The 50,669-nt window shown below is 35.3% G+C and overlaps 1 protein-coding gene and 4 long non-coding RNA genes across 20 annotated transcripts; all 5 read right to left on the bottom strand.

Annotated features, from left to right (window-relative positions):
* Positions 1-14,995: 14,995 nt before the first annotated feature.
* Positions 14,996-16,608, bottom strand: LOC121788260. Its single transcript, XR_006047678.1, has 3 exons — positions 16,200-16,608; positions 15,961-16,017; positions 14,996-15,201 (listed from the first exon to the last, which is right to left on the bottom strand). It is a non-coding gene; the product is annotated as an uncharacterized LOC121788260 (long non-coding RNA).
* A 5,536-nt stretch (positions 16,609-22,144) lies between these two features.
* On the bottom strand, positions 22,145-46,445 carry LOC121788256. 9 transcript variants are annotated; one of them, XM_042187006.1, is made up of 7 exons: positions 46,310-46,445; positions 45,177-45,257; positions 44,199-44,760; positions 43,900-44,085; positions 43,522-43,611; positions 43,259-43,354; positions 22,145-22,409 (listed from the first exon to the last, which is right to left on the bottom strand). In XM_042187006.1, exons 4-7 carry the CDS (start codon positions 43,957-43,959, stop codon positions 22,260-22,262), a joined length of 396 nt encoding a protein of 131 aa, XP_042042940.1. In that variant the 5' UTR covers positions 43,960-44,085; positions 44,199-44,760; positions 45,177-45,257; positions 46,310-46,445; the 3' UTR covers positions 22,145-22,259. The 9 variants fall into 9 exon arrangements, 2 of the variants coding, with proteins under 2 accessions (XP_042042940.1, XP_042042939.1); XM_042187005.1 differs by lacking the exon at positions 46,310-46,445 and adding an exon at positions 45,948-46,123; XR_006047666.1 differs by lacking the exons at positions 22,145-22,409; positions 46,310-46,445 and adding exons at positions 42,453-42,855; positions 45,948-46,123 and having other exon boundaries at positions 43,522-43,631; positions 43,995-44,085.
* LOC121788259 lies at positions 26,720-33,219 on the bottom strand. Of its 2 annotated transcripts, none has more exons than XR_006047677.1 (4): positions 32,965-33,219; positions 32,252-32,352; positions 27,132-27,858; positions 26,720-26,978 (listed from the first exon to the last, which is right to left on the bottom strand). It is a non-coding gene; the product is annotated as an uncharacterized LOC121788259 (long non-coding RNA). The 2 variants fall into 2 exon arrangements; XR_006047676.1 differs by having other exon boundaries at positions 33,206-33,215.
* Positions 36,464-38,495, bottom strand: LOC121788257. Of its 3 annotated transcripts, XR_006047669.1 has the most exons (5): positions 38,450-38,495; positions 38,248-38,380; positions 37,328-37,541; positions 37,127-37,204; positions 36,464-36,903 (listed from the first exon to the last, which is right to left on the bottom strand). It is a non-coding gene; the product is annotated as an uncharacterized LOC121788257 (long non-coding RNA). The 3 variants fall into 3 exon arrangements; XR_006047667.1 differs by lacking the exon at positions 37,328-37,541; XR_006047668.1 differs by lacking the exon at positions 37,328-37,541 and having other exon boundaries at positions 38,248-38,372; positions 38,450-38,488.
* Positions 46,446-47,220: 775 nt separating the features above from the next.
* On the bottom strand, positions 47,221-49,517 carry LOC121788258. Of its 5 annotated transcripts, none has more exons than XR_006047675.1 (4): positions 49,449-49,517; positions 47,858-48,575; positions 47,635-47,782; positions 47,221-47,479 (listed from the first exon to the last, which is right to left on the bottom strand). It is a non-coding gene; the product is annotated as an uncharacterized LOC121788258 (long non-coding RNA). The 5 variants fall into 5 exon arrangements; XR_006047673.1 differs by having other exon boundaries at positions 47,635-48,180; positions 48,269-48,575; XR_006047672.1 differs by having other exon boundaries at positions 47,635-48,361; positions 48,475-48,575.
* Between the last annotated feature and the right edge of the window lie 1,152 nt (positions 49,518-50,669).

Below are 50,669 nucleotides of genomic sequence, written 5' to 3'. Positions count from 1 at the left end.
AACTCGATTTGCAAAATCAAATGACTAATCATACTGAACCAACAATTACGCCCACTGGTTGACAGATAGTACAAGATTGCAAAAATCAAATGGATCTCATGCATTCTATCAAGACCACCCTTCCAATACTCAATCAAAATCTCTAGATCCACTAACTCAAATAATTTTTCATGCAACGAAAGGATAGAAGGTTAATACTCAGATCTAACAACTATAAAGGTAATAAGCAATTGGAATGAAAAATCATGCATAATAAATTGAAAGACTCCATTGAAACCCGCGATCCAAACACGATACCCAAGTTGTTAATCAAACTAAAATCCTTTCAAAATGTTAACACACTAGAAAACATTAAACTAGAAGAATTGCAAGATGAAATGAATGACATTGTTGCAGAATCCGGTGAAGCTTCTGACTGACAGCGAATGGAACGGTGATTACGCTTCTCTAGCAGGTGGTCGAAAGCAGGTAAGTGTGAACGTTGGATCTGAATGAGGAATGAGAATGGAAAGGGTAGGGCTTGCCTCCAAAGGTAAGTGAAAATGGTAACTGAGCACACTTCTCTCTTCTTGTGACCTCATATTTATAGGACTGACTTCCTCTGATCTTTAGGGTTTCTCCCCTCATGAAATGGGATCATTGCCCTTCTTAGGAGTTGGTTATTCTGGGCAATTTTCTTCTATCTCCAACTTGAGCTTGATAGCTTGCATTCTGGGCAGTATAACACTCTTTTTTTCAATTCCTTCATCCGAACTCCTCTGACTCCTTTCACTTGCACCTAATCCTGCACACTTCAGCAACTGTTTTACATATTATCCGTTAAAAACATGGTAAACTGACTAGTAACCAAGGCACTAAATGAGTCTCATCAGATTTCAGTCAAGAAACTCTAAACCAGCTAAAGCCACATTTGGTGGGCTGTTTAAATACAAAAACAAGGCGCGATTAGAGGAGAAGATAGTGTGTTTCGTGACGAAAGATGCACAAGGGTTTTGTCACAAAGAGAAATACACGAGGTTGGCAACCATAGTAGTGGGTGAGGTGTGTGAGGATATGATTATGAAACCAACGGTTGAGAGGCAGGACATGCAGGAACTGGGAAGACCTCCATATCGATAGAATGATGTTCTACGAGGACATTGGGTTTGAGCCCAAATGATGATGGAAATATGATTGAGGTGGTACCTTGCCATACACAAGGAAGGGAGCTGGTTTTGGAGAATTTTTAGTCATTTTTTAATGATTTAAAGTTCGAATTGTCCAGGCCTATTTATCGAAGCTTGGAACTCTGATTAAAATGCAAACTTACATGTCATTGTGTTGTTTGAACCCCACATTAGTGGGGATCAAGTTGACAAAACAATCAAGAGGTATTATGCAACAGGCGCGACGCTCTCGGCCAGGTGTCTCGTCGGGTGGCGTTGGACCTTCCGCCTAGGGTTCTCGGCCTGGTGGCTCGGCGCCTCGGTAAGTTCTCGGTCGAACTGCCTCGCCACGCCAGCCGCCTCGTCGAACTCGTTCATGGGTTCCGTCTGGGGCGTGCGGTCTCGGCCAGCGGCGCGCACGAGCCCTCGCTCGTCTGTGCGTCGACCCGTGATCGTTAGTCCCTGCTCCCACTCAATCGACAACCCTATCTCGATCCCGCGTGGTGCGATCCGTCTTGGCGTAAACACCGACGGATCGCACGTCTCGTACGGTCAAAAAATTCAATTTCTTTGATTCGATAGTTCTTGAGTTCAACATGCATAAAATATAAATAAAAACACCAAGAACATATTTCGTAATCAAATAACGCATGCATACATGAATTTTGCAAAATTTAAATCCAAATAATTAGAGCCAAAGACTGGCTCTGATACCAATTGTTGGGCATGGCAAAGGAAACATGCGTTCTAACGGATCACATAAAATCATAATCTATTTAGCATATTATTTAAACAAAATCTATTCGCGTAATTCTCACATGTATTATGCTCATAACTGAATTTAAACACGTTTTAGCACGAACAATACCTAAGACATGCTTGCTACGGAGTTAGCCAATTTACCTCGTTGATTCACTAAAGAATCGAAGATGGCTGCTTCGTCTCCTCGTGAAGATCTTGAGTACTAGACCACAGATCTTCTGACTGTTTGTCGGACTGTAATCTAATATCAGGGTGGGCTGATCTTATTAGAATACTTGGACTTAAATAAAGAAGACGGAAATCCTCTCTCTTGGAGGAGAGAAAATCGTCCCCTATGTTTAATATGAGGGGGACGAAATTTTGAGTAGAAAAATACACAAGTGTCTTTTCTGTCTCCTTTATTCTCATATTTATATTTAGTCACGTATTGGGCCCAGTTCAAGGATCTATGGATGAATTTGGACATCGCCTCCCCCCAATTAGCTTTTTACTAATTAAACTGAATCCACAATTTAATATAAGCTTATATTGGAATATTACAACACCCCACTATAGAAGTAATATTGCACTACCCGTCCAAATCCAAATTACAAGTATTCTGGGTTTCCATTTATTTGTCGTTAACTTCTCGTGCTTAATCAACGTCGATTAATATCTAGCGGTGCTAGGATTACTATTATATTGAATCGTGCGCGAGGTGAGTCTCGTTTGATAACATCCACAAGAGGAGCTCGAAACAAGGTTTTATTATTCGGAACCTAGCTAGTTGGAGTTTGATTACTCTATGAATAACAAATAAGCGTTTCTTGTTAAGTCATCTCTTGGAGTTTATAATATTTTAATTAATTAAGTCCATAGCAGGCATTGATTAATTAATGGATGTTTCTATCTTAAGCGCGGAAAATAAATTACACACAAATGGAAACCCCGGAATACTTGTAATTTCGGATTTGGAGAGGGAGTGCAATATTACTTCTATAGTGGCTGATTGTAATATTCCAATATAAGCTTATATTAAATTGTGGGTTCAATTTAATTAGTAAAAAGCTAATTGGGGGAGGCCATATCCAAATTCTTCCTTAAATCCTGACTGGGCCTAATATGTGACTTAATATAAATAGGTGAATAACGGAGACAGAAAATACACTAGTTTTATTTCACAATTTTCGTCCCCCTATATTCCAAGGGAGTGGACGATTTTTGCTCTCCTTCCGTGAGCAGGATTTTGTCTTCTTTATTTAAGTCCTATTACTCTGGTGAGATTGCCTACACAAATATCAGTTTACAGTCTGGGACACCAGTGAGAAGATCCAAGGTCGAGTACTCAAGATCTTCACGTGGAGAAGACGCAAGCCATCTTCGATTCTTTAGTGAATCACAAGGTAAATTGGCTAACTCCGTAGCAAGCATGTTTTAGGGATTATTTATGCTAAAGCATGTTTAAATTCAAGTTATGAGCATGATACTTGTGATAATTACGCGAATAGAGTTTGTCTAAATAATCTGCTAAATAGATCAGTTTTTATGTGATCCGTTAGAACGCACGCTTCCGCTACCAACCCCTTCAGCCACACCCTCGTACCCTGCAGGAGAGGTAGTGCCCCCGTCCCTTGCCCCTCCTCCATGCCCCCTTGGCATCTTAGTGGGAGAATCCATGATCGGAGATAGCCACAACACCTCAAAAAGAGAAAGTCTCAATGCCAGTGAAATGAGTATCCAGAGGAGTACTCGGGGGTTGTCGGCCGACAATAAATCCATGTAGGGGCGATAGACATTGTCCCCAGGTGATTAGAGGACCCCCTGCCTACTCCCCCCCTGCAGCGGCAGGTGAGCCCTGTATCATCCCGGGCATTTGGGTCATCCCGACACTCATTCTGGGCATTTGGGGCATCATCCACACCAATGGGGGTACATATTGTAGTACCCGGGCATCATCCCCGCCATTTGGAGTTGGGGCATCATTGGGGCCATTCCGGGCATCATTCCGGACATCTGTGCACTTCCGCCAACGGGAAAAGTCGGCGCTTGTGACTCGCTCGTGACGGGGGGGAATCACTATCGTGATGATCCATTTATTTTCCAAAGAAAAGTATATATATATATATATATATATATATATAGAGAGAGAGAGAGAGAGATAGAGAAACTCGTTAAAACAAGTGGTGTGAATAAAATCAAGTTCAACGAGCCGTATATATAGAGTTTTAAAAAATCGGGACGTCCGCCAGGCGAACGTCCCCGAAATGTCGTGGAACTCTGGTGTCCGCAGCGAACGTCCGTATCCGTGTGCCTGCTGCCTAATGGAGGATGTTCCCTTGTCCCTTATGTGTCTCTATGAAAAAAAAATAAAAAAATATTAAAAATTTAACGACGCATGTCCCTTATGCGTCTCTATGAAAGACGCATCTCCGTCATGCGTTTCATTAAAAGGAGACGCGTGAGGGTCATGCGTCTCTCCCAATGGCGGAATAAAAAAAAGTCCAGTACACTTGAGGAATGTTAAGTATCGTCTAGAATCAAAAAAATAAAAAACCCCTCAGCGCCCCTTTGTCCAACCACCAGCTTCAAACATGCAGTAGCTTTTCCTTGTTTTTTTCTGTTTTCCCTATCCTACTCCAGCATCTTCGGTTCTGACTGTCATGGTAAGTTTGTTTGTGTTTTGGCAAAGCAAAAACGTTTTGATTCAATTCTTGATCTTCTTCTTTATTCAACTACAATTCTCTATTTTTCAGAAATTGCTTGGGTAAGTGATAATTATATTGATTCAATTTTTGTTGCAGTATTTTGTTTGCCATCGACATATAATTCGTGTGGATCTGAAAATTATGCTGTTAGTATTTTTTTTGGGAACATATTTTTATCTTTACTGGACCCTTTCCTTGACTTTCAGATTTTAAATTTTTTTATATTCACATGTTTAAACTTTTGAGCATTCCAACAATGTAGTATAGATCTATTGTTGGGTTGCGATTCAAATTCGATTTTTGTTTTTAGTCTTTTCCATCCATAATCAACTTCTAAATTTCATTATAGTACTTACGTACCCGGATTATAGAGGTTTTATGGTTAAATAATTGGTGAATCTTATATGAAGTAGTTTTTTAATATGGTTTAAGTAACTATTTGAAGTATTGTCCTAAATTTTATTTTAAGTATTGTCCTAAATTTGTTACTGGAATGAAAATTCACACACTTATTGTCACGACCTCCCTTTCTAGAGTTAATAAATGCGGATGGTCGCGACTAATGAGACTTTAAGAAAGATGAATTTTCTAGGGTTCCACTAAAGAATTTGACTAAATAATTAATATTTAAATAATGGAAGGGAAAATCAGTAACATTTGAATCCAAGATTAATAACTTATCATCATTAATAATTCAAGAGTAAAAGGGTTCAAAACATAGTTGTGAAAAAAAATAGTATTATCTTAGCAGAAGCGTTCAAGAGAAAGAGTAACGTCATGTATGAAGACACAACGACACTCGAGATTCAATTAATAACCAGCTAGACTTCAATTTAAGCTCAACACCACCCAACTCGTTGATGCTTAACCTGCACATAGGAAAACACATGCAAAACTGAGTACTATAAAATACTCAGTGGACTTATGCCGAAAACAGTTTATTCAAAAATATTATATTTATCATGTCATTTTCAAGTAACCATCGGGGTTTTATCTTTAGAAAGGTCCGAGGCACCAAAATATTCCATCGTTCAAATCACGGTTGCGCAGCCAATTTCCCATAGACGTCAACCATATCTACTCATACATGACTTGGAATGTGGCCACAAACCAAGTCACTAGACCGGCCAACCTGTATGCTAGCACACGGTCTACCATAGGTGTACACTAATCCAAGTAGGGTTTTCGGCACTACAAGGACCCGAATTCGATTTATATAATAAATGACAAAAGTCATTTCAGATATGCACGTTAAATCAAAACACGGCATGATAAATATAATATTTTTGATAAACTGGTTTCGGCATAAGTCCACTGAGTATTTTATAGTACTCAGCCCTGCATGTGTTTTCCCTATATGCAGGTTGAGCGGCGACGAGATGGGTGATGTTGAGCTTAAATTGAAGTCTAGCTGGTTATTAATTGAATCTCTGAGTGCCATTGTATTTTATTTAAATTGTATAGCCCACAATTTATATTTCACAAGATTGGACTTGTATTAATTATTTAATTTATTGTACCCAACACGGAATTGAGTCCAACAAATATTTCTCACAAAATGAATTATTAAATTACCTTGTGATTTCCCCATTGCGATTTCAACTTGTAAAACAAGTTCTCGTGCCTTGTCAATAATTCCAAATATCCGAATAGTAACTAAAATCACAAGTCATCAATAACTCAAAAAAACCACGCCACGTAAACGAAATTAATTCAGTCAACGCACAGTCAAAATTCAAAATCACAATTAGGTCACCGAAATAACAATTTCACTCGTCATTTAAGCCACATACTTCACGACATTAAAAGCATTAAATGCAAAAGTTTTAGCGTTCGAAATTAGGGTTCAAAAGTTGGCGTTACATGTATACAATATATTTATACACATATTAAGGTATATGCTTCTAAATTTACATGTTGTATTGATATAATTATGTCTTTGCGTTGATAATTTTAATACACAGAATTGAAAGTCTTGTGTTAATAAATTATTTCTTTATATTGATATTTAAATTTACATATTGTATTGATATAATTATTTATTTGTGTTGATACTTTTAATACACAGAATTGAAAGTTATTAGTTATTATTGTAAATTAGTTAGCACACTAACGCAACCTATATATATATATATATATATATATATATATATATATATTGGGATGTATTCACATCCTTCATGTAAATATTATCCAAACATTCAACTGAATCTCAGCCCCATGATTTTGTCATCCGATGGTTAGATTAATGTCACGTATCATTTAATAATGCAGATTTTCAGTTGAATAATGCACACCGACTAATAATGCACCATTATAGTGTAATAATGTAGATTTTCATTCTAACAATGTACACCGACTGATAATGCAGATTTTTCGTCAAATAATGCAGATTATCACAACCATCCAATTTAAGAATCCAAGGGATGTGATCTGTTTGAAGCTTACTCTAAAAAGCTGTGAAGTACGCTAACACACTATATATATATATATACACCCTAACACATTATATATATATAGGGAGATGATCAAACTAAAAATACATTTAAATCCAGAAATGCAGCACAAATCTTGGCCCTAGGATTAGATGATCTAATGGTCAATAATTAACCAAAAACACGGAAGGTCATAATTAAGCAATTTTAGGTCATATTATAATATTTGGGTTTAATGTCATGCTAAGATCATTTTAGGTCATACTTTGTTAGCATGACCTAAAAATTAACTAACTATGACCTAAAAGTGCCCTACGTATGATATTATTCTGCGTTTCTGTATTTAAATCTAGTTTTGCATAGATCAAAACCCTATATATATATATATAGAGTCGTGATCTTATGATAACCCCTAAATATCGTGATAACCCTATAACCAAATCTGGACCACACATATTTACTAATCATGCGGTTGAGATTCAAACTTAGATTTACTTCATAAAAAAGCGCGGGGTAAGACTGTCATTTCTCTCATTTAATTTCTGAATTTTGCCAAATATCACGTAAAATGATAAAATGATAGGTTTATTGCATAGAATGATAGTTTTGAGATAGATTTACTTCATAAAAAAAAGCGCGGGGGTAAAACTGTCATTTCACTCATTTAATTTCTGAATTTCGCCAAATATCACGTAAAATGATAAAAATGATAAAATGATAGGTTTATTGCATAGAATGATAGTTTTGCCGGATAGAATGATACTCTTAGTTGATAAAATGATACTTTTAACTAACTGATAAAATGATAGGTTTATTGCATAGAATGATAGTTTTGCCGGATAGAATGATACTCTGAGTTGATAAAATGATACTTTTGACTGACTGATAAATTGATAAAATGATAAAATGATAGGTTTATTGCATAGAATGATAGTTTTTCCGGATAGAATGATACTCTAAGTTGATAAAATGATACTTTTGAATGACTGATAAAATGATAGGTTTATTGCATAGAATGATAGTTTTGCCGGATAGAATGATACTCTGAGTTGATAAAATGATACTTTTAGCTTATAAATGTTAGGTTTACTGCATAAAATGATAGTTTTGCCGGATAGAATGATACTTCAGTCGATAGAATGATAGTTTTGCCGGGTTAGAATGATACTTTCAGCCGATAGAATGATAGGTATTTTTGGTGTATAAAATGACATTTTTGTTTAATAAAATGATATTTTTACCTGATAAAATGATAATCTAAGCGGATAAAATTATAGAAACCTTATAAAAATGATAGCTTTTTCCGGATAGAATGATACTCTGAGTTGATAAAATGATACTTTTAGGTCATGCTTTGTTAGCATGACCTAAAAATTAACTAACTATGACCTAAAAGTGCCCTACGTATGATATTGTTCTGCGTTTCTGTATTTAAATCTAGTTTTGCATAGATCAAAACCATATATATATATATATATATATATATATATATATATATATATATATATATATATAGAGTCGTGATCCCCCTAAATATCGTAATAACCCTATAACCAAATCTGGACCACACATATTTCTAATCATGCGGTTGAGATTCAAACTTAGATTTACTTCATAAAAAAAGCGCGGGGTAAAACTGTCATTTCTCTCATTTAATTTCTGAATTTTGCCAAATATCACGTAAAATGATAAAATGATAGGTTTATTGCATAGAATGATAGTTTTGAGATTCAAACTTAGATTTACTTCATAAAAAAAAGCGCGGGGGTAAAACTGTCATTTCCCTCATTTAATTTCTGAATTTCGCCAAATATCACGTAAAATGATAAAATGATAAAATGATAGGTTTATTGCATAGAATGATAGTTTTGCCGGATAGAATGATACTCTGAGTTGATAAATGATACTTTTAACTAAATGATAAATAATAGGTTTATTGCATAGAATGATAGTTTTGCCGGATAGAATGATACTCTGAGTTGATAAAATGATACTTTTGACTGACTGATAAAATGATAAAATGATAGGTTTATTGCATAGAATGATAGTTTTTTCCGGATAGAATGATACTCTAAGTTGATAAAATGATACTTTTGAATGACTGATAAAATGATAGGTTTATTGCATAGAATGATAGTTTTGCCGGATAGAATGATACTCTGAGTTGATAAAATGATACTTTTAGCTTATAAATGTTAGGTTTACTGCATAAAATGATAGTTTTGCCGGATAGAATGATACTTTCAGCCGATAGAATGATAGTTTTGCCGGGTAGAATGATACTTTCAGCCGATAGAATGATAGGTATTTTTGTGTATAAAATGACATTTTTGTTTAATAAAATGATATTTTTACCTGATAAAATGATAATCTAAGCGGATAAAATTATAGAAACCTTATAAAATGATAGCTTTTCCGGATAGAATGATACTCTGAGTTGATAAAATGATACTTTTAGCTTATAAATGTTAGGTTTACTGCATAAAATGATAGTTTTGCCGGATAGAATGATATTTTCAGCCGATAGAATGATAGTTTTGCCGGGTAGAATGATACTTTCAGCCGATAGAATGATAGTCATTTTTGGTGTATAAAATGACATTTTTGTTTAATAAATGATACTTTTACCTGATAAAATGATAATCTAAGCGGATAAAATGACAGTAACCTAATAAAAATGATGGTTTAGCTGAAGAAATTGCATATAAGCTGATAAAATGATACTTTAACGTGACAAAATGACATAACTGATAAAATGATAGTTTTTCCGGATAGAATGATACTTTCAGCCGATAGAATGATAGTTTTACCGGGTAGAATGATACTTTCAGCCGATAGAATGATATGTATTTTTGGTGTATAAAATGACATTTTTTGTTTAATAAAATGATACTTTTACCTGATAAAATGATAATCTAAGCGGATAAAATGACAGTAACCTTATAAAAATCATAGTTTAGCTGAAGAAATTGCATATAAGCTGATAAAATGATACTTTAACGTGACAAAATGACATAAAACTGATAAAATGATAGTTTTACCAGATAGAATGATACTCTGAGTTGATAAAATGATACTTTTGACTGACTGATAAAATGATATATGTTAGGTTTATTGCATAGAATGATAGTTTTCCCGGATAGAATGATACTCTGAGTTGATAAAATGATACTTTTGACTGACTGATAAAATGATAAAATGAGCGAAATTCAGAAATTAAATGAGGCGAAATTTGGATACGTAAATTTTATCATGAGCGAAATGACATATTTACCCTCGCGCTTTTTTTATGAAGTAAATCTAAGTTTGAATATCAACCGCGTGATTTTAAAAATGTGTGGTCCAGATTTGGTTATAGGGTTATTACGGAAATTGGAGTTATCATTATAATGCACCCCTATATATATATATATATATATATATATATATATATGTATAGTTGTATTCAAATCATTTTCCCATAATTTCTCCTTTTTCCTTCTACATCTTTCAGCCGATAGAATGATAGTTTTACCGGGTAGAATGATACTTTCAGCCGATAGAATGATAGGTATTTTTGGTGTATAAAATGACATTTTTGTTTAATAAAATGATACTTTACCTGATAAAATGATAATCTAAGCGGATAAAATGACAGTAACCTTATAAAAATCATAGTTTAGCTGAAGAAATTGCATATAAGCTGATAAAATGATACTTTAACGTGACAAAATGACATAAAACTGATAAAATGATAGTTTTACCAGATAGAATGATACTCTGAGTTGATAAAATGATACTTTTGACTGACTGATAAAATGATATATGTTAGGTTTATTGCATAGAATGATAGTTTTCCCGGATAGAATGATACTCTGAGTTGATAAAATGATACTTTTGACTGACTGATAAAATGATAAATGAGCGAAATTCAGAAATTAAATGAGCGAAATTTGGATACGTAAATTTTATCATGAGCGAAATGACATATTTACCCTCGCGCTTTTTTTTATGAAGTAAATCTAAGTTTGAATATCAACCGCGTGATTTTAAAAATGTGTGGTCCAGATTTGGTTATAGGGTTATTACGGAAATTGGAGTTATCATTATAATGCACCCCTATATATATATATATATAGGTCCATAATCAATTGAGATTTTTTTGGCTAATTGAGAAATGAGATGCAACATCAGCCACTCATTTTTATTAAATGAGTGGTCCAGATTTTGCCACACAAAAATAATTTTAAATTAATTTATTATGAATGGGTCAAATGGTAATTTAATCCTCCAGAAGCCACAGCGCAGAATATACGCTAAGCTCTCCACTCTCCGCAAACTCATCCCCAAATCCAAGCACCTGTTCGCCGTCGATACCACCGTCGGCGCGGCCTGGATCTGAGCCTTCTCACTTCTCAGGGAGGGAGATCAAAACAGCCACAGCCGGCGCCGCCGCGTGATGCGCCGGAGAGGAGGAGGATCCGGCGCCGGTCAACGGGGCGGAGAAGACGGAGGTGGAATCGATGAAATTTCGCTCCAATCTTCGACAAATTTCGCTCCAGAAGCTCGCTGTCTCCTCAATCTAAGACAAATTTCACTCCGCGCCGCCCTCCGACGCTGGAACCGACGTCGTCAGCCGCTGCCTCCGCTCCGCCTCTGCGGCGGTGGTCGATCAGTCCACTCGAGAAATTCGATCTCGCCGATGGATTGTTGGAGCTGCAGTCCGCGTTCGAGGATTCATCAAATCCGCAATTCGCTGCTGTCTTTACTAATAAAGCAATTGGTTTGCTCACTAGACTTGGTTTTGAGCGGAATCCGTCGTCCTTTCTGTTTTTCTCGTCGGAGAATCACCCATTCGTAAAGGTGTGGCTGTTATTTTTGAATTTGAAACGATTTGAAGTTTTGAAAGTTGAGCTATGTCTTTTCCCCAATGAATTTCTGGATTAGATTTCACAGATTGTATGTGTTATAAGTGTTATTTTTTAGTTATTGACATTTTAATATGAGTTGTTGACATTTGATATTTTGATATGTGAATTGTAAGTGTTATTTTTTAGTTGTTGACATTTTAATACGAGTTGTTGACATTTGATATTCTCCGTATTCAAATGTGAATTGTAAGTGTTATTTTTTAGTTGTTGACATTTTAATACGAGTTGTTGACATTGATATTCTCGGTATTGATACATGAATTGTAAGTGTTATTTTTTAGTTGTTGACATTTTAATACGAGCTGTTGACATTTGATATTCTGGCTATTGAAATGAAATGACACTTATACCCCCGTGTTGACATAATGTGATAGCTGTTGACATTTAGTTAATCTTGTGGATTAGTGGCTGATATTGCATTCTCATTTCTCAATTTAGCTAAATAATCTCAACTTAACAGGACCCTATATATATATATATATAGTTGTATTCAAATCATTTTCCCATAATTTCTCCTTTTCCTTCTACATCTTATGCGTTGATTTGTGGTAATCCAATGGTCTAAATCATTTGCTGAATATATTAAATTTAATTATTACTTAATTCGAAAGGGCAAAATAGAGAATCACTAATGTAGTTGGTTATGGAAAAGTCCATGATTTCCTCCGTTGAGGTTCTCTACGGTTTTTCAACAAATTTCGTTCTCTTCCTTCTCCATCAATGCACGTTTTATTTAGCTTCTGTAACCCGTTGATAAATTCTAGTTTACAGCTTCCTCGACTTTGAATCAAACGCATACAAAGTTCGATTTTGAAAAATATTTTTGTTGCCGGCTTTGCATAACCGTCGACGTCTTTCGATTAATGATGGAAGAAGGTAATCCAGCGGTGTCTGCTCATGTTTATTGTTCGGATGTTTTCAATTTTTTTTAAATCAGTCGCATATCCCAACCTATAGCAGCAAAATCGTTTTTCATGTTTGCGTGCCTCCTTGCGTTTTTATCGAAACATGATTGACGGTTTATGATAATGTGGTGGCTAGGGTTCATTCATTCCCCTAGGGTTGTTAATTCATGGGACCTAGGGGTTTAGTATTGTATGAGGCATTCCTTTAGTATGTTGATTGTTGCCTTGCTTGGGGATAGGTTGTAGCATGGTTTAAACTAGTATGACAGTATTCACATGCAGTATGTTGATTTTTGCCTTGATTGGGGATAGGTTGTAGCATGGTTTAAACAAGTTTGGCAGTGTTCGAAATTGTTGGCTCTATGGTTCATTCATTTTCATAGGGTTGACCAATTTTGGGGGCTAGGGGTGTGGTATAGTGTGAGATACAAAACCTGTACGTAGGACCGCGAGTTAGAGCCATCCCTATAGCGTGTGGTTTCATATTGGCTTGTTAGTTGGATTAAAGTGTACATGTAATGTATAAGTATAATTGTATAATGCACTATATGTGATCGGTAATGTACAGTATATGTCATATAATGCTTATTAAGATTAACATGTGTATTGTTTTGTGGTTATAAACAGTTGGCGTTGTGCCTGAATGTTCTGCCGAATTAAAGCCCGTTGTTGGTCAGAAGTTCCAATCATTAGATTTTGCATTCGCGGCGGTAGAAGAGGTTGCGCTGGTGAGTTGAAAGTTTCAACTCGGGGACTTTGAAGTGCTGGTGAACGTGAACTCGGCCGTCGATCCACATAATGTACACATAATGTACATATTGTATAGTATAATGCGTAGTTTATTTTCTGTAATGCATTATTTGTGATATGTAATTAACATTTATACTGGCGCGTTTAATTTAAGTTGTGTCGTGTTTCGATGTTTGGCGAACTTATTTTCCCTAAGGGTTTAACAAGCCTAGGGGCTAGTGTGTAGTACGTTCTAAGGAAAAAAAAACGTTGTCCAAATACACGAGCTGTTGTAATTCGTCTGAGGTTGCACATAATGTATATTTTGTATAGTATAATGCGTAGTTTAGTTTCTATAATGCATTATTTGTGATATGTAATGAACATTTATCCTGACCCGTTTAATTTACGTTGTGCCGGGTGTCGTTGTTTGGCGAACGTTTCTTGTTTTCCCTAAGGGTTTAACAAGCCTAGGGGTTAGGGTGTAGTATGTTCTAAGTCTAAAAAACGTTGTCCCAAATACACGAGTTACAGTAATTCGTCTGGGGTTGCACATAATGTATATTGTGTATAATATAATGCGTAGTTTATATTCTATATTGCATTATTTGTAATATATAATGAACATTTATCCTGACCCATTTCATTTAAGTTGTGTCGTGTGTCGTTATTTGGCGAACGTTTCTTATTTTCACTAAGGGTTTGACAAGCCTAGGGGCTAGGGTGTAGTATGTTCTAAGTCTAAAAAACGTTGTCCAAATACACGAGCTGGAGTAATTCGTCTGGGGTTGCACATGCATAACGCGTATGTATATTTCAAAACAGATATACATAATGTACATATTGTGTAGTATAATGCGAAGTTTAGTTTCTGTAATGCATGATTTGTGGTATGTAATGAACATTTATCCTTATCCGTTTAATTTAGGTTGTGCCGTGTTTTGATGCTTTATGCACGTTTCTTGTTTTCCCTAAGTAAAAAGCCTAGGGGCTAGGGTGTAGTATGTTCTAAGTCTAAAAAACGTTGCCCAAATACACGAGCTGCAGTAATTCATCTGGGGTTGCACACTCATAGCGCGTAGGCATTTTTTAAAACAGATACACATAATGTACACATTATGCAATGTAATGCGTAGTTTTAGTTTCTGTAATGTATTATTTGTGATATGTAATGAACGTTTATCCTGCCCCGTTTCATTTAAGTTGTGTCGTGTTTTGATGTTTGTCGCACGTTTTTTGTTTTCCCTAAGGGTTTAACAAGCCCAGGGACTAGGGTCTAGTATGTACAACAACGTGATGCATAAAACAAGATAAATAATGCTATCAAATAACCAAATAATGTACAGAATCACTCAAGTAATGAACATACCAATATTGCATTCATTCTTAGATTCATGTACAACAACAATCTAAAAATGCATAAAACATGATAAATAATGCATAGAAATAGCTACATAATGTACACATATTGCATTCACTCTTAGACTCATGTTCAAGTTCCGCAACGACTTCCTTCTACCGTGGAGTTAAACTCTTTATACAATTCAGAAACTCTCAGAATTTCTGGGCAATTCCTACTGGCAGTATATCATCGACCGCCTCGTCAATGTCCAATCTTAGCTGCTTTCATGCTGTACAACATACATAATAATAACATACAATTAGTTACATAATGTACAAACTGAATAAAATAAAGTGGACAGTTATACTGCATTCACTTATACACTCTTGTACAGAAACATCAAAATAATGCCTAAAAAGTGATACATAATGCATTTTAATACGCAAATAATGTTCGGAATAAATCAACAAATGCACCATGAATATTGCAATCACCCATTGGCTCATGTCCAACAACGGTCACATAAAGGATAAACCATGATTAATAATGCACTAAAATAACTAAATAATGTACAGATCCAGTCAAGTAATGTACATACAAATATTACATTCAGTCTTTGACCATGTACAACAGCAGTCACATGATGCATAAAACAGGATAAAATAATACATTCAAAAAGCTAATAATGAACAAAATTAATGAACATGATAAATAATGCATAGAAATAGCTACATAATATACAGATTCAGGCTAGTTATGAACATAAAAATATTCCATTCACTCTCTAACCGATGTACACCAGCAGGCACTTGATGCATGAAACAGGTATATAATGCATAGAAATAGTTAAATAATGTACAGATACATTGAAACAATTCACATATAAATATTGCATTCGCACTTTGAAGGCTTTACAAAAACAGTCACATTATGTATAAAACATGGTAAATAATGCATTCAAATAAACAAATAATGCACCGAGTATATCAAGTACACATACAAATATTCCCTTCACTCTTTGACCACGCAAATGAAATTGATTCCTCACCCTCTTTCTGCGATTGTTGTGAAACTGACGGACGTCCTCTTTTAGACATTTTGAAATCTGCGCAAGACACCAAACAAACATAACCCTATAAGATTTCATCAACAAATTCGTGCACTACAACTTTATGGTGATAATCGGGTGAATCGTGGTGTGGGTGGTGTGTTACGTGCGAAAATCGGAGAAAATGCTGGATGAAACTCAGAAAGTAAACTACTAAATTAACATTCGACAAACCCTACCTCCTCTTTGACCACAGACGAATCTTGCACAAAATCGGAAGGGTTGTTTCCAAGAAATCGAGTTGGAGGCGAAGCGGTTAGAGAGGGCGGCTAGGGTTTTGAAAGGGGTTCGAAATTGGGGAGACGAAGCGGGTAGAGAGATTGTGAGTTAATACGTTTGGAGATGAATGGTGTGTAGAATAGAGGGAAGGTAGTGGGTATAGAAATTTCGCACATGCCGTTTCGGGAGTTTTTGAGTATAGAAATTTACTAATTCAACCCCATGATGCACGAAATGCCCCAAATAATGAACTATGGGATCAAATCTATGCTTGTCATCCGGATCGTCCATCCGCCTGATCCAACGCTCCAAATTGAGAAGGAACTTAAATCTAAGGGGAGAAAAGGAGATTAACACTACCCTATATATATATATATATATATACATATATATATAATAAACACTAGAAACTACACAAAATACAAATATAACAAATACACTATACTCAATATACATACATGGCACATACTGTACAAACATTAAACACAATATAAATAAAACACACAAACACGATATAAATAAAACACGATATAAATAAAATACACACACACTAAACACGCTACAAATAACATACTTTACACACGATGTATAGACACATACAATACACACACAAAATACACAATAACTACACCACCACTATACACACACTACACTCAATATACATAGTATAAGTAAAATACACTACACATTAAATGGACTACACATACTACACATATAGTATACAAAATACACACTAGTACACAATTTCACAAAGTAAACATACTAAACACACTACAAAATAACACACATTACTCACAACATATACAAAATACACACACTGCCCACACAAATACATACATATAAAACAACCACTACACATTTTGTACACAAAATACTAAATACAAATATTACAAACATACTATACATACACGACACATGCTACATACATTACACACTATAAATAAATTATTCAAAACACATGCACAACATACACACATGCAAACATAGCACACGCACTACGCACACATATAAAATAAACTATTTATACACTACATAAAAAAAGCACAAATAAAATACACAATTTATACATACGTGGTACATACTATAAACATTAAACACAGTATAAATAAAATACACACACACAATAATAATAATAATAATAAAATACACACACACTATATACAAATAAACAAACTACACACTAAAAAATGACACACTGCACACTATATACACACTATATACACATTATACATCATAGCACACCGTACACATTGCACACAAAGTTTACACATGAATATTATACACAAAATACATACAAACAATACAAATCTTATAAAACCACTACACTCAATATACATATGCGCCAAATACTACAAACATTAAACACACTATAAATAAAATACACAAACATTCGTAGAATACATGTACTGCAAACATACTTAAATATATTACACACACTACCATTACGAACCCAAAATACATTATTTATATACCATACAACAAATATATAGAAAAAATATGCAACTTATACATACGTGCCACACAAACTATAAACATTAAATACAGTAAATATACAAACACAATATAAATAAAATAGGCAACACAATAAATGGGCAGCACACACTACACGCTTTATATACAAAATACACCCTAGTACACAATATAGACAAAATGTAGAATACACACTATAGAAGACACATGCACTACCCACGCTACACAAATACACACACTTTAAACAAATACATATAAAACAACTAACAGACTACACAAAATACTAAATACAAATATTCTTTATATACTACAAATATTAAACACAGTATAAATAAAATACAGAAACACAATAAATAAATCAAACACGCACACATAGCACACGCACTACACACACACATAAAATAAACTATTTATACACTACACATCAAATGCACAAATAAATACACAATTTACACTTGTGGTCCATACTATAAACATTAAACACGGTATGAATAAAATACACAAACACAATATAAATAAAACACACACATACTATACACAAATAAACATACTACACACTATAAAAAATGACACACACTGCACACTATATACACTATACATCATAGCACACACTATACGTTGCATGCAAAGTTTATACATATGCACACTATACACAAAATATATACATAAAACCACTACACTTGATATACATACGCGCCTAATACTAGAAATATTAAACACACTATAAATAAAATACACAAACATACGTAGAATACTTGTACTGCAAACATACATAAATACATAAATACATTGCACACACTACAATTCCGAACACAAAATACATTATTTATTTACCATACAACAAATGTATATATAAAATATGCAACTTATATATACGAGCCACACATACTATAAACATTAAACACCGTATAAATAAATATACAAACACAGTATAAATAAAATAGGCTACACAATAAATGGGCAGGACACAGTACACGCATTATATACAAAATACACAATACACATACTAGTCTCAAGACACATACACTACCAAAACTACACAAATACACACACTTTAAACAAATACATATAAAACAACTAACACATTGTACAAACACAATATAAATAAAATAAACTATACACACTACACGCATTATATACAAAATACACACTAACACACAATATAGACAAAATACACAATACACAGTACACATATTATACACGACACATACACTACCCACACTAAACAATTACACATACTTTAAACAAATACGCATAAAACAACTAACACTCTACCCAAAAACTAAATACAAATATTCTAAACAAACTATACATACGCGGCACATACTACAAACATTTAACACACTATAAACAAAACATACAAAACACATGCATAACATACATACATAATACATACACACATAGCACACACACTACAAATATATACATACAACACAATATTTATACACTACCCAGCAAATGCACATATAAAATACACAATTTATACATGTGTTATATACTACAAACATTAAACACAATATAAATAAAATACACAAACACAACAAATAAAACAAACACACACACAGCACACGCACTATTTATACGCCACACAACAAATGCACAAATTAAATACACAATTTATACATGTGTGTTACATACTACAAACATTAATCTCGGTATAAATAAAATACACGCACACAATAAATAAAACACACACACAATATACACAAATAAACATACTACATAATGTAAAAAAAATAACACACTATATACATACTATACATCATAGCACAAAGTATAAACACCATTATACACATACATACTAAACAATCACAATTTATTGTGTGCGTGTATTTTATTTATACCGAGATTTATACATACATACCATACTATAAACATTAAACACATTATAGATAAAATACACACTCAATATAGATAAATAAAATACACTACAAACTAAATGGACTGCACATACCACACGTATTATACACAAAATACACATTAATACACAATTCACAAAATAAACATACCAAACACACTACAAAAATAACACACTTTACACACATGATATAGACAATACACTTTTTATACACAATACTATGCACAATTTATATATACGTCGCACATACTACAAACATTAACCCAATATAAATAAAACACACAAGAGACGACATTAATAAAACACATACACACTATTACTACATAAAATGAACATACTACGCACTAAACAAAAAATAACACACACTTGATACACATTACGTACTATATGCATACTATATATACAACGCACATGCTCACTATACGTCATAACACAAAGTTTACATTGTACACAAAGTTTATACACCACGCACAATATATATACAACACACATGCTCACTATACAAAAAAACACGCACAATGCAACACACATTCTATATAGACATTATAGACATACTACACACACTATACAGAAAATTCATACATTGCAAACATAGATGCACGCTACATATATTGTACATCATACTTAAACTATACACAAAATATACACCCGTTCACAAATAAACAAACTGGACCCACTACAAAAAATAAATAACAACCTTTTTACACATACAATATAGACAAAATATACTCAATGTATACTATCCCCACAATATACATGTACTGCACACACTTCACACGAAGTATACATACACTCCACCAAGTATTCCTAAACATAATATACACTACACGTAAAAATCACACACTATACACAAAATACACACCACGTAAAATTCACACACTATACACAAAATACACATAGTGTCCGCACACAACAAAACACACTGCACTACATACACTATACACAAAAATACCTACACTACACAAACACTCTACACATGCATACAAAAAAACACTACACAACAAATATATTTTTGTGATAGATTATTAATTGTAAATCATTTACTAAATTCAATATATTTTTATATATATTTGCAACAGTAAAACGGTTAGACCGGTGGTTCAACCGGTTGAACCGTGAACCAAGTAACATCGCCGGTTTGCTTGCAGGTCCGGTTTTTAAAACATTGCTACAAATACATACATACAATACAATATTTATACATTACCTAGCAAATGCACATATAAAATACACAATTTATACATGTGTTATATACTACAAACATTAAACACAATATAAATAAAAAACACAAACACAACAAATAAAACAAACACACACAGCACACGCACTATTTATACACTACACAGCAAATGCACACATTAAATACACAATTTATACATGCGTGTTACATACTACAAACATTAATCACGGTATAAATAAAATACACGCATACAATAAATAAAACACACACACACAATATACATAAATAAACATACTACATAATGTAAAAAAAATAACACACTATATACATACTATACATTATAGCACAAAGTATATACAGCACTCAAATACCCCAATTTATACGCATACATACTAAACAATCACTATAAATACAGAGAATACAAACATTATAGAAACACCACTTAGTATACATATGCTGCACATATTTATATATAAAATACACAATTTATACATACATACCATACTATAAACATTAAACACATTATAGATAAAATACCCACTCAATATAGATAAATAAAATACACTACAACTAAATGGACTGCACATACCACACGCATTATACACAAAATACACACTAGTACACAATTCACAAAATAAACATACCAAACACACTATACAAAAATAACACACTTTACACACTTTTTATACACAATACTATGCACGCATAAAATACACAATTTCTATATACGTTGCACATGCTACAAACATTAACCCAATATAAATAAAACACACAAGAGATGACATTAATAAAACATACCTACACACTACATAAAATGAACATACTACGCACTAAACAAAAAAAAACACACTCTTCATACACATTGCATACTATATACACCACGCACAATATATATACAACGCACATGCTCACTATACGTCATAATACAAAGTTTACATTGTACACAAAGTATATACACCACGCACAATATATATACAACGCACATGCTCACTATACAAAAAAACATGCACAATGCAATACAGACCATAAACACGCAAGACATTATAGACATACTACACACACTATACACAAAATTCATACATTGCAAACATAGATGCACGCTACATATATTGTACATCATACTTAAACTATACACAAAATATACACTCGTTCACAAATAAACAAACTGAACACACTACAAAAAATAAATAACCACCTTTTTACACATACAATATAGACAAAATATACTGCACACACTTCACACGAAGTATACATACACTCCACCAAGTATTCCTAAACATATTATACATTACACGTAAAATTCACACACTATACACAAAATACACTGCACGTAAAATTCACACACTATACACAAAATACACATAGTGTCCGCACACAACAAAACACACTTCACTACATACACTATACACAAAATTACCTACACTACACAAACACACTCTACACATGCATACAAAAAAAACACTACACAATACACAAAATACATACGCAAAATACAAACAGAATAAACACAATTCATGATGAATGACTGATAATTTGAAGCATTTGAGACGGCATCTGCCAAGAGCTTTGTCTTAAGCTCCATTGCCCGTTCGGTAACTTGCCTCGGAGGGAGCATTTAATTGTCTTGAATCTATACCAAGCTTTTTTCAGCAATGCAAGAACCTATACAAAACAAATGACCATGATAGCACCAAGTAAGGCAAAATAAAAAAATGACAACTGCTCATATGTATAATAGGCAAAATCTTCTCAAAGTGCTGATATTGCAATGCTTATTGTACAGAGTTATAGACCGAATTACGACTAGGCATTACTAATAAGTAATTAAAAATCACAAGAAAATTTGGAAAATAATTCAGTTTATTTTAAGAGTATAAAACTTGTTGGTTTTTCAATGTAATTGTAGCAATAGATTTAAAGGGTCTAGGAAATCTTTTTTTATTATAAATGCAATGAACATGTATCTCTCTAGAGTTATGACAAAAACAACATGATGCTTTGATTTTAGAAACCAATACCTCGAGTCCAGCTGACTTTGCCATATCCTGAGTTGCTGTGTTGCTGGCCACGGGTATGATACACTTTCAACTTCACAGAGTTGCATAAGCTGCAACAGAAAAAATCACACTTACTTTAAAGAATTAAGGGGGGTCTGTTCATAAAACCACACCAAGCACAAGTACAAGGACAATAAAAATTTTGAGGTGTGCTAACTTTACCAACAGTTGTAAGATTTAAAGACATATATCAACTTATCTTAATTGGAAAGTGCACTCACAATAGATAAAGCTTTAGATTTTAGGCAGGAGATAACAGCCATGTATGAGGAAATATTGTCTGAGCACGATAACTTTAAGTTCATGATGGCCTGAACCAGAATCAGAACGCCTCCATTGCACAGGGAAGAAAACAAATAATAAAGAAACTAAAGGGGAAAAGGAAACGAGAAAGTAGTCGGGAGTTAAGAAAGAATTTAGAAGTGTGAGATTTTAGTTAACCAGTGGGATAAAGTTAAATGTGCTATTAATAGAACTTTTAATTGCTAACTCATAACAAGGAAGAAAATCCTCGAAGTAAAAGCATGGGAAAACCAAAAGGATCAAGACAAAGTGTAAACAGAGAATTAAAAATGATAAGATAGCTACATCCAATCACCTCTATGGGAGTTTCTCTTCTCATGGTTGTAAAACCAGTCCCCATGTTAATGTAATCCATAAAGCGCACAGTGAGAGAGAGTAGCACAGTTAAACCTGATTATTTACTTGCTTGCTGAGGTTGATCTAGAAGCCCACGGAAATCCGACGAGGCAGATTGTATTGACAGCAAAGCACCACTGAGTGACTGCATTATAGGTTTTGAGAAGATTAGTTCTCAAAAATACGGTCAAAACAAGGTAAAAATAGAAAAAGTATCAAGGCAACTACATCAAAGTAGACAAAGACACTATTACCTACCTTAGGAAGGGTAGGTGTGTTGTGATGGCTTCATGTAATTAGGAGTGAACTGAGAGAACTTGGTGGTCTATGTTGCAGTGGGATCGAAGAGGGAATTGCTAATCCAGATAATTGCTGCTGGGTCCGATCAGAGAAAATGGTGGGCCTGCAATCTGAAACCAGAAGGACAAAATTGCAGTGATCATGAGTTCACACAAATCACTTGGAGTAGAAGTATTATCCACAACCAGTATTGGCAGTATGGCCAACATCAGGTTCAGTATAAGCCGCCGAAATACTGTTGAGTGCCCTATCTATAAATGCTACAAAGTGCAGGATATGATGGCATACTGTGGCCACTCAATGAGATGGTCCACAAACTGCTCCAATGCCATACTCCCAAAGGAAAACATCAGAATGTCATAAATCCAAGGTAAGACTGAAATTCACAATAATAACATTAACTGATAAACTAGGAAGGAACAAACTTCTGAATCTGCAGGCTTCCTCAAAGCATCTAAAACAGCTCGTAAAGCAATACCCCACATAAGGTGAGTCACACATTGATGCTTAATGACTTGATCCTGAAGCATAAGCATTCACAAAGGATGAGCATTATAGGCAAACCAAAATTTTTTAGAACAGGGTAACATTACAACTAACATTGTTAGGTTGAATAGTATTTTACAACACTACTAATATGTTCTGTAAACCAAAATTTGTTGCATAATCACCGAACGGACATGTAAAGATAACAAACTCAAATATAGTAGACTATGTATAAAACTACTTAACTGGCATATAAGAGATGTTAAGTCAAATTAAATTGTTGCGGAACTTGACCAAATATATAGAAATCGAAGTAGTCTAGATTCCATCCATTGTAATTGAAGTATTTACTACATAGTAACAACAAGCTGCAGTTTCCATTCCGGCATTGCAAAAATATTAAAATTCAGTCACCCTGCCACAGTAGTGGCAACACTAACCTTATTGATTGCTGACACTCATTGATTGCTCCACCAGCTTCCAAGGCCCATGATTTCTTTTTTAGATGCAAGTACAGCAAACTTAATGCCAAAGTAAAAAGGAAATGTGTCTAGTAAGTAACTTTAGTTGGGAAAGAGCCTGTAAATCTAAGAAACACTAATATTGCACATATTTGTACACGGCATATGAGAATATTAATTAATTGTGCTGCAAGGTAGCAAAAATTGGATTAGAAAAAGATGAAAAACGTCAAGCACAGTATAACAAACAAAAATTTAATATATGTAACAGTTCAATAATTAGCTGCAAAAGACAGCAAAGAATGAATAAAATAAGTAGAAAAATATAGGCGCAACAACCAGGAAGCAGAAGACCAAGCAAAGCAAGCTCAAAAACCAATAAATAGACTTGTGCCTTCTATTTTCCACACCTTCCCCCGTTTCTTATAAGTTAAAAACTCAGTTGCCACCTACCACCCCCGACCTTCAGATCGACTAAGTATATTCTACTCTATTTATGCACTAGGAACTATAATAGAAAACACCTTAGTTGCACAAGAGATAACATTGGAAAGAATGAATCTAAATGCTTAGAGAGGCCTTCAAATAGAATGAATCCAAATGCTTAGAGAGGCCTTCAAATCGACTAAGAGTGACACGAGAATATGTTAAATTACATCAGAAGCCTCAAACGCAACAGAATTGGCACACAACAGAATATGTTAAACAAAAATTATATCTAAATGTATGTACAAAGAAGAGAATAACTAACCACACATCCTGGTATCGTGAAGATATCGTGTTCTTCAGAATGAGACAAAGCAAGACCAACTCCAATTTTATTGGGTATCGACAAGTGTAAAGCATCAGAAAGATTTTGCAGTAGTTCTTCAGCTTTAGTAATTAGTATGAATGACACACTTAATATCGAACTAAAGTTAGGTTTAATAAAAAAAATGTTTGAATATATTGAGGTGGTCAAAACTAAACTGGAGCAGTAATACTCAAATGAGACGGTCCACAAACTGCTCCAATGCCTTACCCCCAAAGGAAAACATCATAATGTCATAAATCCAAAGTAAGACTAAAACTCACAATAATAACATCAACTGATAACCGAGGAAGCTAAAACTCACAATAATAACATTAACTGATAACCGAGGAAGGGACAAGCTTCCCAATATGCAAGCTTCCTCAAAGCATCTAAATCAGCTCGTAAAGCAATACCCAGCGTAAGGTAAGGTGAGTCACACGTTGATGCTTAATGACCGATCCTGAAGCAGAAGCATTCACAAAGGATAAACATTATAGGCAAGCTAAAAATTTTAGAACGGGGTAACATTACAACTAACATAGTTAGTTTGATCAGTATTTTATAACACTATTTATATGGGATCATGTTCACTCAGTAAACCAGAATTTGTTGCAGCAGTTATAATCATCAAACGGACATGTAAAGATAACAAACTCAAACATAGTAGACTATGTATAAAACTACCTAACTGGCATATAAGAGATGTTAAGTCAATAAAAAGTGTTGAGGAACTTAACCAAACAGATCAATTCAACGGAAAAAATCATGCCATCAAATATACAGAAAACAGAGTAGCCTAGATTCCATAAATTGTAATTAAATTATTTACTAACCTCGTATTAAAACCAGAATTTGTTGCAGCAGTTATAATCATCAAACGGACATGTAAAGATAACAAACTCAAACATAGTAGACTATGTATAAAACTACCTAACTGGCATATAAGAGATGTTAAGTCAATAAAAAGTGTTGAGGAACTTAACCAAACAGATCAATTCAACGGAAAAAATCATGCCATCAAATATACAGAAAACAGAGTAGCCTAGATTCCATAAATTGTAATTAAATTATTTACTAACCTCGTATTAAAATATGAGAAAGATCGGTTACCCTGCCACAGTAGTGGAAACACTACCCTCGTAGAAATTATCTTACTTGACACTGATTGAATGCTCAACCATCTTCCAAGCCCCGTGATTGTTTTCCACCCCCCCCCCCCCCCCCCCCCCCCCGCTTCTTTTAAGTTAAGAACTCAGTCGGCCCCTACTACCCTCGACCTTCAGATTGACTAAGTACTATCTAGTCTATTTATGCACTAGGAACAATCACAGAAAACAACTTAGCAGCACAAGAGATAACATTTGCAAGAATGAATCTAAATGCTTAGAGAGGCCTTCAAATAGACTACGAGTAACACTAGAATATGCTGAATTATCTCAGTAGCCTCAAACGCAGCATGATTGCTCTGTAGTCTGCCTCAAACATAAAGTCTTTCCTGCATACAACCAAGAAAAGGGTTACAGGTTTAGTGCAACATGTAGAAGAATTCCAAGGAGATAAAAATAACAAACCGTTGTGTGTATTTCACATCCTACAACTAAGCAAAAAGTTATATCTAAATGTATGTACAAAGAAGAAAATAACTAACCACGCGTCATCCTGGTATCGTGAAGATATAGTGTTCCTCAGAACTAGACAAAGATCCAACCCCAATTTTATCAGGTACCGACAAGTGTAGAGCATCAGAATGATTTTGTAGTAGTTCTTCATTGATGGCTTAAGTATGAAATGACACACTAAATATCGAACTAAAGTTAGTTTATTAAAAAAATGTTTGAATATTGAAGCAAATATTGATTGCAGCTTTATACCCTTCAACTCGCTGGAATAAATAGTGAAGTGGTCAAAATTGAACCAGAGCAGTAGTACGCTACCCTCCATTCCATCCATTGTATAATAACCAGTTAAATTGCCCACACACGTAAAATACCCCAAACAGAAGTCTTGCTCGCCATCAAGCAAGCAAGACAAATAAGCACATCCACAAGACCCAGGATTTGACGACTATAATAAAAGTTCGGATTTCCCACCTGCTGGGAAACCTAGTACCTTCTCGCATACCAAAATGCTGACAGTTTCTGATAGTCCTTTTCTATGAACCGAATGAGCATGTTGAGAAACAGATCTTTCTCATCTGAGATTGAAACAAATGTTATTAGTTGTTAAATATTACTATCAAGCAGCATACCCCGATTGAAACCGAAAATTACTAAATCATTTACCCCTGGTATACATCAGGAACAAAGCAATGAAGGTTTGCAATCATTTTAATCAAAAAAGACGTTTTCTGATGAGCATAAGATGAACGAGGTAAACTGCAAGGGGTGAATTCAAATTTATGTGTCCATATACATTGACACCATGCAATAGTTGTAACTGACTAATTTGGTGAAATAAGAATTATTGATGTTGGGATTCAATACGCACAAGACTTTCACACACTCAGGTGAATCACACACACACTCACAGTTGTATGATAACTCACAATGCAGAAGAACACACACTCACACTTAGAGTATCGAAGATGGTAATCTTGGAGAGAAAACTTGAAAACTCTTTATTGATTTTCACTACTGACTACGTACATGGTTTTGAGCTATTTAAAGCTCTACAATCAAGTAGCAACTGCTACTAACTAACTACAAGAAGAATCAAGAAAGCAAGAAGAATAACTGCTACATCTCGGCTAACTAACTGCTGCTCCAACGGCTAGTTTCTCTAGGCCGAACTTCCTTCTCGGTTCAAGACCGAACTGTTGCTTCTTCTTTCTCGGCTCAAGACGAACTCTATTCTTGACTCAAGACCGAGCTCTCTTTTCGGCTCACAACCGAGCACTCTCTTCGGCTCACAACCGAGCTCCCTTCTCGGTTCACAACCGAACTCCTTTCTCGGTACACAAACCGAACTCCTTTGCTTCTCGGCTCAAGACCAACTGTCTTCTCGGCTCAAAGCCGAACTCAAAGCCGAGCTCAAAGCCGAGCTTCCTTCTTCTTCTCTTCTTCTTCCAACTGAAATGAGCACTCCATTATTACAATTCTCCACCTGAGGGCTCATCTCAGTTCTCGCACAAACATTGATCAACTTCTTATTCCACTGTCTAGGACTTTGCTTAAGTCCATAAAGACTTTTCTGTAACAGGCACACCTTGCCTTCTTCTCCAGTCTTCACATAGCCCTCTGGCTGTTCCATAAAGATAGTCTCCTCTAGATCCCCATTGAGGAAGGCTGTCTTCACATCAAGCTGTTGTAGCTCCCAGTCTAGCTGGTTCACAACTGCCAACAAGATCCTAATCGAAGTGTGCTTAACAACTGGAGCAAATACTTCATTGAAATCAATTCCTTCTTGCTGTGTGAAGCCCCTAGCCACCAGCCTTGCCTTGAATCTGATTCTATCTTTATCAGTGGTCTCAATCTTTTTCTTAAACAACCACTTACAACTGATCAGCCTCCTTTCTTTTCCATCTGTAGTCAGTCTGGATTTATCCACCAAAATCCATGTTTTGTTCTTGAGTAAAGATTCCATTTCCTCATTCATGGCTTCAATACACCTTTCTCTGTCTTTACTCTTCATGGCTTCTTTATATGTGAGAGGATCTGCAATATCAATGCCCTCAGCAGCACAAAGTGCATAGTAGACCACATCAGAAAACCTTTCAGGTGGTCTTGTATTTCTTCTGCCTCTATCTCTTGCTATCTGGTACTCTCTGGCAGAATCTGCAGTAGGCTCATCAATTTTTCTACCTCGAGCTAGAGCACCATCATCCTCTGGTTCAGACTCACTTTCTGAGTCAGAGGCTCCACCTGCTCCTTGGCAAAGTCCCACTGGCTCCACCTTGAGGAAATCACTCTCAACTTCATTGGAGTCCAGCTTCCTTTTTAAGTATGGCATCTGATCCTCCAAGAACACAACATCCCTACTCACCACCACCTTCTGCCTACCAGGCTCAATGCACCAGAGCCTATACCCCTTAACACCCCTCTGATACCCCAGCAATATGCATTTTAGAGCCCTAGCCTCAAGCTTACTTTGCCTAGCATGAGCATAGGCTGCACACCCAAACACCTTGTATTTTGAGTAGTCACTATGGGCTCCATACCACATGTAATCAGGAGTCTCAGACTTAAGGGCAGTAGATGGACACTTATTTATGAGATAGGCTGCTGTATACACAGCCTCTCCCCAAAATCTGTTGCTCAGACCAGAATTGAGTAACAAGCACCTTACTCTCTCTAGGATAGTCCTATTCATCCTCTCCACAACACCATTTTGCTGGGGGTTACCAGGAACAGTGCGGTGCCTCTTCATACCCTTCTCTTTGAAAAACAGATCAAACTCAGTAGACAGGAATTCCAAGCCATTGTCAGTTCTTAGGCATTTAACACTCCTTCCCTTCTCTAGCTCCACCTCTTTACACCATATCTTGAATTTTGTGAATGTCTCTGATTTTTCTTTCAGTATATACACCCACAGTTTCCTAGTGTAGTCATCAATAATAGCAAGGTAGTATTTCCCACCACCAATTGAGCTTACAGGTGAAGGGCCCCAGAGATCACTGTGTATGTAGTCTAATGGGGCTGTAGAAGAGTGAATACCTGTAGGATAGGGTGCCTTCTTTGCTTTTCCAAGTATACACTGCTCACAGGGGTCCATCTTGTTGAAATCTCCAGAGATCAGGCCCTTCTTGATGAGTTCTTTCAAGCTTCCTTCTGCTGGATGGCCCAATCTCTTGTGCCATAGCATTATGGAATCATCTGACACTGCATTGCTTTCTCCATCAACAGCCTTAGCCTTCAGATAATAGAGAATGTGCTCTCTGTCAGCCTCCATCATCACTGCATTCCCAGATTTCACAAGCATCTTTCCCTGACTCATCAATATGGTGAATCCTTTCTCCTCCAGCATTCCCAATGAGATGAGATTTCTTTTCACTTCCGGAATATACCTCACCCCAGTTAGGATCTTTATAGAGCCATCTTGCAAACTTAGCTTCACTTTCCCTATCCCTTTGATCTGACACACATGGTTATTTCCAAGAACTACAGTCCCTGATGCTTCCTGAAGATCATGAAACCAAGATTTGTTGGGGCACATATGGAAGCTGCACCCTGAGTCCATTATCCACCTGTGACTGATCCCATTATCACTTACATTCATGAGTTGAGCAGGGGGATCAGTACTCTCTACACAATCAGAAGTGTTGTGGCCCTCAGAGGCTAGTTTTCTCTTCCAGGCATGGCAGTCCTTCTTCAAGTGCCCTGGTTTCTTGCACCAAAAACATGCTCTGGTTTCCTTCTGAGCATCAGAACTTGAGGGTTTAGAGCCCTCAAACTTTTTCTTGAAGTTCTGCTTTTTGAACTTCTTCACATTCAAGGCCTCTGCAGCTTGAACATTGGAGCTTGCAGAGCTTCTGCTGGTAGTCTTCTGGAGTTCCTTAGCCATCAAGGCCGAGTAGACTTCTGCATAGGTGATAGGCTTATCTCTGCCATAGATAATTGCATCACTCAACTGGTCATACGAGCTAGGCAAGGCATTCAATGTAAGAATGGCCTTGTCTTCATCTGAAATTTTAACATCCACAGAGCCCAGATCATCAATGATCTTATTGAACTCCTCCAACTGCTCTATGATAGATTTTTCACCAGAAAAACTATAGGCATAGAGCCTCTTCTTGAGATACAGCCGGTTAGCCAAAGATTTTGCCAGGTAAACTTCATCTAACCTGTTCAAGATCTCCACCGCAGTCTTGGCTTCTTGAACTTCCCTCAAGACCTTATCTCCAAGGCACAGAATCACTGCAGAATGTGCCTTGAGCTGCATCTCCTCCATCTTTGCCTGAGCTTTATCATCAAGCATAGGAGCCTTTCCTTTCTCTTCAGTATTTGCAAGAACTGCGGCCAAGCCTTGTTGAATCAAGACCGCCTTCATCTTCATCTTCCACAGGCTATAATCATTCTTGCCTGTGAACTTTTCTGCATCAAGCCTTGCTGTCATCTCTGAAACCATTTGATCCTCTGCAAATCAGCTTCAATATCCCCTTCCCACAGACGGCGCCACTTGTTGGGATTCAATACGCACAAGACTTTCACACACTCAGGTGAATCACACACACACTCACAGTTGTATGATAACTCACAATGCAGAAGAACACACACTCACACTTAGAGTATCGAAGATGGTAATCTTGGAGAGAAAACTTGAAAACTCTTTATTGATTTTCACTACTGACTACGTACATGGTTTTGAGCTATTTAAAGCTCTACAATCAAGTAGCAACTGCTTACTAACTAACTACAAGAAGAATCAAGAAAGCAAGAAGAATAACTGCTACATCTCGGCTAACTAACTGCTGCTCCAACGGCTAGTTTCTCTAGGCCGAACTTCCTTCTCGGTTCAAGACCGAACTGTTGCTTCTTCTTTCTCGGCTCAAGACGAACTCTATTCTTGACTCAAGACCGAGCTCTCTTTTCGGCTCACAACCGAGCACTCTCTTCGGCTCACAACCGAGCTCCCTTCTCGGTTCACAACCGAACTCCTTTCTCGGTACACAAACCGAACTCCTTTGCTTCTCGGCTCAAGACCAACTGTCTTCTCGGCTCAAAGCCGAACTCAAAGCCGAGCTCAAAGCCGAGCTTCCTTCTTCTTCTCTTCTTCTTCCAACTGAAATGAGCACTCCATTATTACAATTGAGATGATGTAGATAATACATACTCTAATGGTGCATCCTCTTCACAAACTAGAACGTTAGACGATCACCAGCCAGATACAAACTCTCCATGAGGGAGTAGAAAGATTCCTGCTAAAGCTTCCCTCTGAAGGAACACATTTGTAGGGTCAGAAAAAAAAATGCACGATTTCCTTGAGAAAAGATTATAACATCAAAAGAATTGAATTGATGTGTATAGCATATCAATTTCCATTTACTCTCGACTCTTGAGACATAAAACGTCAAATAAAACAAATAACTAACCATCATACATCGACAAATAGCTTAAACTCTTCTTACTAATCATTTGTATCTCTTTGCAATGACAAAAACCAAATGAGGAAATGAAATCAATTGAACAGTTCGAGGTAGTTTTTCAATTAGACGATCAAGATGACAAAAAAAATATGCTTGTTAACTTACAAACTCATTCTATGTGCTAAGTGACTTGTGAACATAGCAACTACAGTTTGGGAAGCCCTCTATATTCCATTTCACAAAATACCAGCAAAAAAATTAGTTGGTTAGGTTTAAGTTCAGAAATTTGCCACTAGATCCACAGACACACACTATACTTGCAAATAACATGCAAAATACAAATAAGATTGTCCCCAGACAATAGAGTACAAACATTTAAGATAAGATAAGCATGGAGGTGATCATCAAGTCTAAGTTATTGCAGGTTCTCAAACTCTCACCTTTTCAATCAAACTCTCACCTTTTCATTTGAAAGTAACTTTCATAAAATTAGCATCCATTAGTTAAAACCAGCAATTTGATCTCAAAATCTCTTCAAGCACATCATTAGCGTTCACATAAGCAAAGACATTTTCTAAGAAACTCAGATATCATGCTTTGAGTCTTGTCGACCTTCAATCATGAAAAGCAAAGAAACCTTACCATGAAATCTATAGCACTATATAAGATTTTAAAATTAGTTGTACTGAAGCAAAGCTTACAAAGTTTATCACAATGAATTACCGAAAATTTGAAGCATCTGAGACGACATCTGCCAAGCGCTTTGTATTACGTTCCAGTTGGCCCTTCGGGTAACTTGCCTCGGTGGGAGCATTTAACTCTCTTGAATCTATGCCAAACATTTTTCAGCAATGCAAGAAACTATACAAAACAAATGCCCATGTTAACAGTAGGCAAAACAAATGAGAAATTGAAAACTGCATATGTATAAAAGGCAAAATCTTCTCAAAGTGTAGATATTGCATGTACGGTAAATACTATATACATTTGTTAAAGACTCAATTGAGAGCTCAACCAGCTTCCAAGGCCCATGATTTCTTTTTAGATTGCAAGTTCAGCAAACCTAATGCCAAAGTAAAAAGGAATGTGTCTAGTAAGTACTTGGGAAAGAAACATATATTAAGATGCCAAGATTTGACAATCAATGGGGGTTTATATATCAAAGAAACACTAATATAACACATATTTGTGCAGGCATATGAGATAAAGAAAAATAGGATACTATGCATGTATTATTTATAGAGCAGCAAGACAGCAAACAGTGGATTAGAAAGAAGAAGAAAAACGTCAGCCTCAGTATAACTTACAAAAATATAATATATTTAACAGATTAATTATAAATCTGCAAAAATGCAGCAAAGAATGAATTAAATAAGCAGAAAAATATAGGTGCAACAACCAAGAAGCAAAAGATCAAGCAAAGCAAGCTCAAAAATCAATAAATAGACTTGTGCCCTTCAGTTTTCCATCCTTTCCACCCGTTTCTTTTATGTTAAGAACTCAGTCGCCCCCTACACCCTCGACCTTTAGATCGACTAAGTACTTTCTAGTCTATTTATGCATAGGAACTTTCACGGAAAACATCTTAGTTGCACAAGAGATAACATTTGCAAGAATGAATCTAAATGCTTAGAGAGGCCTTCAAATCGACTAGGAGTAATACTAGAATATGCTGAATTATCTCAATAGCCTCAAACGCAGCATGATTGCTCTGTGATCTGACTCAAACACAAAGTCTTTCCTGCATACAACCAAGAAAAGGGTTACAGGTTTAGTGCAACATGTAGAAGAATTCCAAGGAGGTAAAAATTATAAGCTGTTGTATGTATTCCACTTCCTACAACTAAACAAAAATTATATCTAAATGTATGTACAAAGAAGAGAATAACTAACCACACATCCAGGCATAGTGAATATATCGTGTTCTTCAGAAATAGACAAAGCAAGTACAACCCCAATTTTATCAGGTACCGACAAGTGTAGAGCATCAGAAAGATTTAGGTTTATAAAAATAAATGTTTGACTATTGAAGCAAATATTGGTTGCAGCTTTATACCCTTCAACTCACTGGAATAAATAGTGAGATGGTCAAAATTGAACTGGAGCAATAGTACGCTACCCTCCATTCCATCCATTGTATAATAACAAGTTAAACAATTACCCACACACATCAAATACGCCAAAACATAAGTCTTGCTCTACTTCAAGTCAAGTTAGACAAATAAGCACATTCACAAGACATTAGATAATCCTCTACTTCAAGTCACGTCAAATCACACAAATCATTTAGAGATATTAGGTTGACCCCGAATTCACTCGCGGGTAAGACTTTAGAACAAGAATTGTACACGAACTAATTCCCTAAGAGCTAGGCATCCCAATACTTCAATGTAAGTTCGATTTATGTCTTGGGAGTCTCAAACCATCGTCACTAATTCATAAAGAGAATATCTTCCGGCTATTCTTTCTTTTAAGCACATAAGATCTTTCTCCCAAACTCAAGCAAAATTCATCGCTCACAAGTCAGTATGATGCATAAATCAAAAGGTCTTATTCATTTGGATGTAATGGGGCTTTTGGTAAAGGTGTGATCATATTTGGTTAAGTAGCTTATCACCTTCTTAAAATACTAGCACATCCATCATAGCATCCTTCACAACATCCTTCACATCTCACTCAATGCGTGCGAAATTCTGACATCTCAACACCTAAAACTCGAATTTTTCTACCATCTAAACAAAGTCATCATATTCTTTTGAGCAGATTTCTATTTTTCACTTTTTTTCTAGCCTTTGGTTTTTTTTTTACACATGAAAGGCTGCCTTTTATTTTTATTTTTTACTAGCCTTGGCTTTTTTTTAACACATGAAAGGCTGCCTTTTACTTTTCTAGCCTTGGCTTTTTTTTTACACATGAAAGGTTGCCTTTTACTTTTCTGGCCTTGGCTTTTTTTTTACACATGAAAGGCTGTCTTTTTTTTCTAGCCTTGGATTTTTTTTTACACTTTAAAGGCTGCCTTTTTATTTTATTTTTGTTTGAAGACGAAGCTTTTTTCACTTTGTATCTCAGTATAAATGAATACCACCTGATGAATGTTCCAGGACTTCCATCTTTTTCTTGCCACCATAAGTACCCTCCCAAGAATGTTACAGGACTTCCATCTTTTCCTTGCCACCATTAAAACCCTCCCAAGAATGTGCTAGCATTTTAATTTTAGTGACTATGGTAGAAAATATAGGCCGACAAATGGATATAATAAGTAGGGCTAATATAGTGACTTCAAAATTTTTTAAACAAAGAAATTAGGTTTTTGGGGCTCAAAATGGCTCACTAGGGGTTTATGTAGGGTTAGGCATGTGATAATTTGGATATGAGGCTTTTTGTCCTATTGCCTAAATCATTTTTATGCACCAATATCAACAAGATTGCAACTCATAAAGCTCTCATCCATTCGATCGGCCCTATGGCTTTTTCAATTAATTTTTCAAAACCGGAATAGTTCTCTCTCATTAGCTCAAGAAATCGGGCACCAAAGAACACTATTGTCACTTTATTGAAGCACGGGAAACCTAGTTCTCCAGAAGTTAGTAAGCAACAAGTTTTCAGATCAACCGAGAGAGAAATGAAGCCTACACTAATAACCCATAAAAAAGTGGTGAAAGTAGTGACAATCAATAGAGAGAAAAATCTTGCATGCATACACAAATAGCAAGTGGGTGAAACTCTGTTCATGGAAGCATTTCGTCCTCAGTACAGAGTAGCATAGTAACTAGGGCAATTTTTGGATATTTAAGAAGCTAATATCCATTGTTTATCAATTGGTGATGTGTATGAAATCATGAAAAACTAGGGAGAAGCACATATTAGAGAGCCATGGCAGACAACCTCTCGGAAATTTACTCTTAATCATAACATGTCAATTACAAAAAAACATGTAAGTCCTCTATAAAATCAACATATCAGGCATGAATGAGAATAAATAGCAGTTAGGCACTCATGTATAAGTAGGAAACATCACAAGTTGAGTATATACAGGTTTGAATGACACCCGAAAAAGATGAGAAGTAGAGTTACCAGAATCCTCAAAGACCAAGATTTGACGACTACAATAATAGCTCGGATTTCCTGCCTGCTAGAAACCTGGTACCTTCTCACATACCAAAATGCCGAAAGCAAACATCTACCAGTGTATCTTTATCAGAATAAAAAAACGTAGTACTCTGTCAATTTAGATCATCTTCGAAACTTTCCAACATTCAATTTTGATTGATCGATTAAATTGTTTTCTTTAAAAATATATTGCCATGCCATCTTTCTTTCCTATCATCTTTGCAAGATCAGTCTTACCTTCCTACCTTCCTTTTCTGGCATTAAAATTCCCTTTTATGAAGCTCATTCCCTACAAAACAGTGTGAATATTTGCATATCATGTAAGACCCCAGGAAAATTAAGTGTTATTTAAACGTGGTTTTTATTAACATGATTTTCAAATCTTAAGCGAAAGGAAGGAAACGTTTTATATCATAGAAAAAAAGAGAATTTCTTTCATTTTCTTTTATCATCACTAGAAAAAATAAGTACTAAATCACAACATGAGATGATCTCTTACAAAAAAAATGTACCTACTCATTTTATTCATCAGGGCCGGGAGTCCAATATAGGAAGCTAGTTGCTCCTGCAGTCCACCCCTTCCCAAGCTCCTGCAAGAAGAAACAAACTTCATTAAAATCTTATCAAGAAGAAAACTGTAATATCCCACATCTTTTAAACTACTATGTTTGCTTGCTTTACATCTTTTATCTATGTTGAGAATAATTAATTACCAAGATGGGAGAAAGGAAAATTGCTCGAACAAGTAGGTGCAAGAAGTTGGGAAAATTGCTTGCCTTGCGGCATGAGTAATACACTAGCTATACATGTGAATATATACATATATATACAACCCTTTGTATCCAACACTTTGCAATAGGCATTATGGCACTTTTCGGATAGCCACTCTTTAGTCTTGAATGCCCACTTTTTCTCCCAAGCCATGTTCTGCAGTCAAAGAAAGAAGAGCTTGTCTGCTAGAAGACAAAGAACTTCTACACTCTATTTCTCCCTTTAGTCAAAGAATGGATAGTCCACAAAATAACAACTTTGACGCCATTCTCTTTGTGGTGACACTAAAGCACACAAGCATTATCATCTTTCAAATCTTGCAAGAACAATCCCTCCCCATGCATGCTCCAACAGTGAGTTAATTAGAATCAGAGGAACAAAGTCCCCAACACCATGATGAGTATGAAGAATGAGAGGAGAGGAGCCTTATGTATCTTGTCGCCACATTCAAGATCACTCTGTAAGAAATTCACTATATCTATCAACTTTTTTCCCATCACAATCTCTCATCAGTTTCATGACATAAATTCATCTATCCCACCCACAAAAATCCATGTTTCCACACATTCTAGTTTAGAAGAAAGTGCTTCAAGAGTCTAGCTAGCAAGGAGAGGAAAGTTGCATATTGTTCATTCATCAAGCTTTTTCTCATATCTAAGTAAGTTCCCTACCAAAATTCTTTGTTCAAAGCAAGCCATAATTTAGTACATATCTCTGTCCCAAAACCCAAAACATAAGCATGCTTAGTGTTTCTTCAAGATCTCAACTTTTATGCATAAATAGGAAAACCTTAGCCGTCTTGAATCACAAATACATAAGCCACTCAATTAAGAATTTGACTAAGGAAGTAAGAAATTCATACCCTGGCTGGAGTTTCTGTCCTCTGTCAGTAACAGCAGCAGCGCCGGGTCGGCGGCGGCGACGGCAGCCGGCGGTGGTGGCGAAATACGGCAAACAACGACACTTCTTGGCTCTTTTTCAACTCCTCTTAATTTCTGAAAATTTAAGCAAAGATTCAAAGTTTAGAAACTTGTTTTTACAAATTAAAAGTGAAATATACTTACCTCCCGAGCGACGACGGCGACGGCGGCCGGCGCAGCGGCGGCGGCCCGCCCGTCGACAGCAGCGGCAGTTTCCAGCCGGCGGCGGGTGCTGGCGGAGAGGGAGACCGAGAGGGAGAGGGAGAAGAGAGGAAAGAAGGAGAGAAGGGAAGCAGGGAGAGATGGCCGGCGGGCCGGCAGTGGCAGCCGTTTCCGGCAGAGGCGAGAGAGAAGGGAGATTTGAGAGAAAGAGGCGTTGGGGGAAGGAGGCGCAAGTTTCAGACTTTGAATTTGAATTAACTAGGGTTTTAGAGTTTGAATTTGAAGTGAATTGGGTTTCATTTTTATTTCTTAGCATAATGGACTTTAAATTAATTAAGTTTTGGGTTTTTTTAATTATTTTTTATTATGGAATAACCCTCTAAATTTAAATAGTTGAGCCTAAGTCTTTTTTTAAAATATTAGTGTTGGTTTAGTCCAACTTTTATGATGATTATAATTAATTCTTGAAGTTAAGATTTATTTAACTAGTAAGTTATGTATAACTTGAAGCTTTGGTATTTATTGCATTAATTTTGTTTGTGCCCTTGCATAATTGGAGTAAGATAAATTCATGATTAAAATTCAACCTCTTGAGAGTAGTGATAAATTAACAAAAATTATGTAAACAAAACTGGATAGTTTGGGTATTTTACATTCAGATTAAATTTATGAAAATTATTTAATTTAATATTTTACATAATTAACCTTCTATGATTATTTAGGAAACACTAAATTTTTCATAATCATCATTTACATACATTTAGACTTTAGCCGATTGAGGAGATAGTTTACCATCTTAGTAATTAATAAATGTAGATATTATACATTACTTGCTTAATCTCTTCTCCCATTATCAAGAATGTGGATATTTTTTCATTCCATTTAATTTCTCAGTGTTATAATCAAATGAAATAATCATACTCATTCACATCAAATTATTTTATTATTAAATAATTTTTAAAATTTCAATATAAAAACGACTACATCCGTGCATATATATTTAATTTTTGAGTTTTATCATTAAATGAAACTATCATGGTCATTCGCATCAAATTATTTTATTAGTATTAAATAATTTTTAGTTTTGTAAATTATATAAAATGACTACATGCACATATACTCAATTTCTTAATGTTACCATCCAAATACATAATAATATTATTTTACATCCAATTATTTTATTATAAAATTATTTTTAAAATTCTTGGAAGGCCCGATGAAGTAGCTAAAGTCGACCTTCCAGAATTGGATGATGGTTTGTTATCTTTTCATAGCCAGAGGGTTAAGGATCCTGAGATTGCTTCCCGTAGAGTACCATAGTTTTCTGATGCACTTATTTTAAAGCATTCTGATTTTATTTCTCCTGCATTTGACAATGCTGGTTGTTAAATCAGTATTGATTCTAATAGGCAAGCTGTATATAGAAGTGGTAACTCGAAGGTTTCAACTGGCACATAACAAGATTATTATGCTAGCGATGTTACTCAATTTTCTTCCAGCAAGCTTCCTTGTAAGTTAATAGTAATTTATAATTTCCTTAAGTACTACTACCTCTGGCCTTGAAAAATAGAAAATTTTGAAACGGCATGAGTTTTGATGCACAATTGGTTACGTAAGAAAGACAGAGAGAAAAAAGGGTAGAGTAAGAGAGAGAGAGAGAAAAAAATAGGTAAAGAGAGATGAAGAGAGAAAAATAGGTAAAGAGAGAGGAAGAGAAAAAGTAGAGGAAGTAGTGTTAGTGGATTATGGGGTTCAGCTCATAAAATAAAAAGTTTTAGAAAGTTTCTATTTTTAAGGGAAGGACCAAATGGAAATCGTTTCTGTTTTTAAGGGACGGAGGTAGCATTTGACTATCTTTTTCACTTTTGTTTGGGGTTCAAAATTATGCAAACTTATCTTGAAAATATCTGTTTATTTAGTAATGTTGGGGAGTGATCAGTTGCTAACTCATCATTTAATTGCTAACTACAACTAATTTAAGATCATATGATTTTAGAAATTTTGTGATCTACAATTTGCCATGTGTAATTTCATTTTTCATTTTTTAATATTAAAAAATAATAGCAGCTATAAATTTAGGGTTTAGAAACACAATGTGAAATACATCAACACAAAGACATGACAATGTCAATAAAATTTCATATTGACATTGTACAAGCATTGTATTGACATATTATGTGTCGTGTATTGATATAAAGCTGTTACCGAAATTTATGAAAATTTTAGAAATTTTTTTCAAATTTTGACATCGAAACATATGCATGTGAGATCTCGTTAGAATCCTTATGAAATTATCTTTGATTAGATATATGTTGTGCGAAAAAATAATTTAAATCGAGAAAGTTATATGCGTTTTAAAGGTATGGGATATTTTTCAAAAGTTAGTTACAACTAATTTGTTGTAAATTGACATTAATACCCTGATTGGCGTTTTTCTTGATCGTATTGATATTTCGGGGATAATGATCTAGGCCCTTGATTTGAATATCTAATGGCTATTATTTAATTGTAGTTAGCAATTAAGTATTTAGTTAGCAATATAACACTCCCATAGTAATGTTAGACTTGTATAGTTTGGGTGCTTGTTCATCCCTCTTGGAGTGGCATAGATAGAGTGCTCTTGATCTGTAACATTAGAGAATATGGGATATATTCCTTATCTGATATATTTATTTTCACCTTTATTCAGCTTAAACAATCTATGACACAAAAGCATTTGGTGAACTTTATCTTTGTTTTTCTTTTTATATGATTTGGCTTATTAGTTTGAGCTAGTTCCTAGATAAATGGTATTGCTACGCAAACATCTACGCTTGCTACTCTGTTTGTGTTTTCTCAATTTAGATTACTAGTAATTTGTTTGATTTGGTACCCCTAATCTCTTTCTCTACTTTCCTTGAACAGTTTCAAAATCTCAGGTATCTGTACAGGATTTCAGCGCCTAGTAGAGCAGCACCACCTCCAGGCTTTACTTCTCATGGATGGACAGAGCAATTTTTGGAACCACACTTTGGTTAAAAATTAGAAATGCTTTTAGTGGGTCAATTTAATGTCTTATACATGAAAGTATTCGGATATCGTTCTGTTCTGTCTTGGATAATTACTTTACTCTTTACTTGCAGGAAAATCATGTGCTTGATGCTACATCTTTATTAAGAAATCAGCATCAAACACTCCCAAGTGGTGATACAGACACTAATGGTGATATAGAATTTATGGATCCTACAATTTTGGCGATTGTCAAGGGACATTTGCAAGTGCCATCAACAATACAAGCCTAGACATAAGATCCAATTTTTCTCCGCATTTTAATACATATGATGAGGCTAGATTCCAATCAATTTTACAAAGACCTCTTCTTACACATCACAAACAAAGATTTAATGACATGGGCGACAATTCTTTCCACCCTTGGTGATACTCATGGAATTCCATCTAGGGTTGTCGAGCAGATTCTATCCAATAATATCTCTTCATTTTCACAGCTCAACCTACATCAGTATAGAAATGGAATAACTTCTAATCGTCAATGTGATGGGTGGAATGAAGCCCGGAGTGTAAATAATTTGGGTATGGCTGAGCTGCTCAGAACTGAGCCGTTGGGACATAGCAGCAAGTTCTACAGTGGTTATAAAGAATGCAATATGAGGTTGCCAGGTTCAAGAAATATATTCAATGGGGCTTATGGGATTTGATTTAAAGATTTATTCTATTCGACTTGTGATGATATCAGTGGTGAAATACGATGATCATATCCGGCTGCAATGCCTGAAGTTCACCTTTTGAACATGGAGCCTATAAAATTCAAAACAGTTCCCTTTGACACAATGGTCATGGTTAGTCGACTCCTACTTTCAGGTTGCTGGACGATCAAATCTTCTCGCATGGAGTCCATAAAGCAAACATGTAAAAGTTTGATTCTTTCAGTTTCATGCAATGGATGCTATTTACATTTACAGTAAAAGTCAAGTTTGTATCATTACATTCATGAGCTATGTGAAGAGGGTGGCAAAAAACTGATTTGGTCACATTCAGGAACAACAATGCAACAGTTTCTTGTTCAACAAAATTATTATTTAGAGAGTTTCTTGTTCAAGTTTGAAGATATAACTATCGCTAAACACTTGAAAAAATCATGTTTGTTTGTATTTACTACTAATATTTATCTTTTTTTGGACTTGGCAAGGTGATCTTTTCTTCTAATTGCGTGAGAAATTTTCGGTGAAAGGTCCCGAGACTGAAGCCCAATGCAAATGCTGCTGCTACTATACCTATGTTGGCTCCCATCGTTAAGAGTCTTTGAGGTTGATCTCTACACCATAGAGACCGACTCCAGATTAATTGTTGATTTCCTTAACGGTCAGATTCTGAACATAGTCCGAGAGAGGCTGGAGATAGAAAGAGGGCAAAACATAGAGTGAGAGAGAGAGTAGTGTTTGGGCGAGGAACATGAATAATCATGTGATATAGAGTGGATTAAATTAGGTGACAACGCTCATATGTATAATAGGCAAAATCTTCTCAAAGTGCTGATATTGCAATGCTTATTGTACAGAGTTATAGACCCAATTACGACTAGGCATTACTAATAAGTAATTAAAAATCACAAGAAAAATTTGGAAAATAATTCAGTTTATTTTAAGAGTATAAAACTTGTTGGTTTTTCAATGTAATTGTAGCAATAGATTTAAAGGGTCTAGGAAATCTTTTTTTATTATAAATGCAATGAACATGTATCTCTCTAGAGTTATGACAAAAACAACATGATGCTTTGATTTTAGAAACCAATACCTCGAGTCCAGCTGACTTTGCCATATCCTGAGTTGCTGTGTTGCTGGCCACGTCATCCGGGTATGATACACTTTCAGCTTCACAGAGTTGCATAAGCTGCAACAGAAAAAATCACACTTTAAAGAATTAAGGGGGGTCTGTTCATAAAACCACACCAAGCACAAGTACAAGGACAATAAAAATTTTGAGGTGTGCTAACTTTACCAACAGTTGTAAGATTTAAAGACATATATCAACTTATCTTAATTGGAAAGTGCACTCACAATAGATAAAGCTTTAGATTTTAGGCAGGAGATAACAGCCATGTATGAGGAAATATTGTCTGAGCACGATAACTTTAAGTTCATGATGGCCTGAACCAGAATCAGAACGCCTCCATTGCACAGGGAAGAAAACAAATAATAAAGAAACTAAAGGGGAAAAGGAAAACGAGAAAGTAGTCGGGAGTTAAGAAAGAATTTAGAAGTGTGAGATTTTAGTTAACCAGTGGGATAAAGTTAAATGTGCTATTAATAGAACTTTTAATTGCTAACTCATAACAAGGAAGAAAATCCTCGAAGTAAAAGCATGGGAAAACCAAAAGGATCAAGACAAAGTGTAAACAGAGAATTAAAAATGATAAGATAGCTACATCCAATCACCTCTATGGGAGTTTCTCTTCTCATGGTTGTAAAACCAGTCCCCATGTTAATGTAATCCATAAAGCGCACAGTGAGAGAGAGTAGCACAGTTAAACCTGATTATTTACTTGCTTGCTGAGGTTGATCTAGAAGCCCACGGAAATCCGACGAGGCAGATTGTATTGACAGCAAAGCACCACTGAGTGACTGCATTATAGGTTTTGAGTAGATTAGTTCTCAAAAATACGGTCAAAACAAGGTAAAAATAGAAAAAGTATCAAGGCAACTACATCAAAGTAGACAAAGACACTATTACCTACCTTAGGAAGGGTAGGTGTGTTGTGATGGCTTCATGTAATTAGGAGTGAACTGAGAGAACTTGGTGGTCTATGTTGCAGTGGGATCGAAGAGGGAATTGCTAATCCAGATAATTGCTGCTGGGTCCGATCAGAGAAAATGGTGGGCCTGCAATCTGAAACCAGAAGGACAAAATTGCAGTGATCATGAGTTCACACAAATCACTTGGAGTAGAAGTATTATCCACAACCAGTATTGGCAGTATGGCCAACATCAGGTTCAGTATAAGCCGTGGAAATACTGTTGAGTGCCCCATCTATAAATGCTACTAAGTGCAGGATATGATGGCATACTGTGGCCACTCAATGAGATGGTCCACAAACTGCTCGAATGCCATACTCCCAAAGGAAAACATCAGAATGTCATAAATTCAAGGTAAGACTGAAATTCACAATAATAACATTAACTGATAAACTAGGAAGGAACAAACTTCTGAATCTGCAGGCTTCCTCAAAGCATCTAAAACAGCTCGTAAAGCAATACCCCACGTAAGGTGAGTCACACATTGATGCTTAATGACTGATCCTGAAGCATAAGCATTCACAAAGGATAAGCATTATAGGCAAACCAAAATTTTTTATAACAGGGTAACATTCAACTAACATAGTTAGGTTGAATAGTATTTTACAATGCTACTAATTTGTAAACCAAAATTTGTTGTATCATTCATAATCACCGAACGGACATGTAAAGATAACAACTCAAATATAGTAGACTATGTATAAAACTACTTAACTGGCATATAAGAGATGTTAAGTCAAATTAAATTGTTGCGGAACATGACCAAATATATAGAAATCGAAGTAGTCTAGATTCCATCCATTGTAATTTAAGTATTTACTACATAGTAGCAACAAGCTGCAGTTTCCATTCCGGCATTGCAAAATATTAAAATCATGAGAAAGATCAGTCACCCCTGCCACAGTAGTGGCAACACTAACCTTATTGATTGCTGACACTCATTGATTGCTCCACCAGCTTCCAAGGCCCATGATTTCTTTTTTAGATGCAAGTACAGCAAACTTAATGCCAAAGTAAAAAGGAATGTGTCTAGTAAGTAACTTTAGTTGGGAAAGAGCCTGTAAATCTAAGAAACACTAATATTGCACATATTTGTACACGGCATATGAGAATATTAATTAATTGTGCTGCAAGGTAGCAAAATTGGATTAGAAAAAGATGAAAAACGTCAAGCACAGTTATAACAAACAAAAATTTAATATATGTAACAATTTAATTATATAGCTGCAAAGACAGCAAAGAATGAATAAAATAAGTAGAAAAATATAGGCGCAACAACCAGGAAGCAGAAGACCAAGCAAAGCAAGCTCAAAAACCAATAAATAGACTTGTGCCTTCTATTTTCCACACCTTCCCCCGTTTCTTATAAGTTAAAAACTCAGTTGCCACCTACCACCCCCGACCTTCAGATCGACTAAGTATATTCTACTCTATTTATGCACTAGGAACTATAATAGAAAACACCTTAGTTGCACAAGAGATAACATTGGAAAGAATGAATCTAAATGCTTAGAGAGGCCTTCAAATAGAATGAATCCAAATGCTTAGAGAGGCCTTCAAATCGACTAAGAGTGACACGAGAATATGTTAAATTACATCAGAAGCCTCAAACGCAACAGAATTGGCACACAACAGAATATGTTAAACAAAAATTATATCTAAATGTATGTACAAAGAAGAGAATAACTAACCACACATCCTGGTATCGTGAAGATATCGTGTTCTTCAGAATGAGACAAAGCAAGACCAACTCCAATTTTATTGGGTATCGACAAGTGTAAAGCATCAGAAAGATTTTGCAGTAGTTCTTCAGCTTTAGTAATTAGTATGAATGACACACTTAATATCGAACTAAAGTTAGGTTTAATAAAAAAATGTTTGAATATATTGAGGTGGTCAAAACTAAACTGGAGCAGTAATACTCAATAAGACGGTCCACAAACTGCTCCAATGCCTTACTCCCAAATGAAAACATCATAATGTCATAAATCCAAAGTAAGACTAAAACTCACAATAATAACATCAACTGATAACCGAGGAAGCTAAAACTCACAATAATAACATTAACTGATAACCGAGGAAGGGACAAGCTTCCCAATATGCAAGCTTCCTCAAAGCATCTAAATCAGCTCGTAAAGCAATACCCAGCGTAAGGTAAGGTGAGTCACACGTTGATGCTTAATGACTGATCTGAAGTAGAAGCATTCACAAAGGATAAACATTATAGGCAAGCTAAAAATTTTAGAACGGGGTAACATTAACAACTAACATAGTTAGTTTGATCAGTATTTTATAACACTATTTATATGGGATCATGTTCACTCAGTAAACCAGAATTTGTTGCAAGCAGTTATAATCATCAAACGGACATGTAAAGATAACAAACTCAAACATAGTAGACTATGTATAAAACTACCTAACTGGCATATAAGAGATGTTAGTCAATAAAAAGTGTTGAGGAACTTAACCAAACAGATCAATTCAACGGAAAAAATCATGCCATCAAATATACAGAAAACAGAGTAGCCTAGATCCATAAATTGTAATTAAATTATTTACTAACCTCGTATTAAAACCAGAATTTGTTGCAGCAGTTATAATCATCAAACGGACATGTAAAGATAACAAACTCAAACATAGTAGACTATGTATAAAACTACCTAACTGGCATATAAGAGATGTTAAGTCAATAAAAAGTGTTGAGGAACTTAACCAAACAGATCAATTCAACGGAAAAATCATGCCATCAAATATACAGAAAACAGAGTAGCCTAGATTCCATAAATTGTAATTAAATTATTTACTAACCTCGTATTAAAATATGAGAAAGATCGGTTACCCTGCCACAGTAGTGGAAACACTACCCTCGTAGAAATTATCTTACTTGACACTGATTGAATGCTCAACCATCTTCCAAGCCCCGTGATTGTTTTTCCACCCTCCCCCCCCCCCCCCCCCCCGCTTCTTTTAAGTTAAGAACTCAGTCGGCCCCTACTACCCTCGACCTTCAGATTGACTAAGTACTATCTAGTCTATTTATGCACTAGGAACAATCACAGAAAACAACTTAGCAGCACAAGAGATAACATTTGCAAGAATGAATCTAAATGCTTAGAGAGGCCTTCAAATAGACTACGAGTAACACTAGAATATGCTGAATTATCTCAGTAGCCTCAAACGCAGCATGATTGCTCTGTAGTCTGCCTCAAACATAAAGTCTTTCCTGCCATACAACCAAGAAAAGGGTTACAGGTTTTAGTGCAACATGTAGAAGAATTCCAAGGAGATAAAAATAACAAACCGTTGTGTGTATTTCACATCCTACAACTAAGCAAAAAGTTATATCTAAATGTATGTACAAAGAAGAAAATAACTAACCACGCGTCATCCTGGTATCGTGAAGATATAGTGTTCCTCAGAACTAGACAAAGATCCAACCCCAATTTTATCAGGTACCGACAAGTGTAGAGCATCAGAATGATTTTGTAGTAGTTCTTCATTGATGGCTTAAGTATGAAATGACACACTAAATATCGAACTAAAGTTAGTTTATTAAAAAAATGTTTGAATATTGAAGCAAATATTGATTGCAGCTTTATACCCTTCAACTCGCTGGAATAAATAGTGAAGTGGTCAAAATTGAACCAGAGCAGTAGTACGCTACCCTCCATTCCATCCATTGTATAATAACCAGTTAAATTGCCCACACACGTAAAATACCCCAAACAGAAGTCTTGCTCGCCATCAAGCAAGCAAGACAAATAAGCACATCCACAAGACCCAGGATTTGACGACTATAATAAAAGTTCGGATTTCCCACCTGCTGGGAAACCTAGTACCTTCTCGCATACCAAAATGCTGACAGTTTCTGATAGTCCTTTTCTATGAACCGAATGAGCATGTTGAGAAACAGATCTTTCTCATCTGAGATTGAAACAAATGTTATTAGTTGTTAAATATTACTATCAAGCAGCATACCCCGATTGAAACCGAAAATTACTAAATCATTTACCCCTGGTATACATCAGGAACAAAGCAATGAAGGTTTGCAATCATTTTAATCAAAAAAGACGTTTTCTGATGAGCATAAGATGAACGAGGTAAACTGCAAGGGGTGAATTCAAATTTATGTGTCCATATACATTGACACCATGCAATAGTTGTAACTGACTAATTTGGTGAAATAAGAATTATTGAGATGATGTAGATAATACATACTCTAATGGTGCATCCTCTTCACAAACTAGAACGTTAGACGATCACCAGCCAGATACAAACTCTCCATGAGGGAGTAGAAAGATTCCTGCTAAAGCTTCCCTCTGAAGGAACACAATTTGTAGGGTCAGAAAAAAAATGCACGATTTCCTTGAGAAAAGATTATAACATCAAAAGAATTGAATTGATGTGTATAGCATATCAATTTCCATTTACTCTCGACTCTTGAGACATAAAACGTCAAATAAAACAAATAACTAACCATCATACATCGACAAATAGCTTAAACTCTTCTTACTAATCATTTGTATCTCTTTGCAATGACAAAAACCAAATGAGGAAATGAAATCAATTGAACAGTTCGAGGTAGTTTTTCAATTAGACGATCAAGATGACAAAAAAATATGCTTGTAACTTACAAACTCATTCTATGTGCTAAGTGACTTGTGAACATAGCAACTACAGTTTGGGAAGCCCTCTATATTCCATTTCACAAAATACCAGCAAAAAAATTAGTTGGTTAGGTTTAAGTTCAGAAATTTGCCACTAGATCCACAGACACACACTATACTTGCAAATAACATGCAAAATACAAATAAGATTGTCCCCAGACAATAGAGTACAAACATTTAAGATAAGATAAGCATGGAGGTGATCATCAAGTCTAAGTTATTGCAGGTTCTCAAACTCTCACCTTTTCAATCAAACTCTCACCTTTTCATTTGAAAGTAACTTTCATAAAATTAGCATCCATTAGTTAAAACCAGCAATTTGATCTCAAAATCTCTTCAAGCACATCATTAGCGTTCACATAAGCAAAGACATTTTCTAAGAAACTCAGATATCATGCTTTGAGTCTTGTCGACCTTCAATCATGAAAAGCAAAGAAACCTTACCATGAAATCTATAGCACTATATAAGATTTTAAAATTAGTTGTACTGAAGCAAAGCTTACAAAGTTTATCACAATGAATTACCGAAAATTTGAAGCATCTGAGACGACATCTGCCAAGCGCTTTGTATTACGTTCCAGTTGGCCCTTCGGGGTAACTTGCCTCGGTGGGAGCATTTAACCTCTCTTGAATCTATGCCAAACATTTTTCAGCAATGCAAGAAACTATACAAAACAAATGCCCATGTTAACAGTAGGCAAAACAAATGAGAAATTGAAAACTGCATATGTATAAAAGGCAAAATCTTCTCAAAGTGTAGATATTGCATGTACGGTAAATACTATATACATTTGTTAAAGACTCAATTGAGAGCTCAACCAGCTTCCAAGGCCCATGATTTCTTTTTAGATGCAAGTTCAGCAAACCTAATGCCAAAGTAAAAAGGAAATGTGTCTAGTAAGTACTTGGGAAAGAAACATATATTAAGATGCCAAGATTTGACAATCAATGGGGGTTTATATATCAAAGAAACACTAATATAAACACATATTTGTGCAGGCATATGAGATAAAGAAAAATAGGATACTATGCATGTATTATTTATAGAGCAGCAAGACAGCAAACAGTGGATTAGAAAAAAGAAGAAAAACGTCAGCCTCAGTATAACTTACAAAAATATAATATATTTAACAGATTAATTATAAATCTGCAAAATGCAGCAAAGAATGAATTAAATAAGCAGAAAATATAGGTGCAACAACCAAGAAGCAAAAGATCAAGCAAAGCAAGCTCAAAAATCAATAAATAGACTTGTGCCTTCAGTTTTTCCATCCTTTCCACCCGTTTCTTTTATGTTAAGAACTCAGTCGGCCCCCTACCACCCTCGACCTTTAGATCGACTAAGTACTTTCTAGTCTATTTATGCATAGGAACTTTCACGGAAAACATCTTAGTTGCACAAGAGATAACATTTGCAAGAATGAATCTTAAATGCTTAGAGAGGCCTTCAAATCGACTAGGAGTAATACTAGAATATGCTGAATTATCTCCAATAGCCTCAAACGCAGCATGATTGCTCTGTGATCTGACTCAAACACAAAGTCTTTCCTGCATACAACCAAGAAAAGGGTTACAGGTTTAGTGCAACATGTAGAAGAATTCCAAGGAGGTAAAAATTATAAGCTGTTGTATGTATTCCACTTCCTACAACTAAACAAAAAATTATATCTAAATGTATGTACAAAGAAGAGAATAACTACCACACATCCAGGCATAGTGAATATATCGTGTTCTTCAGAAATAGAC

This window comes from Salvia splendens, unplaced genomic scaffold (assembly GCF_004379255.2).
Source record: "Salvia splendens isolate huo1 unplaced genomic scaffold, SspV2 ctg1001, whole genome shotgun sequence".
Taxonomy (NCBI): domain Eukaryota; kingdom Viridiplantae; phylum Streptophyta; class Magnoliopsida; order Lamiales; family Lamiaceae; genus Salvia; species Salvia splendens.
Note: the sequence above shows the minus strand (reverse complement) of the source record. Positions and strands in the feature narration are given on the sequence as shown.

Bases quoted from the DNA above. Each gene is read 5' to 3' on its own strand.
- LOC121788256 (XM_042187006.1), bottom strand. From the start codon at position 43,959: ATGGATTACATTAACATGGGGACTGGTTTTACAACCATGAGAAGAGAA. The intron at 43,612-43,899 runs GTGATTGGATGT...ATTCTGGTTCAG, and splicing joins GAAGAGAAACTCCCATAGAG to GCCATCATGAACTTAAAGTT. The intron at 22,410-43,258 runs GTATTGGTTTCT...TGTTTTGTATAG, and splicing joins CAAAGTCAGCTGGACTCGAG to GTTCTTGCATTGCTGAAAAA.